This window comes from Cygnus atratus, chromosome 9 (assembly GCF_013377495.2).
Source record: "Cygnus atratus isolate AKBS03 ecotype Queensland, Australia chromosome 9, CAtr_DNAZoo_HiC_assembly, whole genome shotgun sequence".
In the NCBI taxonomy this organism is placed as follows: domain Eukaryota; kingdom Metazoa; phylum Chordata; class Aves; order Anseriformes; family Anatidae; genus Cygnus; species Cygnus atratus.
Genome location: NC_066370.1, coordinates 24,946,663 through 25,010,931, shown reverse-complemented (window position 1 = coordinate 25,010,931; position 64,269 = coordinate 24,946,663). Strand labels below are relative to the sequence as shown.

General features: G+C 45.8%; 1 protein-coding gene across 5 annotated transcripts; it reads left to right on the top strand.

Annotated features, from left to right (window-relative positions):
• The first annotated feature begins 4,167 nt into the window (after positions 1 to 4,167).
• Positions 4,168 to 21,417, top strand: SLC66A1 (solute carrier family 66 member 1). 5 transcript variants are annotated; one of them, XM_035566475.1, is made up of 10 exons: positions 4,168 to 4,335; positions 6,543 to 6,654; positions 8,058 to 8,141; positions 8,268 to 8,403; positions 9,640 to 9,769; positions 10,704 to 10,794; positions 12,560 to 12,684; positions 13,603 to 13,698; positions 14,656 to 14,841; positions 20,530 to 21,417. In XM_035566475.1, the coding sequence occupies exons 3-10, from the start codon at positions 8,066 to 8,068 to the stop codon at positions 20,629 to 20,631; spliced, it is 942 nt and encodes a 313-aa protein (XP_035422368.1). In that variant the 5' UTR covers positions 4,168 to 4,335; positions 6,543 to 6,654; positions 8,058 to 8,065; the 3' UTR covers positions 20,632 to 21,417. The 5 variants fall into 5 exon arrangements, with proteins under 5 accessions (XP_035422368.1, XP_035422369.1, XP_035422366.1 ...); XM_035566474.1 differs by having other exon boundaries at positions 4,183 to 4,335; positions 8,058 to 8,168; XM_035566472.2 differs by having other exon boundaries at positions 4,183 to 4,335; positions 8,058 to 8,403; positions 20,530 to 20,643; positions 20,857 to 21,417.
• Positions 21,418 to 64,269: the final 42,852 nt, after the last annotated feature.

Genomic DNA, 64,269 nt, shown 5'->3' with positions numbered 1-64,269 from the left:
AACAGTGATTATTAATATTAAACACCTATCCTCTGAAGCTGCTAATGATACCAGATAATCCGTACCATAGCTACACATTTAAAATTAATACAAGCATTCTTGCTAACTTTTGAGAAAGAAACGCAGCACACGTTGATACAATGAGCTCATGCCTTTCCTGTGAACAGGTTCTCCTCTTGGCTATGGATAGATGCCAAAGTAAGAGTCAGTATTTAAAAACGACTGAAACATCTGTTCAGGATACAATACTTCAAAAGCTTACCATCATTAATTCTATAGCTCACAGATGAGCACAATGCTTTGAAAGATACAAACATAAGGAATAGTACTTCCACCAGGAACTCTAAAGTCAACAATGGCAGAGCTAAGTAGTGGCAGTTATTTCATGGCTTAAGGAAACCAGTCAACAACAAAAAAAGAGAGACAACACCTCATGGGAGAAATTATTTAAATGAATTAATATCAGCGCTAGTATGTATGCCTAGGAAAACTGCTTTCCTAGACCTAATTTTGTTTGCTAGATTTGCAGAAGAAAGTCTCTGTATAAAGTGAGCATGGAACCATAGAAATATAGGATTGGAAAAGCCTCAAGATGTGATCTAACCTACATCCTTGTGCTGAGGCAAGAGCTGTCAGGTATAGACACACCTGATGTTTTTCTGCTCTGTTATTGCTTCCCAGAGGTAAATGTTTCAACACTTCACAATTAAGAATTTACTCAGTAGCCAAACACTTCTTCCAATTTCATTAGGAACAGATGATAACAGATCACTGTTCTGTTACAGGGCCTCACTTTCTTAATGATTCTTTGCTCTCTCAAATGTCTCTTGTGGAGCAAACATCTCATTCAGCTTCTCACCTTTTTCATATTCTCTTGTCAATTTCCATCCCACCCTTGTTGAATCTCTGCTCTCTCTCTTTTCTGGAAGAGATGCATTGAAAACTGAACACCGCGGCCTACCTCAGGCCTTTTCAAGTGTAATTACAGTAGGATTGCAGTCTCCCATGTCTTGCAGCCATCTCCCGATGAGCACACTTCAAAGCTACAGCTGCTTTTCTCCACAGCATCATGCTATTGACTCATCACTGTGCTGTAGCTTGGCAGCACCTCCCTCACATACGTAACCATTGTCAGCTTCTCCACCATTATCTGTCACATTTGGCAATTTCTCATGTTTTGCTCAGTGCTTTTCCATGTCTTGTTCAGTTAATTTAACCTTAGGGCGGGACCTAAGCTAAATTTGCTTCACAAAGCTTTCATGACCTCAAATTCCTCAGGGTGTTTTTTTTGTTTGTTTTTTTGTTTGGTTGGTTTTGTTTTTTATACTGCTATACCTATTGTCCTTTTCCTTAAGCATTCCCTTTTGCCCAAGAATCTCCTACCCACAAATGTGGCACACAGCTAACAACAGGGCTCCAGTATGAAAACAACACCCTTAAATTTCAAAATATTGCAGAGAAACCATTTTTTCCTCTCAAACTAGAAAATTAAACCAATAGTCTCTGCAATGTAAGTCAACATCTGATCCTTTGTGTCCAAAATGTGATTTTCAGTTTTTCCTCAGAAGGTCTGAATTTATCAAATAGTGAGGTGTACACATTGCATTAAAATGAAGTAATAGAAAATTCAGTGTTCACCTTTCACGTCCAACTCGGTAGTAAACTGATCCAATTTTTCCATCAACTACATTACATGGAAAAAGAAGAAAATAGGAAAAAAAAATCAGATTAACACATCCTGAGATAAATGGTATTTCAGCTAAGTTTAATCTTACTTTTGAAAGGTGCAAACTCATCATATACATCTATATGGAGAACTCTGCAGAATACCTGGGAGGCTCAACATTATGACAGCTACACCATCAAACTGTATATGGGTTTTCTCCACCCCTGCCCCTCAGCTGGGCTCATGGGGCAAGACAAGAATTTAAGCTGGGGCCTGAAATTCCCATATCCAGTCCAACCACGTTTAAACATAAAGGTAATTTTCTCCTAATCGCCAAGACTGATTACCCCTTTAGTCTTCCTCATCAGACCATAAATAGATGTTCCTCTGACTTCTTGGAAAAAAAATAAATACTTATTTGTCTTAAAATACAAAATAGCTTGATATTCTACAGTTAAATCTGGTCAAGCAGAACTTTTAGTCTTACCTGGAAGTTTTCTAATGTTTAAATAAGTCTTCCCTGAATCCACCTTCCCATTAATTCTTGCAAAGGAACTCTCTCTTTCCAACTGGTTACTACAAAAATGTTCAGATAATAGAGACTGTCAAAAAGAACAGCATTTTCTTGTCCAAATAATATTCAATATTAATTCCATTTATCACATCTCATTAACAGAAAAAGATTAGTAAAACCATCCTGAATGTCTTCAAATCTTAGATGAATCTCATTAGAATCCTTTCACCTTAAAAATTATAAAATCTACTTCAAATTTACAGTCTCATAGTACCTTCACTCACGCTACACTGTACTCCCAGAAAAGGGTTAATGTCATGCATATACACAGACCAAGGACTTTATTTTAATGGCAATGCAACAAAGAAGTTCACTTAATGACAAGTTCTTGAACTAATGTATTATTCATTTTGTTATGTGACAGTAGAACAAAATTGTATCCATAAATATATAATGCCGTACATCACTTTTTAGTGTAGTTTACATTTATGAAATAATTGGCTGTCTTTCAGCACATTACCCTCTCTTTATTCACTTTTTAAAGTGGGTGTCATAAGATGCAGCTCATGACATACAACATACATATGTTCTAGAAACAGAAGCAGCAACTGGCCTGGATAAACCTATGAATTTCAAGCTCTCTTTCTGGAAAGATTTTCTAGCCTCTAGAAGCATTTTAGAGGTATCATTACAGTGCTTTTCCACACCTAAATTGCTAGTTTTCATTTTCCCTTACAATTAACATTATAAAAGCATATAAATCTGCATGCCTTTGCGAGTCAGCAACAGATGAGCCTCGTGGACATAAGCGGGGAATTTCACAGTGCCAGACAAATGCTGCTCAGCTGCCAACAACAACACTGAATCATTGCTTGAGCAGCAATTAAACCAGAACAATACAGATACCCAAACCCTTCCTTTAATCAGCCTCCCAACCCTGTGTTTATTAGCTAGGCTGCAGTGACTACAGAAATGATGAGCCTATATGAGAATAAAAGCAAAATTCTATTAAAAATTCAGTAAATTATACAATATTCCTTCCTATCAAAATATTTTAAAATATTCATGCCTAAAAGTGCATGTCCTGTGAAGATCCCAGGATTGTTCATTAGACTTCTTTGTCTCTTGGATCACTACCTGCCATTACCAATTAAACTAAAAGGCAGCGTCTGAGAGCCGCCAGCAGGCAGCGAGTCCAAGGGGCACTAACTCAGCAGTAAAAAGGGCAGGTTTGGAGGCAGCAGGAAGGTCGTGGCTGCATCCCAGACAGAGGCCAGGCCTGCAAAGGGCATATCACATTCAGCCCTGCAGTAAATGACTGTGCGTTGCTCTTCATTCTGGGTTGAACCTAGCTTTTAGTCACTGGGGATTAGATGCCGATTTCCCAGTTTTCAGAGGGAGACCCAGAAACTGACTAGAGCCCACACAGGAGCTCCTTGGAGATGGCCAGCTCTGCAGGGACAGCCTGGGTCTGCACCTTGGAGCCTCTGGGGGAAAGAGAAGCCTCCAGAAAACCAAGGTGCATTTAGAGCATTTGCCCGTGAAGTGAATCTTGCCCAGATTTAACTTCTGCTTCCAGGGACCTCAGCTTGTGTTTCTCAAGGGCCGGGAGGACACCCTTGTGGATGAACCTGTGCTCCAGCTGAAGACAAGCCATGGAGCAGCACGGAATTATGGAGCAATATGGAATTATGGACTGCTTGGACCACCCAACAGATTGCTCCTCTGCTCAGAGACTCACCCCTCACGGTGACTGTCCTGGTGCGTACAACACGGAGGCAGACCTGGAAGCCGCGGTGCTGCATAAGAGGGGGGAACACTCTCGAAACAACCACCCGGGCCTTCAAAAACCCCCAATTTTCCACCCTAACGAGCCCAGCTCCTGCGCCCCCACGGTGAAGTTTTCCCCCTGCAGGCAGCTCCGCAGCCCCAGCGGCCGCCCGCAGAGGGCGCCCGGGCCCCGCCGCTGCGGCTGCTGATGGCGGCGAGGGGCGGTGCGGTGCGGGCGGGCCGCCTGCCCGCCTGCCTCCCCGTCACCCCGGCAGGGCCGGGCGGCCGCCTGCCTGCTTGCCTCCCTCCGCTGGGTGCCGGGGCCCTCGGCGCGGGGCCGGCCGAGCCCGAGCTGGATCGGCGGAGCAGCAGCAGCCGTGGCCAGGTCGGTGTCCGCCCCGCTTCGTGTCCTCGCCGCGCCTCCCGCACGGCCCCGTCCCGGCCTCCCCGCGAGGCCGCCATTACACGGGGCGGGGGGCGCCTGCAGCAGCACGGGCACCCGGGGCTGTCCCCTCCGGTGGCGGCCGTCCCGCTGTCGCTGCTGTCCCCATGTCGCTGCTGTTCGCCCCCCCGAGCTGCCCGGCCCCGGCTGTTCCCCTCGGCCCGGGCTGGGCACGGGGAGGGCGAAGGGCTGCGGCTGCCCGAGGCGGTCGGGCTGGGGCTGGGCGCTTCTTTGGGACGGCGCTTCTTTATCTCTCATTTTTCTTCTTTCTTTGATAAGCTGGAAGCTTTCTGTGAGAACTGGACTCGGTTTATGTGGTCGATTTGGCCGTGCTTTATCATCAGTGCTGAGAATGCAATATTCACAGCTGGGGCTGTGGGAAGATGCACTTAGAGAAGAACTAGAGCCAGGGGTAGATGAACGGGTTAATGCTCGGGAGCGCGTGAAGAAGCTCCCAGTTACTCCTTAGCTTAACTCACTTATTTTAATTTTCTTTTTCACCCACACTAATAATTAAATTATGAACACTATACAACTGAACATCCTTTTGGATTTCAGGCTGTAATCAGCTGCTATCTAAGGAACTTGCAAAAGTGCCAGCTGCACACACACATCCGACATCGTTACGCGTTACTCGCAGCGACCCGTTACTTGCCACCCCAGCGCTTGCCATGGTCGGAGCACACGGGTATTTGCAGCAACTTGGCTGCTGGAGGGGCAGAGCGGCTGTGGCAAGTCTCCAGACTTACAGGAGAAGCATGTTTTGCCTCCTCCGCACCGTGGAGCTGTGTTTAATGAAGAGGACTTCACTGTTAAAATACTATTTATTTCTGTTCAGGCATCTTTATTATGTAATAGGGGATTAAAGTAAGGGAGTTGTCCAAAGCAAAGTCTCAAGCTACTGATGCCTTATAACTAAATATCCGAAACCGCAAGGGTTCTATTCCTAGCTAGACAAACACTAAGCCTTTTCAGAAAGGTATGATGTCAAGCTTCTGGGCTAACACTTCATTGAAAATAATAAATAATACCTTTACTACAACTTTTTCAAATGCTAGAAAATGCTGTTTGGGCAGTAATGTAAGAATGGGGTTGCACGTGTGAAATTTTTACAGGGACATAACTCACCTTATATTTTCCTTTCTCACCAACTCTATGATTATAGGAAGAAAAGAAATGTCATGGCAAACTCATCCTGTTTTCAGGTGCAAAGCATTTCATGCAACAAAAGAGAAGTAAGAAGGGCTTTGTGGCAGATACATTTAGTTGACAGCATCCCATTGTTCTACCCACGGATGAAATTGGTCTTGGTATAGTGGCACAGTATTTTGCTGGGGATTGAAAAACAAAAAACCACACAATTATTTTAAGACTAAAAGTATAGTCTCAAGGGGCAGCAGCACAGAAGTTATCCTGCTGTATAAATGTTAAGGAATAGCAACCCAAGAATATCCACGTGCTTTAAATGTGTTAAGTGCAGCATGTGGCAGGAGGCCAATGCACAAGTCTGCAGTCATCTGGGAAGTGTAAGTGGCCTAACTTCTACCACTTCTTAAACTGTTTGGTTTTCTGTAACAGCTGCAGGGTTTTGGAGCAGGGTATAGCCTAAGTCAGGTGGCTGAGTCTGAATTGCCTCATTTAGACTTTTTACCCCATAGTCTGTGATTTTTTTTTTTAAGAGAACTTTTAATGCATGAGTCAAACTGCAGTCATGACATTCAGGCATAGTTTTGAATACCATATTCAACCTTTTTTTTTTTAATGTCTAATATGTTTTGCATATATTGAAAGGGTCGTTTTGGGATGAAGTTGAGGTGCAGTGTTTTCTGAACCTAATAAAATTTGCATGTTTATTGTTACAGTTTTTATAGATAGTTGAAAGTTTGTGGCCTAAAACCTGCCAAAGTAGCCTGTGTACTTTGTTTTGCCTCTTTAGTGGATGGTAACACCCTGTTCAGCTTCAGAGTACCAGAACGGGAAGCTTACTTTAAACATTACTCATAGATAAATTTTTTTAACTTTAAAAAATATTTTCGAAGATGACTACAAAGTCTAATAACTTCTCCAGTATAAGCTAAATATATCTAATAGACTAAGATGAATTCTCAGTGTATGAAAACATGTTCTCTTTTATTGTTTATGTGGTTTAGGTCCCATGATGACAGCTCTCTTGAGAGGCAGCCAGTTTCTGCAGAAAACTTGTTTCAGCACCGCAGATACTTGAAGTCTGGAAAGAAAAAAGATTTCCTGATGATTAGCAAAGTGAGTCCTAACATCACAGTGAATGATGCTCTACGAAAACTAACGCTGTGAACCTTCATCAAGGCTTGAATGTAGTTTGCATAATGAGAGTGGTTCCAACATGTTGTATTGTAGGAAGGGTAGAAAGCTGAGCCCTTCCAAGCCCTGTCCGTTTCCCAGGCACATGGTGTTACAAACATCAAAATTCCTGCCACAAACATGAGGCCTTTAGGGACTGTTGTCCTCAAGATACTTAGTCACTTCTAGGAGGATGCCCTTATGCCTCAGTGTTACTTCGTCCTGGTTTCTGAACTTGCTGTGCTTCTGAGTTGTTCCCAAATGGTCTTAAAAATTCTCGTTGTCTTTCTTGTCACTGATTTGACATCTGGCTTTAAGTACTAAACAGGTGAACCTATTAATACAATACATATATATATTTAATTTTTTAAATATGCTGTGGCTTTTTTTTCATAGCTAGTTGATTTGAGACTTCTCTGCATGGGAAATTATTAACCCTTGGAAAACCTAAGTATCATCACAGTGAATGGGAAAGCAGCTTTTTTTTTTTTTGTCAGCAGTAAATCTCAAGGAATAGTCACAGATAATTCTGCATTTTTGCTAAAAGTTTTTTCTTCAATTTTATAGTGGTTAGCCTTTTAGGAAAAAAAAATAAGATGTTCAATAGGGTGGATATTTCAGTAGGAAGAACAATAAATATCCAGAATTATTATAATTAGCTATGAGAAGATATTTTTTAAGGTCAGAAAGACCTTGTGCTTCAAAACTTAAGCTTTTTTTTACTTCACCTGCTTCATTCTGTGTGGGATGGGAGTGGAAATACCATACATTCACCTTATGAGGCTTCTCATGCTTTCCCTGTTTCCTCTGAAGTATTAAATAATACAAGCTGTCTGACACTATATTGAATCGCTAATTAGGCTGATTGGGCTACATATTCAAGTAGACCTTAGAGCTTGTCTGCAATCTGTGTAATAAATAACTTCTCTTTCATAATTTTAGCTGGAAATTAATTGCGTATAAAAGATCATTAAATTTATGTTCCATAAGTGTGAATAGAGTGTTCAGGATGGATACTGTTAAAGAAAGCACTGTTGCTTCATTGCAGTAATGTTGAATGTGAAAATCAGAGTTTTGGTCTTAAGTGCAAATAAATGGCTGTGTTTACTTTACCCTGTAGCAGATTTCTGGCACCTCTCTCTAACACAGGCTCAGGCTAAAATGCTACAGTGATAAACATCTGGAGCGTTGCATATTTGTCAAGGGTTAATGAATGCGATGGGCTACAAAGTATTTTTCTTTCTTGGAAGTCTTAACTTCTTTTCTGTAAGCAATAAATATGATCAAGCATCTTATGGTTAATGTCTTATTCACACTGGCTATATTTATTTCTTTGAATTTGGCAGGTTCATTTATGAGATTGGAAATAACTGCGATATCAAGCATCCGTCTGGATGCAGAGGTCTTTTCACAGCGGATATTCAGCATTGGTAAACAGATTTGCGGATTTGCATGGGGTAAAAATGGAGGCAGAAATAAACTTCTGAAATTGAATCTCAGTCCAGAAATGATGGCTTCCCAGCTGTATACACATGCTTTCAATATCTCCCCAATAGAAACTAGGAGACTGTGTATAAATGGAACACCATGGATTTGGCATCTTCTGGAAGAATGTGTTGAGAATGCGTGGGAGTACTGGAGCGTTGTCATAGGACTGATTTCCATTGTCTGTTTTCTGTTTGCTGCACTACCGTAAGTTTAAAGTCTTAGGCAGTCCTCAGACTGAGACATGAGTAATCTTGCCTGAAGCCTTTTTCACAAGCTGCCTTTTTTTAGTTTATCTTGGATATGTTTCTCTATCTGCATAATACAGATATAATATGCCAGAGAAGCACGTTGTTCATGTTTAGAACAATATTTGGTGGTTGACAAATGAGCTTGATGTACTGTTCTGTTGTACTGACTTGACACTAATCTCTGCCACTTAGAGCAAATGAGAATAAATCACCTCTTCTCTCTTATCTTCTCCACCCTGAGATGTGTGCACATGCAGCACACTTGCTGCAAAAACTGGCTCGGTGTTTATTTAAACCGCATGCCATGCCACCAGTACTGTTGTGCTGGCTCCTGCCATCAAAGTTTGGACTCAGAAAAGGTCAGAAAAAACAGCACATGAGTTAGCACTTTGGTAGTGCTAAATTAGTTGATGTTTGGTGGACTGGCACTGGGTTCAGATTTCAAACGTAGGTAGGAGATGGCAAAAGAAAAGCAGAAATGCTGCTAGTAGACGAGAATGCCTGAAACAAAATGGGATCGACTCCAAAGTCTGTCCCCATAAGGGAAATATAATTTACTGAACTTACAAAAGTGCAATGGAAATCAAGCAAAATAAAAACACTCTTAGTAAGCTGTTGAGGTTCTGAAATATTAGTTGAAAAGGGACCATACATTAAAAGTGTCGTGTTTGTGGGTATGGAATTCGTCAAGACATGTCTAATGGACTCAAATTTGGGATTGCTTCATAGCCCCTGTTATGAATCTGAGTAACAGTTCTCCAATTTGGAAGCATAAGTGCAGTTGTCAGCTCTTACAGGAGCTTTGTTCATTCTTAGCACTTCTGTGTTAAATAAATGTTTTTCTTCTTTCGGTATCTTAAAGGCTAGTACTTACGGCAGAGGAATATGAAATGATGATGGCATAGTTCTGGTGTCCAGAAAACGATACTTCAGTGCAGGACACACAAAAAAAGAACTCATACAAGCTGTAAGGAGGTTGTGATTTCAGGTTTTGTTACATGAGAGTAAGACATGGTGAGCGGTAGTGAATCTGAGTTCTCATTCAAACTGTAAGTGGGGTATTGCTGTGATGGGTCTCTTGTGGTTAAGAGCTTTAATTTTTCTTTATTCAGATTTTGAAAAATGTATTTTCAAGCTTGTCAAACATTTTTGGCTTACAATATTTTATAATTACTTCTGGAATTTGTGCCAGTCAAATTTACGTTGCCTGTCAGAATGGAAAAGTGGATCAAGCGCTGTCTTTGGGCTTTCTGCTGTGTTGGATAGCTGGAGATCTTACAAATTTTATAGGCTGCTATTTAACAAATCAACTCCCAATTCAGGTAATCTGTTGATATTTCTACTTTTTGATACGTACTTTTCGACTGTCTCTTTAACCTCTAGGATAATGTAATATTGCACAGTGTAACAGGTACTGGGAAAGAAAATAGTCTTACATTCTATTCTATTTATAAAACAAATTATAATTTCCCAGATATTTACTCTGATACCATTGTATTACCAGAAACGTTTCGCTCTTGCAGTTAGCATTTTGAGTGACTTACCGCGCTATATTCAGTAAGGAATGAAGTGGGGAATTATCAGCCAATTTTCACCTTCAAAGTAAGGTTGCAGAGGTTTGTTTGTTTGTTTAACTGGTTTTTTAACAGCTTCTTTGAACTAGAACTTTCTTGTTAATCTGTTAAAATTTGAAAATACAGTTCCAACTTCACTGGAAGAAGCCTTAGTTGTCAGTGATCTGTTGTGTCTGGAACTTTCTTGTCTACTGTTTCTATTTTCAGTTCTTAATGAAAGAAGGATGTATGTGTCAGTCACAGAAGTTTTCCCAAGCTGGAGATGGACCCAAGAGTGGACAGAGTTGTCGTCTAGTTTACAACTTAATGTTGTCTAACAGTTTCATCTCCCCCATTGTAAAGGGGCAAGAGAGAATGTCAGTTCTGTCTTCTTGAGGCAGGAGGCACTAAGCAAGACTGATAGATTCCAAAGTGCTGGGAAACTGGGTAGAGTGGACTTAAGCTTCTGGGCAGGAAAGAATTTATCAGTCTGCCCAGGCAGGAATTTGTGCCATGCATCCTGCAAAGTGACACACTTGTGATTGTGTCAGCATGTCACCATTGCACAAGCTTTACATCCCATTCATCTGCTGCTGTCTAACTTGGTATTTGTTGTTCACGTTATTATTATGAAGCACAGTTAAGTTCAGAAAGTTTTAAACTTTTTGTATACTGAACAAGCAAATGTATTTTTCTCTTTCAGACCATCACTGCCATCTCTTATGTTAATATGGATATAATTATGATTTCACAATATGTATACTATAAGCTCAAGAATCAGAAGATGACAAAATGTAAGATTTTTAAGCAATTAATATTCTCCGTTAAGTAGCACATTCTTCACTGTGATGTTTCCTATAGCATTTAAAGAAAAGCTACCTAAAAATAGAGTACACAAATTCAACCTGGAGTTGTCAGGCCTATTTCTTCCAGTTTTCTTAGTCTTTTTGTGAAAGTCCTATTCTTTCTCTACTCCACCTTTTCTGCCCTCCTCTTACCCACAAAATATCTGTACATATTTCCTAGTACTTTCAGTTTATATAGACATAAAAAAATACTGTAGCTTTGTGGAATCTGGTTCCATATTTTAACTTGCTCCATGGTTTTACTACCTACTTTCAGCTATCTAACTATATGTGTAAGTTGAGAGTAAGCATTATTGCTTTGTGTGGCTCAGTTTCCTTCATGTTGATTAAAACGTGACTTTATTTGCTTATAGCATAAAATATGTTGACATCTTCGTGCGTCCTGTTTCATACCTACAATTAAGAAGTATTAATGGGAATGAAATTGCTTGAGTTGCTTCATAAAATCCTGGCAGTAGTTGTAGTATTCAGCCTACCAAACGAACTACTGCCTTTACTGAAATGGAAGACAGAAAGCTATGTTCACTCCGTATCAAATCAAAAACATTATTTCATCAATCTAAACAAAACAAAAACAAACAACAACAACAAAAAAAACACACCTAAAACCCATGGTGCAGTGGAGGTAACAAAAAGCTGAAGCGAAACAGATGCCTGTCCAGCAAACTAAATAGGGATAAAGCAGATTCATTCAATATGGAGCTGATAATAAGCCTGGAGATAGGTCAGTGCTGAAGATATTTCCTTCCTGCTGCTTGCTCTTGAAAACAAATGCAGGCTCTTGTGCATTATAACTGTCCATGCCTGTTTCAGCTCAACTCTTTGCGTAGCTGGAGGGGGAGAAATGGTATCGTGAATAAAGCAATAAAAGAGGGCTTTCCCATAGCCAGTTCTGGAGCTGTTACTGCAGGCAAGTTGGTCAATTTTGCATCTCCAAGCCTGTGAAACAGCAGTATTGCTTCCTGTGTCTCTTGTACAGGTTGCAGGTCTTTAGGGCAGGCTTTCTAATTCTATACAGCAATTTGTTCCGCAGGTAACAGTGACTGTAGGAGCTTACCAGTACCTTTTAAATACAGAAGATAGCATGGCTCGAGAGATCAGTAGGATTGTTTATCATTTTCAGGTTGTCTCATAGGTCTCTATGGAGACTTACTAGAGGGAGTCTTTATCTTTGCATATGTGAGCCTCTGCATGTAGAGATAAGGTTTCATATCTAGCTGACCATGGACATAGATGCTGGTCCAGCAGAGGACTTAAATTCAAAAATATCTTTCAGATAAGTAAGAAATCTAAATTTGAAATATCGTTGCTTTTGCTTTTTTAAATTGTAATGTGTTGAAAGAAACTGTTGTATTCTATTCTTAGTAGTTTTCTGTTTATCAGCTGTTACATAAAAGTAAATTACTAGGAAATGAAACTCTATATAAGAGATGAACTGAGTGTGAAAATTGTCTCAGTAGCAATGCTCCTGCACTGCTGCCCTCAGGTGGCGCATTAAGACACAGTGCACAGTGAGCAGGACCAGACACAGAGCCCAGGAAAAGAGGAGGACTCCTTAGGCTTGCGTTGTTGCTGAGAAGAAGATACTTGGTATTGTACCTTTAGATTTGCATTTTTATACTGCAGTTAACACCTGCTGTTAATTTAAAGTTACCTTTTATTTTTCAGCTAATTTGTTTGTATGTCATTCTAGGCAGCAAAAACCTGAAGAATTTCTGCGTAACCTGGATCTTGCTGTGTATAGCCCTGTGTATCGTCCTACTCTGTCAGCTGCTAATAAGAAACCAAGACCAGAGTTCAGTACTAGAAAGAAGTAACGTAAGTTCTTAACCTGCTTCCATTCCAAAACAAACAAGCAAAAAAACAGTATAAGTGTCTTGAAAGGATTGTGTGCTCTGAGGTTTAAAGAAATTTGGATGCTGTTTTTAACAATGCCTTAGAAATCATAAATGTGGTGCTATTTGGACATTTTCAGTATGTACCATACATCTCAAAATAAAGTTACAAAATAGCTTCTTTTAGCAGCTTCCTGTGTTTTGGGCTTATTCTGTCCCTTGAGTTATTAGGATGTGCTGCTTTGTGAAATAACATGTATACGTGTTGTCTTCCTGCCTGTGTTAGATAATGTGGGCATCCATGTAGAGACTATGCAGTGAGAAGTGAAATCAATAAAAGTGGAAAATTACAATTGTACCTGCTGCTGCTGCTGCTGTCACTTCACCAGGAAAGTTCACAAGCTATTCTAGCAATTTTACAGCCTTCGTACTAATGCCAGTAAAATAATTGTAATCCAGCAACATTGCTCAGCAGGGAGGCGGCTTATTTTCAAAATACAGCTAGAGTGAGAAAACTAACAATTCTCTTAAAGTGAAAAATGAGTATTTTGCTTTTTCTAGACAGGATGTTTTTTTTTTTTTTTTTAGTAGCCCTAGCTACAGTTTTTAGTTTTGGCTTGAATTATTGTGTTCAGGCATCTTGAGCAGAAGGACTGGATTGACATTAGTGTGACAGCCTAAAGCCTGGCACTGGTTTTGATCTTAGTCATGGCTATGACGCAGCACTGTGCATTGTTGTGAGATAAAGATTAAACCTTTTCTAGCCCTCTTTGGTCATTTGAAGAGCTGTCCTGAACTGCTTTGAAAGGAGTTCTGTCCAGAATGATAGCCTGTGGCCTCTCCGAGTCTCTGAAATGCTTGAAAATGTTATTGCCAAAACATATGTACCTTTATTTTTCAGACTTCTCTTGATATGATTGAAATGTCAGGCTTCATTTGTGGCTATGTATCTTGTGTGTTTTACTTGGGAAGTAGATTTCCTCAGCTTTATAAAAATGTAAGTAGGTTTTTGGCTAAGTATACTTGTATATTTTGCAAAATACTCTCCGTTGCTTGACATTTTGGATTCTTCCTAGCAGTGAGCCCTCAACATCAAAAGCCTGCTTGGCTTTTGTGGCTCTCTAAAATGGTAAAGAAAATGAAGGGCTTTATTTTTCCATTCAAAAGGGAAGAGGGTGGTAAGAATTTTGCAAAAATGATGGTCTTTAATTGCTAGAAGAGGACTGATTTGCCAGGAAAGAGGAAAGTTTTACAGTTTTACACAGTTTGATCAGATACATGAGCAGAAGCATGCTTTGTGTGATTGGTTTCATGAGCAAGTGGAATCTCACCTTTTCTTTCTCCAAACTACTCTAAATTAAATAACCAACTACAGGATCAAAAGTTAAAATTAGAGGAAAATTAGTTTAAAGCTTTAGACTTTTCCACAAAGATGCCATTACTGACTTTTTTTTTTTAATATACCAATAGTGAAGAGTCTGTAGGAGAAAAAATGCTAAGGGATTTACATAATCAAATGTATACAGGTATTCTAGCAGAATATGTAAATGATTAATTAATTTCCAAGCTTATTCCTGTTCCCCCTTTACCTATTCCATCCCAGACGGAATACCACAACATTTTCAAAGGGCTCTTCTGAACAGACTGATAGAGCAACAGACTTGCTAAGAACTAAAAATCATTTGGAAGCAGGTTATCCTTGCTGCTTTGCACTTACATAAATAAATACCATGTTAACTAGAGCTGCTTCTAAGAGTTGTAACAATTTCTATAGCAGTTGGTGATACGTGCTGAAAATACTAAGCTCAGAGGATTCAGAGCCCAGGAAGAGATGTAAAAGAATGTCTGAGAGTCTCTGGATGTATTATAGCACAAAATAGCAGAATTATCTATAACTGTCTACTGCGATGAATGTTTTAACATTTTTTTTTCTGTAACATTTCTTTGTATTTAGTTTCGGAGAAGATCAACGGAAGGCACCTCTTACCTGCTGTTTGCATTAGCCATGCTGGGAAACTGTACGTATGGACTGAGCCTTGTTTTAAAGATGCCTGCTACCAAATCTTTCCAAGCTCTGTACTTTTTACACCATCTTCCGTGGCTCATTGGGAGCTTTGGAGTTTTGTTTCTAGACATTCTTGTATCCTTTTGCTGTTATAGCTAGAGTTTTTCAGGATGGGCTTGTTAATAAGTAGATCAGATATTAAGTGGAATTTTTTAATCATGTTTTAAAAAGTCTTAACTTCTTTCAGAACAATAATTCATATGTTTTCTATAACAATATTTCTATAACATTAAGTTCATAGAAAATAACTACATTAAAGCTACATAGAACAGTATCATAGAACTGCACAGGTTAATTTTAATGTTGTAGCCGATACATAGTATACTAAAATATAGTTGTTCTGTGTGATGTCTGATAAACGTAAAAACAAAAAACACCTCCAAGACTGCTTGTTTTTAAATGTAAATATAGAATTATAGCTTTGAGAAGTTGGCTGACTTGTAAGTGCTATTGGAAGAGTGCATTAACGTGAGAGACAGACAATGAGATTTTGGCAAACTTTGTTTCAAGAAAATAGCATGTAACAAGGAAATGCTGCAGCTACCCTTAACTGTATAATTTGGGGCAAAATCAGATGCATTGATACAGTGAGTGCCTCTGAAAACCGTCAGCTGTGCTCACTGAGTCATGCTAAGAGCTGCCCTACTACTACACAGTTACATAGGTTAGTGTGCCTGTTTCTTGAAGTTCTGAGCAAACTTAAACACTATTTTTTTTATTCTTAATTCAGGGGACATATGTAAGATGTTTACAATGTTTTAGTTATTACTAGTCATGCTCTTTCTACGTTGAGCATTAGCATTCTGTGATCAAGAAATTAAAAGTAAAATATTTATGGTAATATTGTACTTTTGCTTTAGAAGTCTAGTGAATGATAATGTGGTATTTGCTGTTCTTCTGTTCATTGTGTGTTTATAGCCACCTGCCTTGTTACTTTAGCTTGCATTTTCATTTAAAATAGTATAAACAGGAGACTTTCTGATCTTCCTTGCAGTAAGAATTTTACTTTTGTTTCTTAAGACATCTTGGTACTTAGTTCCATTAACTCCAAGTACGAAATGGAATAGAGTGAAGAGGGATTTCAAGACCATGCTAAAGCATACTGTGTTAATCCGTTCCATATTAGAAGGAAGTTCTTTACCAGATTTACCTGGAACAGTTCAAGAAGTTATGATTCCCAGGCATCAGCCTTGTCTTTCTGATTAAAGTAATTTCATAAGCCACTCCAATTAGCCTGACGATGGGACAGCTGACCCTCGCCTTGGATGGGCTGTTAAATGGTACTGTCCCTCAGAATAGGCATCTGTGCTTCTTGCGTTTGTAAATTTAATTTTTATCTTTTGAGACAATGTAGTTTCTTTTGCACGAACAGACTGCAGGGCATCAGGGTTGCTAGCCCACGTGGCTGGTGTGAGCGCTTAGGCCTTTTGTTCCACAAATGAAGTGGAAGTTTCTTTTCCTCTCCACAGCTGGAAACATAAAACTGCCAGTATTTATTTACCAAAAAAAAACCCTAGGATTTGATCTTGATGACCCTTACAGTACATTATGTGCATATTAGCAGATGTCTCTCTGTGATGTACTCCAAAACTTTTACGTTGGCCACAAACCTCTCCCCTCTGCGAGCCCAGCCCCAGAACTGCAGTGCCAGTGTGCACATGACATTCATTTCTCAGCTCCCTCTTGATTGGAGTCTGAATCCAATCTTGCTAATAGTCTTCCAGTTCAAATTATATTGAAAGCAGATGCTCCCAAATTAGGTTGGGGAGCTTATAGAAATCTAGTCAAGTATATAGTGTTAGTTGAAAATGTATGAAGTATTTGTAATCAAGAGAAAACAAAAGCAGACCTCCAGCTTTGAGAAGCCCTGAAGGTATGGAAGTAAATTCTATTTTTTTTTAAAGAGACCTTCATTACTGTCTCTTGCCAAGCAAGAAAATCAAAATTCTAACAAACCGATATGTCATGTTAGACCTAGACCAGAAAAGAAAAGAGCAGGACCACTCGGGTTTTGAAAAACAGAGGACTTAAATGAAAACGTTGTAATCTCTACAAGAGAGGTGTCTCGTAATTAAGCATTTGTGCAGCAGTCTCTGGTTTGAGGAGTAGTTGTAGAAATTGTCTAATTCCAGTACGGTTTATTCCTCAGAGTGTGCAGAGTTTCATTAGGTGGAAGATAAGCCCTCATTCCTCAAGGTCCAAGGAAGGATTAAGGGTTCACTTACTCTGTGTCTGCTGCGGCATTCTTTCTTTTGCTTCCGTCTGCCGTGGCTGGCATTGACTATTTTTAGAACCAAATGGACTCCCGATCGCAGCTGGAACAGCGGCTCCAGTGCTACTCAGTGCAGGATTACACCGGGCTGGTTTCAGCTTACTTTAACGGGATGACGTGGTCATCCTGTTTCCTCGGTGTCTAAAGCTAGTTACTTGATCTCACAATAAGCTAGTTATTTTTGATAGATAATGGAAGTGTGCAGTTGTTTGTAAAGTATGAGTTGTCCTCTTTTTCATTTTAAGAAGGAGTTTCATAACGTTGCACGTTTGCATTATAAATCGGACATGATTTTGTTTTCCAGTAATTGTTTCCTTCCAACCGCTGCTTTGCAGAGGAAGGTGGCTGGAGTTTCCCAAGGGTTTTTAGGGGAAAGTGTCCCTGCCTAGGGCAGAGGGGTTGGGATTTGATGGTCTTTAAGGTCCCTTCCAACCCCAACCACTCTATGGTTCTAAGAGACCGTGAAGGCCAAGGTTTAAATGTGCCTGATGGGGTGGGGTGCCTTATCTGGGAGAGATGCTTAAGTCCATATTTGCCTATCTTAGGGTTCCATGGTGGACCTCACTAGAGCTTTACTTTGTGCGTGATTATTTAATGGCTCACCTGTACATGAGGATTTAAAATATGTAGTATTAAAATACTGAGTTTTTGACCAGTTCTGCCCTTGGAAATGTAGTGCTGGCTGCTGCTAAAAGTCTAAGAGACTGAATTTAGCACAGCTCTCCTGGAAAACTTTGTCCTTTTCTCTAAGTATCCTCTTTCACCCTTTCTTGTTTCCTCTCCTTGCCCCCACCAAAACCAAACAACTCTGCTTTGTATTTAGATTCAGGTAAGGCCCTTTACTAAGATTTTTGCCTTTCTTTTTTGTTTGTTTGTTTGACATCACCCTATTGTCAGAGCGTGATGTTCGAATACTCTGCAGGTAGTTCTTTTCATTAAGTGTAGCCAGGTTGTAACTAAATAGCCAAAGTATATTCAGCAAGAGCCAAGCTGCTGTACATGGACTCTTTATCTAGCACCTTTTGTGAGTTGCAGGGCAAGCACTTGGAATCCATTATATACTTCTACAAAACATCATGCTTTGTAATTTAATTACACGCTGCAAAGAATGTAAGTCTGACCTGACAAGTCAGCAAGACTTTCCCAGCCAAACTTCTCTGCACTCCTGTAGCTACCTGCTGTTGTCTCAAAAACATTGCATTATTTGATTTGTCATTAAATTGTTTGTAGGTTTAATGAAACAGATTTGATAAACTTGTTCAGTGGCTGTCATAAACACCAGTCTTGAGTAGTCAGCTTGGTTCTCGCCTCCACTCTGGGCTGTCTGCGTACTTAGGCCTTGGAGTTTCCCCCAGAAAGTCACAGACTTGAGCAGCAAGCATGTTTCTATATTAAGTAGTCTTGGCAGTCCAGCGTTTATTTTAAAAATACAACCAGATGAGCACATATGCTAAAAAAAGAAAAAAACCCACAGCAACATTCTGGAAATACTTCTTGGTGAATTCCACATCAGAATGGTAAGTTACAAAAATTAAGAGCTCTGTTGCTGCCGCCAGCTTGGTGGCTAAGTGCTAATGCAGCCCAGTCCTGTCCCCAGCCTACAGTGTGATTTCAGCAGATCTGATCCCCAACCCACAACAGATTTTTCTACCAGTGCAGCTTTTAAGACCTGGGGAGGTGTTTGGCTGCAAGTCCAATAAGGCCTATTTGAAAAAAGAAAAAGGCAGGAAATTTAAGTGGTAGCTACATATGCTATAACACTAATTTGCTAAATTTTCTTCTTAAAGTTTCCTGCATAATACTGCAGAAGGGCTTGAAATGAGTGCTGATCTGCTGTCTCTGAAGGAAATCCTGTCTAGTCTTTAGCTGGGAGGCCTTAGAGGTGGGATGCAGGAGAGCTTTGGGAAAGTGGGACAACTCTTGGGGCTTTGCCTAAGAAATTTGTAGAGAATTTCCTCTGCTTCCATCCAGCCCTCCCAGAAAGCTTTTTATTTTTAATTCTTATTTTTATAAATAAGCATGTACTTTAGCCTCAGACTTCTCACAAATGTTGTCTACCAGCCAAGTTATTTTAACTGGGCTAAAGTGTTCCTGGCAAAATTTTATATGCCAGATTTCCTCCCAGAGAAATGCAGTTTCAAATTAAAGTGGGGTTTTACGTGTAGTAGTAGCGGTAACAAGTCTCAATTAAAGCTGAACATAGATGAGCATCCACTGCACTTTGCGGAGGGGTACCCAGGTATACGGATGGCTTCTCGTTTCCACACCCTGTACTTTTAAGCCTGCTTCCATGCTGGGGGGGGAAAGGAAGAACCACAGGCAGTGCCTCACACCCAGGCAGCATTGCCACCTCGCTGCCCACTGGGGGTGTTCCCTTGTGAAGGCAGGCTGCTGGGCCCGCTGCTGGGGGTACACCTCAGTTCGTATCAGTGTACTGTCACTAGGAAATCTGTTCTGGAAGATGCTATGCCTATGTCTTGTACTATTGAAACATTTTCCCTGGAAAAAAAAGCCACCACAGTCCCTTATGGAAGGACAGCTGGAGAGATTTGTATGATACTTTTATATTGTAAAATGGTGTCTCTATCAAAACCAAGTGCCTGGTATCCAGGTCAGTACTGAAGTATCAAACTCAACAATCAGAAATTCTGAGGAGTAAGGCATCTCTTATCCTTTCTATGTGCAAATCGCCATTTTTTTGAGGGCTAGATATGCTCAAAGTCAGTAATTTTGTTTGAGAGCTGGAATAATCAGGAAAAAGGACAAGTACACACTTGTTAATTCTTTTTAGATTAGCAGTATTTCCAGTGGTCTGTTTTACAATAGAAATAAACAGTTATGTCTAATTGCACAATTCTGTGTTGAAAACAGTATTAAATACTGAGTCATTGAGCTGTCGGCCTGTCATTGCCTTCCAATACCAAATGAGGGAGAATTTTGTTTCCTGATCAGGCCCTGTTGATCCACCTCTAAGAAGTTTTTACGAACTCCCCCTCCTTACCAGCAGCCCCATGTGGGCTCCCCAGGTGAACGATGCTCCTCTTGCACGTCTGATGAATTTCACGCTTAAGACCCTTGCAGGCAAGAGATAGCAAAGGATATTCTCATTTGTATTTGAGCTGTAAGGCTGAGGTTTTAAGTTAATTTTTTCCTGTATCTTCCCTTCTTTAGTATTGCAAATAAAATGATTAAATGTTTTGTCATAAAGAAATACTGAAAATGAGTGTTAAGTAAGATTTGGAAGAGCTTGTATGATAATGTAGAAAATTCCACAGTTAGGATTAAATAAAATGGATAATACCCCACAGTACGTGAATTAGATGAAACAAGTTTTAAGTTTTCCTCTGTGGACTGTGGTGCTCAGAGTCTGAGCCAGAGCTAAATGGGTGGCTGCTTTTATTCTGCGCGGCTTGCTGTCTTTCACTGAAAGCCAGTACTGCAAGTGCTGCCTCTGTATCCCAGTTAATTACTTCCTTACCCCAAAATAACAGGTGACTGTGCAGTTTGTTCTGTATCGTCAGCACGAGGAAAGGCAGCCTGGCGTGGTGGCGCTGGAAGTGGAACCGCTGCTCCTGGGCGAGGAGACCGCCTAGTGCGGTGTCGTGGTAGGCTCCTGCCTCCTGTGCACTTTTGCTCTTGGATGACCTCAACAAACAGTTGGGATTGCAGTTGCTTAGGGACCACATTTATTACTTTTTTATTTATTTTGTCATTAATTTGTCATTACTTATTTGCAAATGATATGAAAATAAATATTTAATACTGTATTTCAGGATGATATCAAGTCTTTTTTCCTGATTTTTTTCCCCACTTTTTAGGCTGTTTCTCCCTATCCTGATAGGAAATCACAGCAGTGACTGCTTTAGAAGTATGTATTTGATGTCGTGATACAGTGCATATCACGAGGTGACTATTTTTAGATGAAAATCTACATCTAGATAACAGTAATGTGGCTGTTTAAAAAAAAATGCAGGATCCATTGGTGTGCTTTTATGTCAATCTTGTAAGCTGGTGGGATCCTCATGTACAGCTTGTTGCAAAGTATTACTATGCATTTTATTGTCAAGTTAATTAAAACATTTATACGTCAATACCTGTGTGTTCCATGGAATATAATTACTGTGTGCCATCATACACTGTATGGAAAGGGGTTTTTTATGACTTGCATTTCTTTACAAGCTGCTGCTCTAGGTAAGTACTGGAGGGGGGTATGCTAAGGAGACTGTACCTTGCAATTGTCTATGGTGTGTTAGGTATTTTTATTCAAAACTGTTCTGTTTGAAGAAAACTTTAATAAGATCTCAGAATAAAATTCTAGTTAATATTTCATTGTATATGCATATAATGATTCACTTCAATAAATAACTTTGTGAACAAAAGGGCTGTTTTTTAAAAGTCAGTATGAGTCAGTGCATTTGTGGGCTTATCATGGAACTCATCCCCTTTGATTTCAGATAACTTTGTTGAAGGGACATCAGAAGAGATTTAAAATAATAATAAGAAGAAAATAAATTGAGTGCAATTGATCATATCTAAATCTCTGCCAAAAGTGCACACTAAAAGTGAAGCATTTTTCTCTCTGGACGTTCTAGAACTTCTGCACTACTGATTAAAACAACAACAATGAAAAACAACAGAACAACAATAAAATAAACCCCTACAAAATAGGGTGTAGAGTGTTTTGGGGGTAATGTCATCCCTGCTGTTGGATAGGGAAATGTGAACTGATCTCACCCTGTGTTCCAGCAGTCACTTACCTATATGAGTGACTGAATTCTGTGATCTTGGAAAAGAATTTATAAAAGGGATTTGCCAAATAGTATTGTGGAAGGCCGCGCGCTTCTGAGATGTTACAGCCCTGCACAGCTGGGCTTCTGGGTGAGCTCCCCATGTGCAGGGTGCCTTTATTGGCCTCAGTGTGTACTGTGAGTGAACATGCTTTTCCTGGTTTCTTAAGCTTGTAGAGGGTATTAGAAGTTAACCTTTTCAGTACATAAATTAAAATGCAATTTGTCTCACTTGCAGATTTATATGCTGTACACACGAGATTATCAGACGCTTGCCTGGCTGCTGATTGAAACCATGACTTGTTACTTTTTAATGCAGTTAGAATTTGGTCTTGCATTATTTCTTCAAAGATTATTTCCCTTTTATTGCTATAAGTAATCCTATTTCGGGTTGCCTTTTTATCCATGTTTCATACAGCTGTTTATTAAAACAGCTAAATAGGGGATGTATAAAGTTACTGTGATTTAACTTAAGAATTTCAGTGGAAAATAACTTTCTAAATGCAAAGCAATGGTAGTTTGTTTATTGATACTTCATTTATTATATATTTCACATATGGGTTAACTGAATACTTGAGAAAAATAAAATCCAATCAATAAAGTTGCTGTTGAGTGGTTTGGAGGGGCAGGGGATAGTTGTCCCTGCTGTTAGACATGAAAATGTGAACTCATTCCAGCTTCTGTTCCGGCAGAAACTTGTATGAGTAACGCCTACTCGGTAACCAGCCATCACACGATTGTTGTTGCTGTTTCCCGATGCCTGTTAAGATGTGAGGTTTCTTTGTCATCACATTGTTCAGCCACTATTTGTTTTTTCTCAAAAGCAGGCTTTGCCACGTCAAAAGGAGAAGTTAGGGCTGTGCCAATGCACCACATTGGAGACGAAAGGACAGCTCCTGATTACCTCTTTGTTAATCTCAGGCAGGAAAATACGGCACGTAGCCTCTACCACTGCTGTTTTGTTGAAGAGCGAGGTGTCTTAATCTTCCTGCTTTATGCCACTAAGTCTTCTGCCTGCGTTGCATGTAATCCAGGATTAATAGCATTGTTTTCTAATGTTATTTTTTAACTATCATGGAAATCTCATTAACTAAAGGAAACATCTAAAATGCCTCGAGTGCTTTATTTTTACACAAATTAATCAAATAACTTACCTAATACAGTACTTCAGTCCGCAGAAGAGTTATGAATGGTCATTACACGCTGATCTTGATTGCTTGTTTCAATAAAAATGTGCTTAATTCACCACTTCTGACTAGCTCTTGAAACAGTAAGTTGCTAGTGTTTTTTTCTAAATGCATATTTATATTCCTGCGGATAAAGAAAAAGTAGTATTAGTGTAAAGGAAGCATGGTTTGACTGCTCAACAATCTCCTTGCCTCTTCTTCCAACTAACCAGCTTTTAAGCTCTGCAGCATCTCGTGGCAGCGGCAAACATGGTCCCTCAAGGTTTTAGTATGATACTTTCTGGGGGGTTGTTTACAGCTGCACCAGAAGCACAAGAATGCAGAAGAACAACCTTATTTTCAGGTACAAAAGCAGAGCCTGTCTCCATCTCATGTCAGCGCTCGGACAAGACCTGTACAAGGTCCCTGCTTTATCTCGCTGCTCTCTGTGGCTCCTTCTGGAGCCCAAGCCCTTGTGCTGGGTGCTTTGATGTGCCGTGGCATCCTGCAGCCCCGGGACCCTGGCCGGTGAACACTTTTCCTGCTCCAGAAAGGGCTGCTCTGGCTTCTCCAGGCTCCGTTTCGTGAGCGTTTCCAACCAGGTCTTCCAACCAGGTCTCCTGCAGTACCCGGAGAGGAACATCCATCCACTGCTGCCGTGCTTTTTGAAGCGCTTGGAATGGAGGCAGGGACAGTTCATGAATATGAATTGCCTGTAGTACTTCAGTGTCCATCTGTGTCACTGCTTGCTAAATGCAGCTGAATATACAGTGTGCAGCCAGGGCACTGATTCATATCGGGACGAGGGGCTGCCGTAATGGGCTCCAAACAGCTTTGAGATGATGACTGCAGATGAATTAAGACCAGCTTAATCCAACTAAATAATATTCCTAATGATAAACCGTTAAAATCTAGTTGACTTTCAGATTCTAGCAATTGTATCAGACAAGGTGATTATACTGCACATCAGTACCGATAATCATTAAAATAGATTAAGCTATTGGCTGAGGAATAAGGGACGTGGGCAGTCTCCGACGTCCCAGCAGCGCTGCTCCCACCGCACCCAGCAGAGGTTTCATGCAAGAGGGCAAAATGATGAGGATGATCTCAGACCCCCTGGAGGAGAAACCGCTCAGTGTGCAAGATAGTTTCTTGGAAGAACCGTGCCATGGCACGCTCCAGAGCTGTTGTGGGGTCACCGTCAGTTGGTGCTGTGCCCCAGCCCCGGCTGGAGCGGGCTAGGGGGTGCTGCTGGGGGGAGAGCAGCCCCTGTGCTTGCTCCAGGCTTCTTTAATTGATTGCTGCTCTGGCTCAAGGTACTGTGTGATCCTGTAAAGGTAGAGAGGAGATGGGCGTTTTATGATGCCTGACTTTCCTACAATATCTTTTTATTAAGTAAACGGTAATGGAAATATTGGGTTTTCATTTCTTGCTTGCTTCTTTTCCAACAGTTGTCAGTAAATCAACGTTGCAAAAAGCCATCTCCTCCTCTGCAATGTCAGAGCTAACGGCAGCCTGGTGGTCACTTACTTTTGGAAATGATACCGCCTTATTTCCAGACACTCAGCAGACTTTAGTGCTGATGTATTGACCCTCGCAGCTTTCAGACCAAGGAAATATTAGAGGACAGCATTTCCAGCAGAGAAATGCCCATATTTTAAAATGAGGACTGTGACTTGTAGTTAAGCCAATTCACTGAGATACGGATGTGCCAAGCTTAGCAATAAAGCGAGTATTTCTTCCCCTGGTCTTAAAGCATCTCTCTTTGCTTCTTCCCATAAAGCGACCAGGGACACTGCTTAGTGCCGGACGAGCGGGGCTCTTTTCGCTCGCTGCAGCCAAAGTGCAGACTGTGCACACAGAGTTTTAAACTGAGAACTGTGCAAGATTTAGTGAGAGCCGACCTGGCCGTGGCTCCAGGCATATCTCCTGCCACCACCACGCAGCAGGGCAGTGGGGATGTCCCCTTGGGACCCGGGGTGGCAGCCGTGGGGTGGCAGCGGGCACAACTGGGGCTGTGCGGTGCCACCAGGGTGGTGACATGGCCAAGCTGTGCCCCCGTGAGCTCACATGGGGCTTCCTGAGCTGCAGCAGGCAACCTGTTCTGGTAGCCAACCTTACAGCTTTGTTTTGCTGTAGCTTAAAAAAAAAAAAAAAAAAAAAAAAAGTTCATAATCCGTCTGGCTTCCTTGCAAGCTTTGCATCATGCCATGGACTGATGTTGCCTCCTTTCCCACGTAGGTCCTTCCGTGATAATCAGGCTCAGGTTCTCATCTGGCCTGCTGGAGATGAAGCTCGGGTCAAGGTGTCCCCAAAAGCTGGGAAGCTCAGCCTGAGCTCCAGATGTTGTGGTTCAGAACTGGCTCCGTGCTGGTGAATTGTAAAGTTATGATTTATTACCGCATGCAGCGTAATTCATTTTTACATTGAAAGTAATATTATGTTATATAATCAAATCTCATTTGTTATTTATTGCATTCTCTCCCCGCACAGATGTGGATGCTTCTCCCTCTCCCCGGTTGATAATTTCCTTCGTGCGTCTCCTGATGGGGCTGCGGGGACCAGTGGGAGCAGCAGCGTTGGGGGCTGGAGGGATGCAATGGGGCAAAGCCACAGGAAGCCACCTTCTTTTGCCCAGGTCTGCCTGTAAAATTGCAATAACTTCTACAAAGTGTGACTGGGGCAGCTGAGCTGGCTGGCAGCGGGACAGGAGCCAGGGCTTGTGCTGGCAGCCTTGTGTCTGCAAAATGTTTGCAATAAGGCTGTTGAGCTGCTGCTGCTACAGAGCACGCCAGGAAGGGCCCCAAACACAACCCCAAAAGCTACGGCTGTGCCCCGTGTCCAGGCCACTTGAGAGCTGCTTTGAGGGAGAGGGGCTCGGAAGGGGGCCGGTGTCGTACCAATGTCCCCAGGTTTTTGGTGGCAACGCCAACTGCTGCACGCACAGCATTTAGCTTGGACTAGATTCCCATATATATTCCAGATGTATTAAGCTTTAGAGCATATCTTCCCCCCTAATCTTCCCCATGCCAATGTGTATCAGTTCAGTCTTCCCACCTGCACCAGACAAATGACCTCGGCCGTGCTTTGGAGCCCGACGGAATCGGCAGCGAACGTGGCCGGTCCCTGCCACTACCGCCACCGCACGGAGGTGCCCCAAGCACTGCTCCAGAGACGGGTTTTATTTTAAACCCCTGAAATTCAATATTTCATATCATAGTTAAAAATGGGTATGTGATGAGGACATATTAAATGCTGAGCTTCTTGCTCAACTATCTGCTAATGTGATTTTTGGTACCACATCATGGGGAAAATGTGAATTCTTTTATTTTTATGTAAAAGTGCTGTCACAAATCCAAGCAAGTTTTCAGTGTGATGAGACCCTTGAAAAAGAGCGTTTCTCTCTTTTTTTCCTGTTATTGATGTCTTCTGAAAAGGATACCCTTAAGATACAGGGACAGCTCTAGCTGCCGGTGCTCTGAATTGCGATGACGGCTCGTACCGTCAGGAGAGCCCTGACAGTGATGGATAGCCTCCGCAACTTCGCAATAGCGGGATTTGTTTATCCTGCCTGCTCTTTGTGTTTGTGTCAGGTTTTTCACTCGGGGCTACGCTCAGCCTCTGAACGCCGGCTCTGCTGCGCTTCCTCCCTGGGGGTGGGCGCAGCCCCCAACCCCAGCCCCCTGGGGGCCGTACCCTTCGCCCTGGCTGTCAGGGAGGCACCCACAAGTGGGTTTGGGCAAAAATAGTTGTTCCTGACCGACTCTGGGTGTGCAGTAGAGCAAGCGAGGCCGTGAGCAGCCAGATCTTGCCGGAGCCTTTGCCCTGGGACATGCACAGGTAAAGGACAGACCCCCTCCACCCTGAGACGCCCGTCGTGCCTCTCACCTCTGCAGCCACTGGGACTGACACCGTGGGGCTTTCCACCACCTCTTTTCTGTGACTGTCTTCTCCTCGATATATTGAAGCTCTTTGGTTTTGGTTGAAAGGTTTTAATAAAACCACTGCTGTGACGTGGAAAGGCTTTTCTTGACAGCTTAGCCGTACTTGTATAAACTCACTGGTTTCCGGTTCAGCAGTTTTCGTTAAGATGACCTGGTGAAAGCTGGGATATAAATGTGTGTGTGTGTGTGTGTGTGTGTGTGAGTGAGTGAGTAAGGATGGAGGAGAGTTGGGTTTTTGTGTTTGAAGTCTTGGAGAGGGGACAAGTGAGAGCTTTGGCCATATTGCCCAAATAATAAAACCTTTATAGGCATGGGACACGGCTCATGAGACTTTGTAAAAACTTCCTCGCTTAGAAAGAATTGGCTAGGCAGCAACTTCAGAAAGGAAAGAAGAAAAAGAGGTGGGAAGAGGATCGACGGGTACTGGAGCAAAGGCCCCGATAATGGAGCAAAGGCTCTGACACCCAGAAGGTGTCATCCTCGGGTTGTCCCTGGGGCCACATCGCGGCAGTCAGCTCCTCTTCAGCACAGCCACCGGGACAAAACCTGACAGCACCAGGGCTTTGGGGCGTTTGAAGGGACCCACACAGGCCGGGTATTTCAGTGCAACCCCTCCTCTAATTAATAGCGGTGTTTGTTTAAACAGATCAATGCCTGTCCTTGACCTCAGTGCACGATTTGAGCTATTACCGTATCACTAAATATGAAATGAACAGTAATACATCTGAGAGGCAAACCACTTATATCGAACCCAGTAATACAGATGAGAATCTTTTATTATATCAAATGAAAGCTGTGTGGTTATATTTAAATACTCCAACTGCTGAAGGCTGCAGTGAAAGACTTTTCCGCAGCTAATTCACCGAGGAGCATCGCGGGGGCTAACCTGTGCCTCCAGTGCGCATTAGCTCTCCCGAGAAGAAAAATTGTTTTGGGGGGAGAAGCTCTGCTACTCGTGATTAAAATAACCCTCTTAATGTATGCTGAATATAGTGCTTACAGTAAATGCAGGGAGCTATAAATTTGTGGGGAAAAAAGAAGGGTGAGGTATGAAATACGGTGAGGGTTTGCACTGCGGGCTCGGTGCCTGCCAGGCGCGGAGCTTCCCCGCTGCCCCGGCCCCTTGCTCGGGGCAGGGATGGGAACAAGAAGAAAGGAGAAGAGAGGTAAAGCCCCAGAGCTGGCCAAAACCAGCAAACACCTCGTTGAGAGATCACCTGCAATGGGCATGATGAACAAAACCGGTGATAGCTCCTGCACTGAAGGCTGTCCTCAGAAGCACGCCTCTAATTAGCGGCAAGTTTAAAAGCCTCCTCCATCACATGGGTAAACAATCTTCTGGCGTAATAGAGCAGTTGTCAATGACGCTTTTATGTTCAAAGAAGCCTGTATTGTACTGTAGGTCAATGAGAAGCTGAGAGAGGTGAGCACTGTTCAATACTCATGGCCTAAGGTCTGCAGAAATTTCCATAATATAAAAATGGGTTCTGCAGGGACAGGAATGCTAAAACGCAGCACTACGACTCCGGGCGATCACAGGCATGTGGCTGCATGAGCCATAAACATCCCCAATCACAACACTTCCCTATAGCACTTCACCGAAGAAAATAAAATAAAGAAGTGGAAGTGTGAGGAACAGCCAGCAGCGATGGTGGTGCCTCGGGCTGGCCTTCTCCTCCCTGCATCCCCCGGCACCGAGCCCCAAATATCGGCCATGGAGCACGCACCTCTCCCCAACTGCCTCCGCACTGGCATTGCTCCTATGGCTGGTTCTGTGTATGCACGGGGCTGTGGGTTGCACAGCCACCAGCTGCTTCAGATCATTTCTGTGAATTCATTATATATTTGGGGGAAAATATGGGAGTAGGGGCACGTTTCCCTTCTGCTCAAACCTTATCTCCAGCAGCGCCTCCCTGCCCTGGCTGCCGTACAGAATGAGGGTTTTCCATGTATGGTCCCGGAGGAAAAGTTGTTAGGGAATGCTGATCATTCCTCTTTAGTCTAAATTAATTAAATGACACAGTATCTATTGTATGAAATATATGGGGATCGTTTTACATGGTATACTGTATGCAGTGATTATAATGCACGATCTTTCTAGAGAAATATGGGAAAACAATGTCCTTTGCTGGAACAGGCAAGACATTCCTGGGCTCTGTAATACATCTCCCCGTTAAGCAGTAATGCGACGTAATCCACAGAGGCTTAATAACTTACATGACAGATGCATAATCTTGAGCAATGTAAGACGCTGCTGTGAGCATGAGATGCATGCGACTATCCTTCATCCGAAACGTGTGGAAATCACCCGCACGCCCGAGCCCAAGCCAGCAAACAAAAGCGGTGCCAATGCCGATGGAAGTGCCCAGGATTAGCGTCAGGTCTCCCCTGGTACACATCCCCCAAATTAGCCACTGCAAAGCAAACCAGGTGTGCTAGGGCTGCCCTGCTGGTGGGCTGCCTCCGCGCCCTGCTCCTCCCGGGTGTCAGAGAGGGAGCCTTCACACTACCCGACACAGAGCTCCAAGCATGCGTTTACTGAAAACTGCATTATTTTGCTGAAGATGACCAAACGCCATGAAACACCACAGCATTATACAGACCGCTCTCAGGGAGAAGTGTTGCAGCACCCTGCCACGTCTGTCTGTTGCAGTTCACAGCACAAATTATGGCCAAAACTGAGGGTTTGCTTTGGGGTAATTATCAAATCCTGAGAAAGGGTTACTGAGAGAGGAACAGCAGCCAAAATTCCTCATAAATCATTTCAAATAATGACCACAGTTAATAAAACACACGGGGGGGGAGGAGTTTGGGAAATTCCTTTGGAGAGGCTCCAGCTCCGTGCAGAAACATCACCCTCCGAAAGGCTTACAGCGCTGGTGAGCAGCTGAGAAATGACACAGGCTGTGTGAACGTACGCACCCCCATGCAGTCACAGCACCTTCTGCTGAGAAACTTTCTGTAACGTCGTCCCGGAGAGGCAAGAGCTCAGTGCTTTCAGACACTGGTCTGGAGCTCCGGGCTCCTGGATGCGTCCCGTCCCCAGCAGCTCTGCAGGTGTCCCCCGCAGGACACCAAAGGTACCCGAGGCAGGCGTGCAGCCCCCATCCCCGCCTGCTGCAGGGTTTGCGGCACGGGGAGGGATGTTTCTGGGCCTGGGGGTTCAGGCTTGTCCAGATATTTTGTCGACAGCATTTTTTACAAAACGTCTCGGCACTTCATTATGCAGACTGCTGATGTTTGTTTTCAGAAATAGCAAACGGTTTTGCATTTTCCAGCCGCGCTAAACTTGGACTCCTGACACATGATAAAAACCCTGTCCCAGCCGAGCTCTTTCCAGTTGCCCCGAAGGAAAATGGAAATATGAAAGAAATATGGAAAAAGGGAAATCAAACAGAGAACAAAGAAACGAAGAGCCAAATTTTCAGGAGAGATGAGCACTTCAGCACACAAAACTCCAGCTGCTGCGTTCTCTGCATTCATATATTCTTATTTTGACTCATCATATATCTCCAGCTGTGTCAGAAAGCTTCTGAGAAAGCAGCTCAAATACAAATTTTATGTTAAAGTGAGGGAATCAACAGAATTATTCAACCAGCACAAAAACAGCCTTAGTAAAACAACTGCTTGCAGCATTCCAGCTATTAATGTATTATTCCCTAACAGCGTTTTTCATTCTTTGAAACGACAGAAATGCCAGGTTTGCAGGACTCAGTTTGGATAAGAAAATAAAATATGCAAAGGTCTTCAGAGTGATAGGTTTTATTAATCTCTGGGGAAATCACATGGAAACCCTCGCAGGAATGCTTGGCCCCTCTCTTTGCTCTCATCCCAGGAGCCGCCACTGCCCTGTGCAGCCCCTGCGCGTGGGTGCAAGGGGTGCTTGGTGCTCTGCCTGACGACCTCATTAATTAGTAATTAAATGCCAGGAGCCACCGTGGCACTGCTGGGCAGCCACTCACTGAGCAGGCAGGGCAGCAGCAGCTGGGCAAGGGCTTTGCTGGGATGCAGTCAAACAGCTCTTCCTGTGGCACTTATTTGTATTTCCTTAAAGTAATCTCCACGAGGCACCAGAAGGACATTCCTTGTTTTATTTCCTTCCTTCAAGCACTTGGACTAATACAGCAGCGATGCCCTGAGTCAATGAGCGCCATCGCTACCCTGCCACTTTGGATTAGCGCTCCCATTTTTTGGCAACGAAGCCCTCAGCTGGCTGCCACCTCGGCCGGGTGCCCTGCGAGGGGCCAGAAGCACAGAATCACAGAAAAACAGGGGCTGGGAGGGACCCCTGGCGACCACTGGGTCCAACCCCCACCGGGTGCAGCTCCTGGGTCTGGTCCCTGCTGTGCCGCAGCCCCACTGGAGCCAGCGAGGTGGGCGCGACGTCGCAGCCCCGCAGCCCCGCGCTGATTGACGCTGCAGAAGGAAGAAGTGCTGAAATGTTTATATAAATACTTAAACTTCGCTTACGGCCTTCAGCGCCTATTTACTCAAAAATATCCCCTTGGAAAGTTTGTTCGACATGATCTGCAAGCCAAACAACTTTTCAAAAGGCACTCCGAGGAAGGTACAAAAGAGTAAAACTCTCTTTATACTGCTGTATTTATATATTGAGCCGCGCTTTACGCCTGCTTCAAAAATGGTGGCGAGGGCCAAGTGAGGCAGAGCTGGCCACGGAGGGCTGGGGGGGTGGCAGGGCCCCATCCTGGCTTGCACGGAGCCGCCCCGGCTGCTCCCCGGCAGAGGCAGCCCCAGCGCAGCCTGGGGAGAGAGGAGGCACATGAAAGCGGGGCTGGATTTGCCTCGCAATGACAGCTGCATATTAATCTAAAGAATTTCTGAAAAATCAAAAAGACATTTTTCAGCAAAATACACCCCTAGAGCCTCGATCATAAAGCAAGGGAATAAACTTGAAACAGGATTGATTTCATCTTAAAGGGAATGTTTCTTTGAAATGCTACCAACTGCAGTTGTCTTATTTGGTTTTCAATACTATAACAAAATTGTGCCATATTGTGTCAAATAAGGAGATAATATAACAGCTTTAAACAAATTTTGTAATTACGGGATCAATCGGGAGTGAATTAAATCCACGTGCTCCGGCTGCGCCGTGCCGCTGAGTGCTGAGCAGCTCCGTGCTGCCCTGTGGGCCCTGCGGGTGTGGGTCCCGTGCCGCAGGGCTTCAGCCCGTGCTGGCGGAAAATTGGTGTCCATGTCTACAGGAAAAAGGCATCGGCTGTTCTGCCAGGCACCACACACGTGCACAATGCATCCCCGTGAAGGCACCCTTGAGATTTCAGTTCCCTATACCAAATGGCAGCAGTCTGAGGTGCTGTTGGGTGCTTTGGAGCCATTTGTTGCCAAAGATTTTTCCACTGTGGACGGGTTTATGTAAATAAAAGACTCAGACACAAAGTTGCATCCACTTCCCTCAGCGAGTTTACCTTACGAGTATTTTTATTTCAAGGAACACATGCTGAAAGGGATGAAACCTGCTGGGCACAGCACCAAGGGTGAGGATGGGCAGCCCAGGGGGCAGGAAGGGATGCTGAGGGCTGCAGGAGCTTGCACTTGGCAGAAAATACTGCGTTTGCTTTACAAACGTTGTCAGGAAAATGAACACTGAGGAAAGAACATTTCTTTTTGTTTTCATATTCATTTAAATAGGAAGAAAATGGGAAAGGTTTGTTTAAGTGCTCGTACAGGCTCCGGAGCCTCCCAACAAGCATTTCCCTTTGGAAGCACGGAGCTGGGTGAGGTGGGAGCAGCCCCTGGGAAGGGGAGAAGCACGGCTTTGGGGGGCCTCAGGGGAGGCCCACACATCCCCCTCTGCTCCTCCTCCTCTGGTGGCCCATGGGCTCAGCAGCACAACCCGAAGGGCACAGGTTTTATAAATACACAAGCTCTTCATTCCCCTCACTTGGCCTTTGGTGTAAAATTCCTCAATGCCAAACATCTGTGTCCACTTCTCAAAGCAAGCTGAGTGCCAGAGGTATCTGCTTGGTGGCACAAGGTGAAAACAACAACTTCAGGAGGAGGCACCAGGGGCCTGGGCCCAGGGGCACACGTGTTCAAGGAGACCTGGGGCAGCATTTTGGGGTGTGCCGGGGGCTGCGGGAGGTTCCAGTCCTCACTGCGGGGCGGCGACGGGGAGCCCCTGCCCTCTGGGCTGGTGTAAGCTTGGCCTTCCCATGCCACATCCTCGTGCCAGGTATAAGGGCCCCCAGGAGTACTGCATCACCCCGCTTTCCCCCTGGGAGCAAGGAGGGCTGCCATGAGGCGGGGGCTCTGCTCCCTCCCCAGGGGTGAGCACACCACGACAGAAAGCATCCCGGAGCCCAGCTCGCCCCTCAGCGCCCGTCCTGCCTTCTGCTGGCTCGCAACAACGCGAGCGGACGGCTTTGCAGCTTGTCGTATAAATACAATGTTTGTTCTCCGTAATGGATTTCAGCAAGATATGGTAAATATTAACTCCCAGGTGGGGCAAATGCATAATTCATCACCTAGCACACTCCGACGGCTCTGTCTCTCTCATGATTAACATGTAAGGCATTCATTATATTTTTCAGCCGGTGCACAGGCGAGCACAGAAAGTTATGCAGATGAATACCAAACACCTGTGTTATATAAAATCATCCCGCTCCATCGCAAGGTCTGCTCCGCAGCCAGCTACCACTAACACATCCCAGCACTGCACTGTAACACAATGTGAGATTTCGGAGGATGGGTGCTCAGGGGTCGGGACTTTCCCCAAACCGAGCAGCCCAGCGGTGCCCTCCCCGAGGGGAGCAGAGCGTGCAACCCACCCCTGGACCTTGGTGTGCACTCAGGGCACCGACATCCCCCTGGGGCTGGCGAGCAGGGACCTGGGCACAGGGGCACAGCAGGACCCACAAGCCCGGTGTCTGAGCTGTCCCCATGCTGATGGGTCTTTCTCCCCATCTGACACGTCTCTGGCAGCTGGAAGATCCATTTGCCCAGCTTTTTCTTCCCAAAGCTCAACACAAATGAAGGTGGATGCTGATGACCTCAAGCCACAGGACCCCTGAGCAGTGCCGAGCTGCATCTTTCTGCATCGCCTCTCCCAACCACGCAGGCATCGTCAGCCACATCCTGGCCCACGAAATGTTCCGCACGTCTCATGATTAATCACGCTGTTTCCAGCATTCGACAGAGGTGCTGCAGTCCTTGTTGTCCCAGATCCAAAATAAGAAAGTCAGACTTTCCACCTGCTTTTTCCAGCCTGAGGACTCCTGCACTTGCTGTGCTCTCCTGTCCTGAGGATGCTCCTAACCAAGAGCCAAGTACAACAGTCATGTTTTTTAACCCACTGTCTTGGCAAGTCTGAGGGCATGCAGTGCTAGGGAACCGCTGGCCTTTCCAGGACGTTTTCTCACAATCAGAAAACTTCCAGTGAAGTTGCCTGTATCTCTGCTAGTCATCTTTACCCACACTGAGTCACGTTCAAGTTCTAAAGGATGTCACTCAATAGGCTTGAACTGATGCTGTGTCCAGAGCCAGCTGTAACTACGTATTTCTGGGGAAAATGGGTTTTAGTGCCTCTCAAACCCCCTCACGTATGGCCTGGGATGCAGCCACTGCATGCCTGCAGAAGTCAGGCACACCCCTTGCACCCAGATAAGTTTCCCATTCTGTTTGTCTTCCAAAATCCTGGATATTAGTAAGTGTGGGCTTAGTAAAGTGCTAAGGGGTGAAATCAGTTCTTAAATGTGTAGTTTAACCCAATTAACTTTAGTGGAGTAAAGAGGATTTCAATTTGAACTTGAGTGATTTTTTGAGTGAGAAGACAAATGCGGGCCTTCACCTACGTTCTGTTAATGAGACGTCAATTCATAAATGTTGGCCTCTGACGATATCACGACAACTGTCCTAGAAGCAGCTCTTAAGCACTCCGGGGGAAAACCTGCTGCCCGGCTGCGGCTGTCCCTCTGCACCCTGGGCACCAGCTCCAGCAGCTCCCACATCCCACGGTGGCCCCTTAGCACTGCGGGCATCCAGACGGAGCGGATCCGTCGCCAGCCTCCCCACGTCTCACGCTGAATTCAGGTTGGAGCCGCGAGCAGGATGCTGGGGCCGGCGCACCGACTCGCCACGTCCCCATTTTTCTCCTTGCTTGAGCATTCTTTCCCGTCGCACTCACGTGGTGACAGAGCAACAAAAAGCCATCTTGGTAAATGAAAGAAATGACATTCAGCAATGCAATTTAAGACCTAGATAAGTCAGATGTTAAACACCTACGGGGTATAATCTCCTTTTAATGTGAGCACAATTCCCATTAACATTAATGGGGGGTTGTACAACGGCTTCAAAAGGAGAATATGCACCTAAAAGTGCAAATTAGCACTTACAAACTCTATTGATAAATTATTAAAGAATATCATTAAAGTGTAGCCACACCTCCAGATCATTAGAGCAAGTCCAAACCAGCAAGGCGGCATGCGCAGTACCCGCTCATTATAACTAGAGCTAAAATGCCATTTAGTCACCGAAATGAATCTAGTGTAAATATTGGTTCATCAACCCTCATTTCCTGCAGAATTTGGAGTTTTAAGAGCTTGAACTTCTCTTCTTTAAATGCAAATGAGCACCAGGAAATGCTTCTAATGGAGGTCAGCGCTTAGAAAACGGTGTTTAAAAAGTAAATTAAAAACAAAACCCCCAAGCCTTAGGGACTGCACTGTCATTGGAGCTCTTTGTTTCTGTTTATGTGGCACCAGGACCTCGACAAAACCATCCCCTTCCTGCTCCCAGACCTGAGTTACCAGCCCTGCCACAATTCATCCTCCTGGTCATCCTCTGGGAAGCATCTGCCAGAGCCATGGGTGGTGCTGCCCAGCTGGAGCTCCTGGTATGCCCGCTCCATGCAGCGAGTTGGACCTTCCCGAGGTCACGGCGCTGTGCCAGGCATTTTGCAGACTGGTGCCAAGTATTCCACCCAGCAACGAGCCCCCGGAGTGGGCACAGTGAGTGGAGCCACTGTGCCCTGTGCATCGGTGGAAATGGTGGGGCACCAGGCACCGCGAGGGATGCGCGTGGGAGCACCAGGATTTGGCATCTGTTCATGCAGAATCACAGAACGGCTGAGGTTGGAAGGGACCCCTCCCAATACATCCACTGCTAACTCACATCTCTGACAAACTGAGAAAACAAAGCAACGCCAACAAATGAGCCAAAGTCCTTCAAAACCCCAGGCTGCTCCCATATCTATCCGATCTATCCCTAGAAAGTAGTCAGCCCATTACCTACGGCTTTTAAATTATTAACTGTCTTTGACATCTCATCCGCATTAATTCCTTCCCTTTTAGGACACTGTATCTCTCAGAGATTACCCTTTTACTCTCCTTTTTGTTAGATTAACCAGACTTGGGTGTCTCCAGCTTTCTCCATAATTCATGTCCCAAAACAGAGCTGCCCCTGCAGCACCTTTACAACCTCAGCCATGTCTCCCCTTTCACAGGGGGAGCAGAATTGTCGGCACCAGCCTAAATCTCTCTCCGAGTTAGGTTTTATAGGATTACAATCGCCCTACAACCCAAGGAGGGAATTAGGTAGGACATAGTCCTCCTTTTCTGTGAGGGTCCCATTCACTCTATCTGTGATGATTTTAATGCACTAAAATAGTACTTCCTCCCACACTTCAACATGCAGATTCACATGGCTCACACTGACCAATGTTCCTAATTTCTGGATAAGCAATGACCACCTCAAGGTCTTCACCCTTCAAAGGATATTTTCTTCTTCTTCTCTTTTTTTTTTAATATCTTTTGGGTTATTTGCACACCAAGGGTATATTGTACAGTGTCATAATCACTGTCCTTGAATACAGGTTCCAAACATTAAATCCATTCCTGAACCCATTAACAAAATTATTTTTGAAAGTAAATTATTCATACGCATGTATCAGTATGAGGAGCAGATGTGCTCACCTCAACAGTGATCCCAAGCTTTAAGTGATGCCAATTCTTTATTTTGTTGTGAATTGTGTTGCAGGTGAAGTGTATGCTAAGAGTCCCAGTTCTTGAAGCCAAGTTAATGTACAAATTCAGCTGCAGAAGTGGAACAAGAAAAAAAAATATTTCTATGAATAAAAGCTGTAAAATGGTAAAAACATGCCTAAAATTCAAATAAAAAGTAAGATTCTGTTTTTCAGATTGGCTTAGCTAAAAGCCAGTCTTGTGAACGTGGGGCAGCTGGCCTGATTCTGCAGGGCCAGAAGGAGTTGGCCACACCAGCTGTGCTGTGCCTCTGCACATGACGCACAAGCCGAGACGAGATGGGAACAGGAGAAGCAGAGTGAGATGAAGGTTAGAGTGACACCTCCAGTGATGGCCTATAATGAATTTTTCAAAGTTTTCCAACAAAGAGCAATAAAGGTCAGCTCCCTTCCACTGAATTCGCCTAATACTTTATTAATACCAATTGAAATTACATGCATATAGCAAAAGAGACAAGTCCGTATATATTTGGTTAGCGATGAAATCCAGCTTGCTTCATCTCTCATCCTGCTCTAACCAGACAATATGAAGTATCACTCTTTCCAGAACATATCTAGAAGTGTCTGTTTTTGTGGTGCAACTTGAACATGCAAAACCAGAGGATGACTACACAACATACAACCTCTTCTTTGCATCTCCCGCCTGTAGGTTTGGTTCATCCCAGGCCCTGCCTTGCCATGAGACCTCACTGACAGCTTTCCAGGCTACTTTTCAGCCCACAGATCCAAGATCAGCTGCCAAACAGCAGCTCCCCATGTTGCAACGTGATGGAAGACATGTGGCACACCATCTCTACCAGCTCCTGCCATCAGAAAACTTTGGGGTTTGGGGTCATTCCTAGAGGGAGACAAGATAAGAGTTTGCCGTAACATTGGTGACAGCTGGTTGGTAGGTTGGTGCTGCCATGGTGGTATTTTCAAGGAAAGCTGAAAACATGGACTTTTGGGGTTGGGTTTTAGGAAAGGTCAGCTTGGAGTGCGGGTCTGGGCGCCCCAGCTGCCCAGGGACCCTGCCTGGCACTGCCACACTGCAGCCACCAGTGCCCACACCACAATCTGCCTTACATACCCAGCGAGTCTTGTCCCCACTAAATAACTTCTAATTATTCCACACATTGCATTCAGAACAGTCCTTCCTTTTTAAAAAATAATTATCCTGAGAAAATATGTTTTATCTCTCTAATAAGAAATCATTAATTAGAAGATGTTGACCCAATGGGCTGTGATAGTTTGGTGGATGATGAACACCGCTTTTAATCAGACCTTTTACAAGCGAGTGGATGTTAACTTCTGGCTGTTAATTATTCACACCTTCAAGTACTAAGATGGTTGGAATATTTCATGAATGCTCTCTTTTTATTTAATAGTGACATTGGATTTTATGAGCTAGGAATTGCACTTATTAATTTACAGTCATTTTGCACTTCCATGCCAGTCATTTAGCATTAACTCTCTATTTAAAAATAATAAATGACCTCTGACTCCCTATTGTCTGTCATAATTAGCATACTGTCTTTTAAAGAGGAAAGCATGTTTTCTCTTCATTAACAGTAATATTACCTAGGCAGACAATCAGTAAGTCCATGATCTAGAAGCTGCTGTGGACGCCAAATTACCCTCTCTACCAGGACAAAATCAATTAACACCACTAGGGATGTCATTATTGTCACATTATGTCACCGGATATACTCCAGGGTAAATAAATGATTTGTGGAATTTTTAATGCCACTGCTCGAAACCCAAAGCCGAGGCTCTTGGGCGGTGGGGCTGGACGGGGGCTGCGCTGCGGCACCGGGCATGGCTCTGCTATCCCATGGGACATGGGGCCAAAAAGACGGGGGGACATACAGGGGTCGGGCATTGTCCTATGCAAAGGTGCCATGGGGCTGCGGTTACGGTGGGCCAGGGCCAGGAATGGGGTGACAGCAGGGGAGCAGGACTGCTTGGCAAAGAGCATCAGTGCCAAAAGCATTCCCAGCAGCTCGCTGCTCCTTGTGCCACCAGGACACGCTAGCTCCGTCCCTCGCCGATTTTGGCAACCGCGGAGCTTTCCAGCCACACAAAACCCCCGGGAGATGCCATTTTTAAAAGTATCCCCAACTTCTATATTTTGGCCCACGTCGGGGGGTATTTAATTAAGTCTATTCTGTCTAACACGATCTGATGTCATTGTACAAGGAGATGTTCTTTGTTAGCAGCGCTCTTAGTTTCAGACTCCTCTGTGTATTTGAAACCATGGTAACAGAAGAGTAAGCTAAAGCCAATGAGATAATGAGATATTCTCATTGTAATTGTGTTTCATGAGGGCACACGCTCCCATGGGTGGGATCCGACTGTCTTACAACTGCTAACAGAATTTAAGGAACAGGCATATATTAGCGCGGGGCCGTTTTTCACAACAGCCATGTAAACACTTCTGATACGGCATTTGCCGTTGTTTCCAGTACATAACAGTACATAATGTGCGTTTGTGTTGCAGAAAATCACCCTGTTAATGAATATCAATATTTTAAAATCCTCAGAACTTCAAGGAAGTTCAGGTCTGAGGTGCGGTAGCAGGGCTGCGGGTGTTGGTTTGCATTATAATTGAGGAGGAATTATTAACGGGGGAGGAATGGAGCTGGTGCAGCCCCGGGCCGTGGGCACTCCTCGAGGGGCCTACAAGCAGCATGACATGAGTAGGCCCGCAGGACATCGCCTCTTGCTGCACGGGACGTAACGTCTGCAAGTTCAGCGATCGTTTTAATTATAAAACTTTCTGAAGGCAGTCATGAGGGGAGGTGTTTGTCTTGCTGCACTGCAAAGAAGGAGGAAACAAAATTAAGTGGTTGCTTTCCTCAGAGCCCTTCTTGAGTTTTTCATTTTACTCCCAGAAGCATTGAGAGGCATCAGACCTCGCTAAATATCCTGAATTACTTTGTGTGTTTTAATCATGATTTCTAAACCAGCAGATTATCCTAAACAGCCAAGTTCGGTGGGGCTGTGGCGAGGCTCCTGGCTGAAACAAAATGGCTTCCCAGCCAGCTGGTGGGCGCTCAGAAGGGTTTATGCATGCCTTGAAGACACAAAACCATCCTGTTGAGCTCCGATCTCGCCGGTCCCCACAACCTCTCACCGGGGCACAGCTCCTTCAGCTCCCCCAGAGCCACCTTTCCTGCCTTCCCTTCTCCAGGAAGAACAACAGCACGAGGGCCGCAGCTGACAGCGGCGCAGCGGATGGCGCCAGAGGGGGAGCAGCGAGAACTTGCTTCCCGTGGTAGTCAGGGATGATTTTTCTTCTTATTATTACTATTACTTCAAAGAATACACTTCTGATGAGAGCTGACAAGATAAATCATAGCTGTTGTCAGCTGCATGTACAGACCTTCATGGCACTTTAATTAAAACCATCAGCCCAGTGTGGGTTCCTTGCTTTGTTTTGGTCTCCTTCTGGGCACGGTGGCAGGGCTGAGCTCCTGTCCCGCTGGGACCACGGCAGAGGCAGCAGGCACTGAGCCCCCTGAACACCCGCGAGTATTTTACTTTTAGTGCCCGCACCCCAAAATTAATATCCTTTTTTTCCTTTTTTCATGCAAAACCATTAAAGTGCATTTAGTATTTTAGATATGACAGACACCGCTTTCGGAGTGGGCAAAGCTGTCCACGGTGCAGCACCAAAATGGTTGTAATGAGTCTATATAAAATTGACCTTTAACTAGTAAAATATGCTGCAATTTTCTCCTGAACATGAAAACCAAAGGAAATCTACTTTTTGTTTATACTCTTAAAGGAATATTATTTCCAGCTCTCTGGCTTAAAGCTTAAACAATTCATCTCTAATAAATTGGTAAAATGGCTGAAGTGGTGCATTTCAAAGGAAATACAGTCTCTATTAGGCAGTACATTAAAACAACTAACTGGCCAGCCCCTAGACGTGTGGAGTGAGGGACAGACAGCTTGAAATATGCAGGAAAACACTGGGGAAGTGTCCCGCTCTCCAGACACATGGATCCGTTTTATTCTTCTGCAGGTGCTCGGCCAGACGACACATGTGCAACCAGAGGACAATAGATACTCTTAGAAAAGTACATTTTTTAACATCATTTGAGAGCACTTCACTGATCCTGTATTAACCCATACATGACACGGCAATACGAGTCCTCTGAGTGACTTTGTAGATTCGTTGGGTTAATCATGCCCAGTGTAACCGCGGGGCAGAACAGACACCGAGTCACATCTTCGACCTTCTCTGTGAGCAGCCTTTGCTCCTTCACCATTTCACGAGGCCTAAACCCCAGGAACTGCCTCTGAGCCAGCCAGGCTGCAGAAATTGGGATCCCAATTGACGAACACGTTATCCAGGTAAAACCACAGAAATAATTCAGAATTTAATAACAGAGTGAAACTGTGGCCGTGAGATCACAGTCGTAGCCCTCGAAAGCAGCAGCAGTGAGAATAGGTGGGATTAAACTGTGTGATTTCTCTGAAATAAGAGGGGAAAATATTAAATCCCCAAATCCAGTAATTTGATCTGGAGAAGGGACACCAGAGTAAATAAAACAGCTCTTCTTCATTGTGCCGGCAGAGCCATGGTGCCCAAACCTATGCTGAGAAGATGCATTACATTGGAGAAGATCTTAACTCCTCTCTTTCATTTACTTATAAATACCCAAACTACCCAAGCCAGCATCAAGCAGAAGCTCAGTTTGCCTTCGCAGCTCCATACTGACTCGTCTCAGGATTTTTTTTTTCCAAGCTTGTTATTACAGCTGTGGATCACAGTTCGAACTTGTAAAGTAAATCTGTTATCATAGCTTGCATACAATTAGTGCTAAATGCATGTGGTTTATTTTCAGTATCAAGATCCACATTAGGCATCAAAAACACTTAAGATGCTGACTATCACCGCACTTTATGACTCTATCATTTACTGACTCAAAGCAACAAATATTTAACGTGACAGCAACATTAAAATACGACTTAGCCGATAAAGAAGCATGTCCTGCAATTTGCATTGCATGATGCAATGATGAGCCATACATATTAACTATGATGCAGCTTGTCTAGTTCAGAAAGCCTTTGTTGTTGAGCCACAGAGAGCCAAGGCATGTGTCATGCTGGCAAGGAAAGGACAAACATTTTTAGATACTGATGTAAATAAACTGCCAAGATTAGCCTGGGTTTCAGTAAAATTGGTCAGGAGACGAGATGCGTTTGTAGGTGTGTAGTGGCTGCCATATGAGATCTCACGTTAATTAAAATTTGTGGCGCATCTCCTGTGAGTGCGCTGCTCGTGTGGATGTGCAGGAATTCCTGAATTTTCATATTGCTTGTTTGCTGGTGCTCGTGGGTGACTCTGGAAAACAGGGGAGAGACCTGACAAGCTTTAAATCCCCAAAGCAGCCCCAGAGCCAGCTGGTGCCCAGCTGCCATTGCCCTGGACGGGGTGAGAGGGGGCTGCTTGGGTGCTGCTCCCCCATGAGGCCAGGCCAGGTCCCGTGCCCAAAGCCACAGGACAGCGGGGGCTGGAGGCACCATGGCCTTTGGGACGGACCCCCGTGAGACTCGTCGAGTTGATGTTTACATTTTACGAGTTACAAGATTTTTTACGAGGTTTCGCTCCATGTTCCTCCAAACGCCGAAGGCATCTGGGGGAGGTTTGGTTTGGGAAACTGCCTCGGGTCACGTCTGGCCGCGAGCTGTGCCCAGCTCCGCTCCCTGCCCGCTTGGCACGGCAAGACCTGTGTCAGCATCGCTGCCGCTCGCAGCCAGCGCCTGCCCTTCATCACCACCACCTCAGCCTCCCCCGGCACGCAGCGGGGTGTTCTGCAGCACCTCTTCCTCCAGGGCTTGCTCGGGCGTCTACAGGTATAAATATATAGAGATATGCATGTGTGTGTGTACACGCACAGGTAGAAACCACCTCTCCTCTCTGTACAAATATGCACATGCATGCACATAGGTGTATGTACAGGCATATATTTATATGTGTCTGCATGTGCACACGTATGTATTTTTCCCTCCTGAGTATTCAACGTAGGTGCAGGTCGCTCCCAGCCCTGCTTCCCAGGACCAAAGCAGAGGAAGGACGCTTGAGGTTCGGAGCTGCATTGCTGTAAAGTTGGCTTTCAGCCACCCGCTCAAGCCCATGAGGTGAGAAAATGTATTTTTTGCTTGTTTAAGTCTGCTCATCCACAGAAAGCTATTGCAGATTAAAGATCTGCAGTCTGGTGCAGGCAGTGAGGTTGCTCAGCAGTGGCTTGGGAACACCGGCCCAGGGGGTCTCCGTGCTGGCAGAGCTGCTGCCCACCGAGCACGGCCGTCCCATCCCGCTGCTCGGTGGGGAATGCAGCAGGCGAATAAAGAGGTGCACGATCTCCCTGCACCCACCGTGCCGGTGCCGTACAGGTGAGGGGTGGCACCGCGGGGAGGCGGCAGGAGGCTGGGGATGACCCGGCACCGCCGTGCCTGGAGCACGCCCCGCATCTGCCCTGCATGTGGTTTGGATTTAGATGGCAATCCAGATATCGCCACGCATGAGGCTCTGGCGCTCCGAGCTGTCCGTATCAATTGTCTGTCGCCAAATGCTGGATTTTCAGATGTTTACAGATGCACTGGGAAGGAAGATTATTTTAGAAATTGTTCAAAAGAATCCTGTCCAGAAAGAAATATGAACCAAATGCTAATGAAATTCCTTCTTTCTCCGTCGCTAACGTACCCATGCGCAGAACGAAATGGCAAGATCCTTCTTGCTGGATTTACTGCAGAAAAAACTGTTTGACAGTCTTGTACAGGAAATCAGAGTTATGTTGCGTCTTTTTTTAATTTAAGCAATATACACAAATCAAGTATATTTATTAAATCAATGTATAGTCATTTTTACAAGGAAGTGTAATTTAAAAACAGACATAAAAGATTTCTAAAGTAATGATACACATCTCTTTTGGACAAATGTTATTTCAGGGATTTATGATAATTCCTTTTCTGAAAGAAAAACGAAGCTAATTGAAACAAACTTTGTACTTTATATTAATGCCATTCGAATACAGTATGTGCTGCCAGTTATAAAGTGACATTGAAAGCTGATGCTGTTCTCAACAACACCACGGTTTCTCAGTTTTATGTACTTTTTAATTTCCTCTGTGGAAAATCTGTTCTTCATAAAAGGGCTGCTAAAGAAAATGTGGAAAAAGTTGATTCATTCCATATTTACATTCTTGCTAGTACCTGGAAATGAACCAATTACCAACGTGAGCCAAAAAAGAAGTTAGAAAAGTCATTTAGAAAACTCATCTTCCTACAGGGGCTGTTTCAGAAGTGCCCTGGGAAAGTCCTGCTTTGATAGCAAACACCTTCCATCCTAACACGATTTGGGGTTTTCAGCCCCTCGACTCATGCTGCCTGCCCCTTGCCACTGCTTCAGACCCTCCTGGGCTGGGCTGCTGGCGCTGGGGCCCACCCAACCCAAACCTGAGCCTAAATCCAGGCCTGGCCCCCAATATGAACATGAAATCAAACAATAATGCAACCCAAACCCAACCCAAACCCCAAACTGGGCCCGAAACTGAACCTGAAACTGAATCTAACCTTTAACTTGAACGTGAATCCAAACCCAAAGCAAAACTTGAACCTAAAACCAACTCCCAGACTTCAGTCTGAACACAAACCCAAACTCCAGCCAACCTCATCCCAAACCCAGAACTGAATCTAAATCAAAGCCTGAACCTGAGCCCAGCTCAGACCCAAACCCAAATCTGAATCCAACCCAAATTCAACCCCGGACTTGAATCTGAACCCAACCCCAACCCGAGCGCGAACTTGAATCCAACCCAACCCAACCCCCCATCCAGCCCAAACACAATCCCAACCCCAACCCAAGCCCAAATCCCAGCCTGTTCTGACCTAGAGCATCCTGAGACGTGGGGATCCGGGCAGTGCCAAGCCCAAGGCAGCCCTACGGCACCCCTGGGGTGCCCCATCAGGTGTAGTCAGGGTGGTTGCTTTGGGGACAACCCCCCACCTTAATGCCAGCCACAGACGTGCGTTTTGTAGCTGGGGAGAGCAAACAGCGGGTGCAACGAGCTCCCCGCCTGCAACATCCCCCTGCTCAATTCCCCCTGCTCAATTCCCATTTAGTGATGATGGAGATGAGAAATTAATTACAGCACTGATGCTGCTCTGAGGCTCCCTGTGGGTGATGGCTGCGAAGGGGCATCCTGCCAGGGGCTGTGCTGCCAGGCCCTGCTCCTCACAGAGCTCTGCTTTGGGGCTGGGGGGCTCAGCAGCAGCAGCCCCCCACACCCTGCCCACCGCACCAGTGTGGTGCTGACCCCTCACAGCCACCCATATTGAGTAAAGACACAGTGAATAAATCCCCCAAAAATCTCGGGCAGAAGGGTTGTGTGGCTTTACAGCTGAATTTTGGCATCGCTGGCATCCACCCTGGTGGAGTGGTCTCTGGTTTTAGGTGGTTTTTCCCAAATCCACCGTAAAGCCAGCACCACGGGCTGCCCACAGGGGCCGTGCCCAGCGTTCGGCTGCTGCTCCAGCGACTGCTTTCTCTTTCCTCCCAGCCTCCAAGCTGCAGACACACAGATGCGACTTGCTAAAAAAGCAAGTCATCTCTAGAGCTGTTTTGTTAAAAATAAAATCTTCTGCGTCTCCTGCTTCATTACCTGGTTTTGCAGAACACACGGCAAGAGGTGGCTGTGATTAATTGAGTGTAATTGCAGAGGTAGATGGAGCCCGGCAGCTCGCTGGTGGTACTTCTCTGCTGCTTTCCCCTAGGAGATGGCACACGGGCACCTCATTGCTTAGCTTCTGAAAAAAAAGGTGAATTCATCCCTCTGCAAACGGGTTTGGTTGGCAGAGATGTAGTGTGCTGCTCGGAGCGTGCACAACTCCGCATTTATCCCACTGCAGACACCCCAGCCAACAGGTCTGCACCACGGTGGCAAAGTGGGACATGCCATGCTCTCCTTTCCCCAGGAGGGCTGCATCACGCTGTGGTAGGGAAAACACTCTTTTTCCCCGGGATTGGGTTTAATAAAGCCTGGCTCTGCAGCCGGGCAGCGCAGCTCCACACGGGGCACACCGCGCTGCGCCCTTGGGGCTCGCATGGGATCCAGAAGCGCGGAGACCGGACAGGATTTTTATTAAATTCTGGTAGAGGAAGAAAAGTTGAAAGTGGAATTTCCAGCACTAATATGATGTTCATTCTTTTTTTTTCTTTTTTTTTCCTGTCCTGTTGGTTTTTTGCACTCATATTGTGTGTTTCATTTCAAAAAGGGGTTTGATGGATATCGCGTGTTGCACTGCTCCTCATTACCGGCGAACAGCCGGGCTTCGGCGCTGCCAGCCCTTCTGTCCTGAATAGAAAAGGACAAGCCTTGTCCCACTTCTTATCCGCAAACTGAAACACAGCCTCTGGAAGTGTGCGTGTAATGAGGTGGCAAGTTTTGCCTCTCGGACTTGCGTTTTCATGCAATCTCCCTGTAATCTCCCGTTTGGTTTATGTTGCTGGAGAGACAAAACCCAGCACCAGCCTCCCCCGCCCGGTGCCCAGCCGCCCCCGCGGTGTCTCTGTTGCAGAACAGCTGGAGGATGCAAACAGGATTAAGCCTCTCTCCTTGAAGGCATGCATAAAACACTGACTGAGAAACTTCCCACGTCCAGAACCGGGAAAGAAAATTCTTGGTTTCCCAAAGAGGGATGCAGCAATGAACCAGAGGAGCTGCACGAGCACTGATCCGATAGCAAAAATCTTTTGCCCTTATCAGGTGCTTCCAGGGAGCCTTGGGAAATCCACGAGCACTGCTTTTTGTTCAGAGCCCCTGAACTAATGGGGCAAAACCTTGAGGTGCTCGGGGGTTAGGTACCGTGATGGGGAGCAGCACCCAACCTCCCGGTGCCGGGTGCCGGAGGTGCCGTTACCCTGAGAGGTGGCCCCAGCAGCAGCGAGTCGGAGGGTTACAGCACAGGCTGCTGGGCCCGAATGTGATGGGCTTTTAGAGCAGAGAAAATTGAAATTGCTTGATATGCAACAGGCATATCAGGTTCCCTGCTACAAAGTCTGTTTGTAAATACAGCCTCTTGCGCGCCACATAGGGAGCAGTGAAAGTGGAGTTTGGTTTGTGGCCTCCAATTAAGTTAGGATTGATTTTTTTTTTTCTACAGCCAGACTAAAGAAATATCTCTACTTAAAATTGCTTTAACCTCATTTAGAAGTATGCACACTTATTCTGAATTTAGTGCATAGGCTGTTTATCTTGCTGTTTCAAATTAACTAAAAAATCAATTGTAAAAGGGAACTTCCTTGAACATCTGAGGAAAACTGTGGGAACTCCAATATCAGCTACATGGACATGTCAGCAACTGCTTAAATATTACAAGATATCGCATGAAACACTAAATATAGCAGCTTGAAACTAATTCAGCTAAAATACACTGCCATGGGATTAATTCTGGAGCTAGATGTAGATCTCAAAATTAAAATCCCATTGTATTGAAAATACAGGTGGGGGTTTCATGTGGTTACACAGATGCTGCCTCTTCCCCCGAAGCAGGGCTGGAGGGTTGGGTAGGGAGTGGATAAATAGACCCACGTCAGTGAAACAAAAGCACCAAGGTGCTGGTGGTACTCCAGAACATCACCTGTCTTCAAGGCTTTGATAACACCCGCTGCATCGATCAGCCTGTCACAGCTGCTAACGGCATGCGGCATTTCTTCTAATATTATTGACATACATACACACCGAAATGCTCGGATGTGTTTGGAAAAATGTGAAAGACTTTTAGATAATACCGATTAAGTGTCCTCTGGAAAAAGAAACTCTTTTTCTGACCTCTGACCTGGCTCCCGCTGATGCTGGGGATTCAGGGCCCTTTGCAGAGGCAAGGTGCAGGAGGTATTGGCATGCTTGGTGGCACCAGGCAGTGAAGGGGAGCCCGTGGATGCTTGTGCCAGCTTTGGGCATGGGGCTGGGGGTCACCGGGTGCTGCTGCGGCTTGAGCAGCCAGGAGGGAGCATCCTGCGACGTGCCAAGCAGGTTGTAAAACTCTGGAGCTATCAGTCCTAATTAGAAAATTACCTGAGCAAAACGAACAGCACCAGGAAGCCACCACTCCTCGCTCAGCCTGGCTTTAGGATTTTCCTGTGCTTCCTTTGCTTTCCCACCTCTCCCACCACCTCCTGCTTATTCTTAGTGATCCGCTATGTATTTTTAATTTCCAGCTCTCTGTTCCTCACTCACAGCTCCCTCTGCACATTTTCATAAAGCCAGGCTCGTAGCACAAAATGATTATGCAGCTTTTTGGAGCTATTCCTGCCAGGTCTTATCAAAGTTTTCAGGAGACAGGAACCGGGTAATATGTAGGCTAATATGGTCTTTCGGTATTAGGGCTGACAGATGAAACGTTGTAATATGTTTGCGAAATTTAATGAAAGGAGAAAAGAAAATTCTCAGATAAGCAAGGGTAGCCCCGGCCCTGGCTGCCAGATGTGTGGCTTCCTGGGCAGGAGCAGCTCGCTCGCTCTGGCTGCATTTCCTCCGTATTTTACATCTCAGTAAGGGTGTAGGTTGTACACGGGATTTATGTGCTGGCTTTTGTTTTCATTTTGATTTATTTATTATTAGGCTGTGAACTGAGTTACTGCAAAATGTCTGCTCTATGCCATTTGGATATATCACTTCTAGTATTTATTGTATTTTTTGCTGCACCAGGATTACACGCACTGATATAAAAAATTGACGGGAAATCAATGTGGCTTAGTGTAAAACATCTCAACTATAAAGATTTTTTAGATATATCAAATATTTACTCAGTGTGCTGTGTGTTTGCTGTATCTCGAGCCTGTTCCCTTGACACGCCGGTTGTACTAATTGTCCCAGCGTTTGATTTAATTTGCAGTGGGAACCAGAAAGGGGCGTACAATTTCTACTTAAGGGATTTCAATTTGACTTCAGGGGAAGAAAATGCTGTGTACACAGGCGACCACTTGATATAATCCCTTCCATAAATTTGACAGGACCAACCCGACCCCACCGAGGCTGCTTTCCTGTCCTCCTCCCACGCTGCCCCTTGTGCACACAGGTGTTTGTGTAGCTGCCGCAGGACGTCGTCCTTCTCATCACAGAAAACAGAGAAATGGAAACCCAGTTCCAGAGCTGATTACCTTTTGGCCAGTTCGTGGGCACTTTGTTCATGGGCCAGGGGTGTCCTTGAGCCCTCACTGCTCCTTCTCCTGGTGTGTTTGCAGAGCCAGCCTGGCCCCTGGGGCTCTTGCTGTGCCCGGCTCTTACAGCCTCACCTCTGCTCCATGAGATCCAGCTTTTGAAACTCAACACAGTGCAGAAGCTGTGCCACTAATTTCTTACATGGCAACACCATGCGGCATGATCATTCAGTCCCTTTGAAAACGCTCAGCTCTTCTGGAAAATGCTGGAGTAGAAGATTTGCAAGCGTGCATCTATCAAAACTTTCCCTTTTCCTATAAAAGTTGTTTGGTTCCACAGCAGAGGAAAATCTGCTGGTATTTTCCAGGAAAAGAAAGTACAATAGATGTGCTGTCAGAGCTCAGGTACCCTGTTTTTAAGGAAAGTTGTCTTTATTAGAAGTACAGGATGCCTCAAGTATTTTCGTAAAATGCCACAGCGTCGGTCCCTAACTTCACGGCTGCATGGATGAGTGGCCGCTCAGTACTACTCTACCCAGCACCTAATTGCCTCTGCAGCACAGAGCCACGTTGCGATGGGCACCGTGCTCCAGAGCCAAGTCGATGGGAGGTTAATTGCAAAAAAATCACGCTGCGATAAAACCGCTGACCGCTTTCTCCACTCAGCAGCGCCCCAGTGGCTCGGGCAGGACACGGCTTCCCCCGCGGCCCTCTGCGGAGCAGCGCCGGTTTTCCACGCTGCCGCTTCGCTCATCTGTTTTGATAGAAATTAAGAGACCAATTCCAATATTTCAAACATCACTCAGGCGGCTGGCGGCCCCGCCGCTCTAATCACCGCTGCTAAACCTGCCTTTGGTCACTAATGCATTAAAACATTGCTAATGACACGGAGGTATGACAAGATAAGAACAGTCTCGTAATGAATGACTCCACAAAAGCAAAGTGGCAAAAGTAATTATAGAATCGCATGGGCAGCTGGCCCCGAATGGTCGCAGACATCAAATTTCATGTGCCGCTAAAACAAGGCCGAGATAACCTCGTGCGCGGTGGGAGCCGGGGCCGTGTCGCACATGTAATTCTGACATGTAAAGCTGACATTTGCTGCTGGTAACACGAAGCAATTTGCAGAAAAGAAATAACTTCAATTCTCCTCAATTAATTAGACAAATTAATTAAATCACTCTTTGGTATTCTGAATCTATTCAGGGATAGGATGCTGCAGAGATTTTGTTAAATGGTTCAGAGAAGGCTTATTAACCCTGAAATGAATTCTATCAAACCCTATAAAGCACCAACTTCAAGTGCATTTATGAAGACGAAAGCTTTTCAAATCAGATAGGAAAGCTACAAAAGTGCTGAGTATTATCATAATCTGGCTAGGGTTTAATTTGACACTCTTATGTCAAGATATTAGAACAGAATGGCAAATGGTCTGATAAACGTGTACTTAAGGAATGGCAATCCTTGTAATCAGTTAATTTCTATTTATCTTATGATACACTTTTCTACAGAAACTTGTATTAGAAAATAAATACGATTACAGGGTAATTCTGTGAGCTCTAAAAACATAAAACACTTGTCTCCCTCTAAACGCAGAAGTCATGTTTTATTGTGCCACACTTTAGGAGCAGTATCATCTGCGCCATGACATCGGACTGTGTTCCGCAGGGCCCGATACCATCAGCTCCTCCACCCTCAGCATTTCTCCTTTCAGCCACATGGCAGTGCCCACGTGTGGAGCCTGATCCTGGAACAGCTCTGGCAGGAGCCCCAGTGGTGGCAGAGGGTGGGATGGGGTGGGATGGGATGGGATGGCATGGCATGGCATGGCATGGCATGGCATGACATGGCATGGCATGCCATGGGGATGGGACAGGATGGGGACAAGCACCAGCAGCAGAGGCAATGGGCTCAGCCCAGCCAAGGCCGGAGCACCGGAGCCCTGGGATCCATAAGTGCGTCCCTCCTGTTCCACCTGAGCGGGAAGGTTTTAGGTCCAACCTTGCTCTTCCACATCCAGCACCACCGATTGCCTTATTGACTTCCAGTGGAGGTATTCCACCTTGGAGGGTTCAGTGCAATGGTCAGAGGGAACCACACAACTTGTCTAAAGCTTGCTCTGATGCCAAAGGAGGATTCTTAGCAGCAAAGCCATTCCTCAGTTAGGACTGGACAGTTGTGATGAAATTGCTGGCATTTACCCAAAATGCACCAAAATAGGGTCCTGTGGAACACCTGCCCTGGAGGGGACATGGCCAGTGCCACTGCATGGCGCGTGGAGCCACAGCTCAGGGGATCGAGCTGGAGTCGTTGGGGTTTGTAAGGAGCTTGGTGGGAAGACCTGCTGGTTGTTCACGTGGGGCAGCTTCGTGCAGAATATACGTAGAAATGGGATATGGTTTACCCATTTAAGAAACTGAAATATTTAAACATTTGTTATGAACTCAACCTTTCTCCAGTACTCATCTTTTGAAGATAAAAAAAGGTTTGTCTCCTTCCATCCTGAAAACTGGTATCGGATAAAACAAACTTACTGTAACAGGCCTCGTTGTTTCTTCTTAGGATATAAAACCAAGTTGCATTCACAAATAATGCCTTATGTGAGCAGGGGAAGCTTTTTGGGGTGGGTTTGTGGGCCAGTGCTGGCTGTGGTGGCACCAAGGCGCAACAGCAGTGCTTGGGCATGCCCTCAGGAGGGTTTTAAGGTGCAAATCCTGATCAGAGAGGCTGAGCGAGAGTGGTGTTAAAGGCTGCCGGATATGACCCACCATAGAAACAATAGCCAGCCCAGAAGAAATGAGTTTATTATCTGGTCTAAAGGGATTTTATTGACTTGCTGAAAAAAAAAGTCATATTTAATATTGAAGTATAACTTTTAAAAACAGAGATGCTGACTCTATAAAAATGTGCTCTCGAGCTGAGACCTTGACTCCAAAGTGTAATCCAGAGGTTTTTTATAGCCGTGCTATAAATCATCAAAATTAAATGTTTGCATTAGCAGCACCGAGAGAAGCCCGTGCGGAGCGGTGGGGATGTGCCACTGAGCACAAAGAGCAGAAATTACAGAAACACTTGCCCAATTTGCACCGTTTCTATGTGGGTTTTGCCCCGTCGGGGCCAGGTCTCCACAGGACTGCATCCTGCACCGGGTGTTCGGTGCCAGCTGATGCCAGCAGGGCAGAACCAGCCGGGGCAGGGATGGGCACTACCCTCAGCACCAGGCACTGGGATAATTTCCCCTTTTAATGACTAAATAGCCAGATCCTCCTTGCCAGCCTCGCCCTGGGCAGTGCGCAGCCCAGCCTGCTCAGGCGAAGATTTTCGGTGCTGTCCTGTGTGTGAACCCCATCTCGCGCCACCGAAAGCACTCTCCGGAGTCCGGCGAGCCAACCTGTTAACATCCTCTCCTTCACACTCCCGCAGCGACCAGCTGCTCTGCCTAGGAAAATACAGCTGGGGAGGTTTATTAATACTGAATTGGGGCTTGCTCCAGCCGCTGCAGCTGGCAGCGTTGTAGGGGCGGGTGATCCATCACCGGTGTCATCCCTCCCTCCGTGTCCTGCCCGCCAGCACAGCACCAGTGCCTGGGACCTCCCCACCGTGTCCAGCTCAGCCGTAACCGCTTTTAATTTAGCATTTAAACCTTTTTTTTTTTTTGAAATTAATTTCACCAAGATAATCGGACTAGCTGAGGATGCGTTGGGCACAGGCTGATTATGAGGGTCCTGTTGTGGAGGGTACTTTCTTGTTGGCCTTCAGAGAACATTATCTTGTGCATAGAGGCAGAGGTCCAAAGATTTTACCTGATGTGTGGCTGTATTACTTTCACCGTAGCTACAAGCCCACTTGCAGGTCAGGATCTCAAGCACTCAGGTAACAGCTGCGGGGTTCTAGCTTCGTGCCGCTCTTCTTCAAGTCCCGCGCCTGTAAGAAAACTTCTTTCTTTTCCAAGTCCCTGGCTGAATTATTTCCTACTTGCTGAGCTGCTACCTACAGGATATAATCATGCAGCACACTAAATCACTACGCAGCGTCAAACTGCAAGTGGTTTCGGAGTTAGATCCAGAGCTTAAATCTACGTCTGGCTCCATATATTATCTCAAATGTAGTTTTTAATTTGTCCATCTGAAATTATTCTAAAGTTGAGGGATATCCAGCAAGAAGAGGAAAAGCTTTTTTTTTTTTTTTTTTTTTTTTTCCAAATCAATGTGGTTATATTTCTGTCAGCTTTTCCCTGTAAGAGACCTCAGCCCCAGCGCTGAAGCTGCAGCTGCTTTCAGCTCTGGGCATCCTTTTTCTGCCAGCACAAACGTTTGCCTGCTCTGCCTGCAAGAAGCATGCATTTGGACATGCCGTCTGTGCCATGCCGTGTCCCCATCCGAAGGCAACCTCCTGCGGTGCCCAGCAGTGGAAGCACTGGGGTGCACAGATCCACCGGGGGCTCGGGCAGTCAGGGCAGCTGGAAGGGGATGAGGAGGACTTAGCGAGCCTGCCACGAGAACAGAAGAGCTAAGTCCTCCAAAAAAAACCATCTTGGAGATTTCTCGGCTGGCTCTCTGGAGCCTGGCTGGCGAGCAGCGGCTGGGCTGCTGCACGCTCGCCCCGCTCGCTTTTCTATTAAGGAGCTGCCAAGGAGAGGGCTTTGTGCGTGAGTTGTGCTGGAGTGACATTCATGCCTCTGAGTTTGCATTGTCTTCCTGAAATAATCTCCACTTCGTAATTCCGCTGTAGTTTTTCAGGCATGTCTTCATAATAAAGTGCCACGGGAAGGGGAAAAGCAGCATTGCTCGCAGAAGTCCCTGCACCATCGCTGTGCCTGCACTCGCAGGAGGGCTCAGAGCCCGTGGCGGCTGCTCCCGGCCCCAAAACACAGCTCCGTGCACCCCAGCATCCCTGTGACATGCAGCGAGCCCCGTCCCACAGCCTTGGCACTGCAGGCAGCGCGATCGCAGGTCACCAGCTCTGAATTCACGCGTTAAAAAATAACCTCTGCTCACGAGGGAGCATCTTTAAACCACAAACACCAGAAATAACAATTGTATTAAACTGCTTTTTGAATACATAATAAAGTTCAATTTGCCATTATTTATCACGTTACATAAAATTAAATTGAATTTATAACGCGAAAGAAAAGATTTCTGTGCTGTTCTGAAAATAATGCGAAATCTTTCATGCCACTCACAAAGCATTTGTATTAGCACCAGCGTATACAGCTTAATTTATTTATTTTTGTTAAATTATCACCGCTTCCCATTGTTCCTTCATCCTTGGGGACAATTCTTATTCCTTCATGTCTTTTTTAAGAGCTAAGGAGGCACATAAACAACAACAAAAAAAATGCAGTAAAAAGCCACAGCAGTTTTGGTTGCTGTCATTTGTGGAGTGCTGGAAGAAGTTAAAAACCGGCAAGGGGCGGAGGCCATCGCGTTGGCATGGCGTGCGTGGCTCAGAGCCGCAGCAGTTTTCTTCCTTCATGCAGAGAAAAGAGCATCGGGGCCGGCCCCGGCGCTGGGGCTGCCGTCTGCACGCTCGGTGAAACTATTTTGGGTGTCTTAGACAGGAGCTGCACATGGTAAGCGTGTCGCCCGATGCGAAACAAAGAGCGAATTCCAGTGAAATACTTTCCCGATTCGCTTTTGCTGAATGTGTTTCTTATCGCCGTGTTTTGTGCAGTGGACTAAAATAATCATTTGTGAATGGAGCTCTAATTACATTATAGCTAATCCATTTTCCTCTCTGAAGCTGGTAGTCAACAGTTTATTCTCTCACCTCAAAGATGAAACCGAATGTCAATTTCCAAGATAACATTGACATGAACTTATGTATCAGGCAAGTAGGCAAATACCATTATAATCATTTATAATCCTTTAAAGCTGTGACTGAGAAGTGGCATTTGGACTGGATTTAAACTTGGCGTTGTCCGTGCAGAAGATTAACCGCTACATAAGACTTTGATTTCTGAGTATTGCCCATTAGAGAGTTTTTACATAGGAAATTGCAGTATTATATATAGTTTTAACGTGGTTAACAGAGTCTGACACAAACAATAACATTCCAACTCCAGTTAATTCTTTCACATCCCATTTACAGCAGGGAAAACTGCGTTGCCGTCCAAAAAGCACCCCAGCAGGACTTTGAAGATTATTCCTGCTTGATGGGAATTACACATCCCGAGTTAATTTCTGCCTTTGCAGATCGCTATCTGACGTGCTCGTGGCTGCAGCTCTCCAGGAGCTGCTCTGAATTAGCCAGCGTGCTGTTTGTGCAAACAACACCAGTCCTCCAGGGGCCAATAAAGACCAAGAAATGCACATCCACCGTGTTGGCCAAGGCCTCCTTTTCTAGGAAAGAAGCTCAGCGTGAGGGCTCAGGGGCTGCAACGGGGTGCGATGGGGTCCCTCTGCACCCTGGTTCCCCAACCCCGTCCGAGGGGCTTCATGACGGATGTGGGGACGGCTTCGGGCAGGTTCCTGGGGGTCACCCATGTAGCTGCAGGGAACGGGGGGGACCTGGTAGCCACAGAGTCTGCTGGAAGGAGCAAAGCAGTGGTCACAGTGCTCTGCTGTTTTGAGTCGTTCCTTCTGCAATGCTGCATGCGGGCTGTTTTCAGAAAGCAGCGCTGACTGCTTATGAAGAAAAGGCTCTAGTTCGGGGAAGTCAGGCTTTCTTTTTAACTTCAGAACAACAGCCGGTAACACGCATTGCCTGAGCAGAGGTAAGAGGCCAAACGCGGGCTGCTGACCCCTTCTGGAGCAGAGGGCTGCAGCCCCGCGGCCGCTCTGGGGGACACCACGGCTGCTGAGGCGGCACTGGCAGGACTGCCAGCAGGAAAGGAGGGACGGTGCTCGCACACCTCGTGTTGCCTCCTGCTCCTGACGTCAGAAGAAGCCTACAGCGAACAGAAAGGAAATTGAAATTGTGGTGCCTGCTGGGGAGACGGGAAGCAAAGAAAAGGGGTGAAAAAGCAAGAGGTGTACATTCATTTTAAGTGTTTTAAACCAGCAGAAGGTGGCTCTCAAAGGCACGGATACGTGCCAGCTTTCACTTTTGATGTCAGCTGGGCACTCACCTGCCCCCCAAGCCTTTCACAAATTTAAGCTGCTTTCCCCATGCCCTTTACACTGTTTCCAGGATGGTGCTCACAGTACCTGAAGCCCCGTTCTTTGTCTTGGGAAGGGATGTGCCTGACTGCAGACAGGTCCCACGGGTGCAGAATTGCCCAGCCTGGCTCAGACAGGGACATTTTGGGCACCCCGCGCTGCCCGTACCCCCACCCCATGTTCCCTGCAGTCCTCAGCCCAGGGACCTGGGTGTCTGCAGAGCCTCATGGAGGCACATTCCAGCCCATGCAAACGGCCCGATACCATCTGGGTTCAATCTAGTGATAAATGGGCTCCAGAAGTTTCTGAATATTTGTATAAGCCCAAAACACTTCTTATCAAAATATTTCCCACTCGCATTTTCCAGGCTTTCCTCCATCCACAGCTACCTCCTCCTTCCCTTCTGTGTATTGCCATCCCCCAGCCATTAGCAGCGCTGCGATTTTTCCTCTCCACATGGGAAACATGAGAGTGAGCTTTCCTCTGAAGAGGGCAGCCCGAAGCCTCCTGGGGCTCTCAGACCATCCTCCATCTGTGGCCATGCAAGTGTTTCCCCCGGGCATTATCACTGGAAATGAAAGAATGAGAACACACCAGGCTCATTTGTTTTGTGTGTTTAATTTCTTTGTAGGTTTGTGTAAGTACTTATCGTCTTCTCTTTAGAAGATAATTGAAGACAAATGTGTGCACGAGATGCAGGCTTAACGAATGGGGCTGCCTTCCGAAAATGTGGCCCATGAAATAAATACGGATGTACGAGAATCACAGCATCCCTGGTGCCTGCATGAGGCAGAGCTTTCGGGAAGGGCACCGGAGTTATGAATACAGCCAAAATCAGCGCTGTCCCGTCATCAATATTCATACAGTCCAGACAAAACATTTTATTCTGTAGCTGCTCATAAATCAGATGGAGAAGAAGGGGGAAAGGGAAAGAGGCAAAGAGAAAGGGAAAAATATAAAGGAAGGAATAGCTGGGGGACGAGTGGATGATGAGAGGAGACTCTGCTCATTCAGGCTCACATCTGCTTCTCTGAAGTGGAACCACCTGTTAGTTTATTAAATTGTACAATTAATTTATGCGGAAGGAAGGGAAGACTATAGGTCATCAGCAATCTTCCCTTTTTCCCTTCCCAAAAGGAGCCCTGTTACGCGCTGTGGATCTCCTGGGAAATGGTGGAGCATTCCCAGCACCTCCCCAGAGGCGCCTGCTGCCCGCGGGGTGCCGTCAGCAGGCATTGCCCTGGTGGCACAACCCCCTGACACAGCACCCAGACCTGCCTCGCCTGCCCCAAAGCCTGGCCCTGGAGAAGACCAACTCTTTACTACCTGTGCTGCTGGCAAATTTCAGCTGAGGGCAAGCTTTAGTTAAAGAGGTGCAGTAATTTGTAGGGTCGCAACAACAAGTTGGCTGCTCTGCCCTTTGTGCTCTGACCTGATTCCCTCACACCGCTGCCGGGGATGCCCACCTCCTGTCTCCTCACTGACCCCCCAGCTGTGTAGGGGAGGTGACAGCGGTGGCAGAACACATCCATGACAGAGCTCGGCAGCCCAGGAGTGCAAACACGATTTGTATCCTAGGTCCCTAGGCAGGACCACTGCCCAAAATCATCCCCTGAAGGCGGTCTCCAAAATGCCACAGCCCCATGACGGCGGGGAAAAGGCTTCTCCAGGGGACGCTTGGTACTGGCCTCTTGCAGCAACGCTCTGCAGTGCTCACCCATGTCAAAACACTTGAATTTTTCATTACCAAAAAACATAAACACTTTAAATAATTTATTTCAGACATCTATTTTGGAAGGCGTCCTAACAGCTCCTTCCTGCAAGTCCCTAACAAAGGAAGGTCCGGAGCAGTCGCGGGGGACATGCGCCTTCCAGGCTTGCAGGATTGGGCTCCAATTAAGTGAAATGCTCTCCAGATTTGGTTCCCATTATTGTCTTCCTTTGGCATGACTGACTTGAGCACTCGAATTGGAAAGGTCCCAGAATCTTCAGCCTCCTAAAATATTTTCAATAATGTTGAGAGCAATTTTCCTTAGAGCAAGTACGGATTTCAGCAGAGGAGCCAACTTTCCCAGAGGAATGATCCAATTATGAGGACTGGATGCTCTTGTCAATCTCTCCCTCAGGGACATGGAAAATCAAAATTATGATTTATTTTTTTAATGTGACAGTGAGCGTAAAGGCAGAAATCTAAACCATGCTGTTATCTCCTCAGGCACCCCCCGCTCCTTCTGACTGATACTGTTAGCTAAAAATACCGACTCATTTCAGGCAGAACCTCCTTAAATTCTGCTCTAATGACAGCGCCGGCAGGGCCCAGCCTTCGGTGCAGCGCTGAATTATGACTTTTTAATGGTGACCTTTGCATGTAAAAATTGAGTCAAAACGACTTCTGCTTTCGCTAATGCAATGAGAGAAATGTGGTTCAAACCGAGGGGCTTGCAGTCAATGACAAAGGAAGGGAAAGGAAGCAGCAGTCCCCCAAAAGCTAAAAATAGCTCCCCAGGGGTCAAAGTGGGGGAGGAGCTCGTGGCAGAGGCGCCTGCGTGCCTTTGCACCAGCTGTGGGCATGCGGGGGCTGCAGGAGATGTCCCTGAGATGCTGGCCCTGCAGCCCCCCAGCTGGGGGTCCATGGGTGGGATGGGGTCCTGATGGGCTCGCCTACACCATGCTGCCCTCCGGCCCTCCTCATCCTCATCCTCCTGCCGACTCTATCCCCATGCACTCTGGCCACCGCACAACCCTCTGTGCCTCCCATCGCATCATTTCATGTCCTCTGGTGTTTTATCTTATCCCCTGCTGCTCAAGAAGCACCTCCAGTGCCTGTCATTGCTTTTTCCCCCTCTCTGAGTAAATGTGCTCATGGCCTGAGCTAACAAGAGAGGCCCGTGGGGTGCAGGGTGCAGTGATGTGGGGTTGTAGGGATGCAGGGTGCCGGGGTGCAGTGTTGTAGGGATGGAGGGACGCAGAGATGCTGTAGGGATACAGGGGTGCAGGGCTGTACGATGCAGTCTGCAGGGGCACAGGGCTGCAGGACGCTGTTTGCCCACTTGTGAGGGTTGTGCAGTGAGCAAGGAGCTGCCATTGTGCGGTGGGGCAGTGGGGGGCCTTTGTCCCCACGGGGCTGCCTGGCTCCTGGGCCGGCACAACGCACCATGCTGCTGAGATCAAGGCGTGGGCAGTGGGCTCTGCGCAGCCACGCGCCTCCTGCTCCCCTTAGAAGTTGTTGTTGCTATGGGGCCTATTGTTGCCAGCTTTCCCCTGGCTCTTAACAACCCGCACCTTGCTTTTTCACAGTGCGAACAATAATGCAAACTCCTTTTGCTCCTATAGTTTCCTTTTCACATTTATTTTTCCCTCTTGCGGTCTATTATGAGGGAGAAATCCGAAGAACTGCGCCGTTCTGCAGAAGGTTTTTCAGGACGTGATTGTAGCACTCCGCTCTGCGGTTTGTTCTGCACAAAAAGCCCAGGAAAATCTGCATATCTGGGGGATGTTATTAATTACCTGGCGTGACATCTCTAACTCCGCCAAGATTCATCTGGCACTAATGAAGCTGTCAGGGGCCAATGCCACGCTGCCGGGAACTCAGGCCCCAATGTAGCAAAGCGCCTGCGCACACTTGTAGCCCGTGGGATGGAGCCAGCAGGGGCAGAGGAGCAGGATCCCAGCACCACCACCTCCCATCCGACCCCAGCGACACCCGTTAGCCAGAAATCACAGCCTGTAATTGCTTAAATGGGAAGTGGTCTTCATGTTCAAGTAAATTACTGAGTTGGTTTTAACATTTCAAATGAGGGAAAGCAAGCGGATCGGTGAATTGGCGTGCCAGATCGCCTGGTTCTCAATGACAAATGTTTAAATTAAAATAATTATAATTAAATGGATGTCAAAAAAATGTTTCTGTTTGAGACACGCTTCGCATCCTTATCAAACACCGGACCCCGCGATGGGCTCCAAGGCCTGTAGGCAAAGCCTCTGCAGAGGCCCATGGTGCCCAGCCTGTGCTCAGGCAGATGGCGCTCCTCGATGCCCCCGGGCCCTGCTGGGCGCTGCTGGGCCCATCCTTTTCCCTCAAGGTGCTGGGGATGTGAGGCGAGAGGCAGGAGCTGGCCACAGCCCCGCAGCCCCGAGAGCAGGGACACATCCACAGCAGCGTGCCCGGGGCGTCCTTAAACTCCGTCATATGATCCAGCGGAAATCTAATAGGATTTGAGGCTAATTACTGCCTCCTCCCCCCAGCCCCCCTGTCTAGCAACATTACTGGTTTTGGACTGGGCCCTTGTACTTCCCAGGCATGGTGGCAGGGGTCCCCATGTCCCTGTCCCCATGTCCCTGTCTCCATGTCCCCATCCCTGTGTCCCCATCCCTGTCCCTGTCCCTGTCCCCTGCCGCAGGAAGAATTCCTGCCTCTCCGTGAGCGGGGCCAAATGTTGTAATTGGATCTTAATTACACAGCTCTCCAAGAGGTTATTTTTATTTCTTTGTTTGTTAATGCAATTATTTAGCTGCCCTATTTTAGCCTTGACCTTGCAGGAAGAGGGTATTTTCCAGTCAGCATAATGCTTTATCTTTGAAAGCTACAATCAATAAGGATAATTAATGATGCCTGCTGCAATGATAGCCTCAGCAATCATTATACCACATTAATCCCTGCAGTCAGACTGGGGTCAAGGCCATCTAAATCATTCACCAAGGGGTGGGGAAATTCAAATAATTTTCCAATTTAAATCCAAGGAAACAAATCAGGCTTTATTTTTCCAAGCCATTCACGACGTTACATTTTGAGGACGACGCGGCTGGTTGTGGCTGTGTTTTTGGGACGTACCCCAAGATGCGGATGTGCCACCCACACTACTGGTCTCTGCTGGCACTGGGAGAACTGGGAGCACTGGGAGAGGACCAGAAAGCCCTGCCCCTGCCTGGGGCTGCTGTGGAGCACCCACAGTGTCACCTTCTGTGCTGGTGCGGCTGCCACAGGCCGTCCAGGCCCCGGCCTGCGATGGAGCCAGGCACAGGGACCAAACACAAACTGTGAAACAACCCATTTTCTTACGTATTTACTCCAGACTGTGCCAGGGCCTTGCTGCCCTTTTGGTGAAGGATTCCTTCCTTTTATCTAACCTAAACCTGCCTGCTTTCAGGTTAAATCCATGACCACAAGGGGCCTGCTGGGGTGCTCCCAGCCACCAGGCTTTGGGCAGCCGTGCCCGGCCCCTCGTGGGGCACAGGGGAAATTCAGCATAGTTCTGACTTCTCCCTGTACTGGGAACTGGTTTGTGTTCCCACCGAAATCATTCCCCTTGCTCGTGCTGAACTAATTTATGTGAACGATGCCGTATAATTTATATATGGACATACACAATAAATTATGGCCTAAGTATATAATTCTACAGATATAATTAATTACATTAAACATCCACATTTTAAACCTACAATTAGATAACCCTAAGAGACAATCCTGTTAGCATTTTTAATAAATACTTGTGTTTGAGGCTGTTTAACAGAGCACCTGATAACTGATATAGCAGTGTTAACATCTGTTCCATTATTTCCAGAGGACGTTAGTTTAACGTAATGCTGCTCACATAAAATATGCATTTGTTCTTGACTGTCAAGTGCCTCTATTATTTTATTAAAAAGTCAAAAAAGAATATAATCAGACTTCATAATTTATGTGTGACATTTTCATTACAGAAAACTTTATGCAAAATTGAATTCTAAAATTTAATTTCCTGTGATGTTTAAATTACTTACTATCTGGCTCCTCTCCAAACATTGTGATCACTCCAGGCCCCATATGAATTCTATTAAGGATATGTTTAGCTGCTGCCAAAGCATACGGGGTATTTTTCTATGTAATTCCAAGAATATGCTCCTTAAATTTATTTTGTGCCAGTTTAAATAGTTTCCCTCGTGCAGGAAAGCAATGCAAGACGTTTTTAACCGCGGCTGTTGTGTGGGTTTTTTGTTGTTTCCCCCCTGTTTCAGCGCTGCAGGGTTTCGCTCTCTGCTTGGAAGCAGGGCCATGGGTGTGTGGGGTGAACTTGGGTGTCCCACAGGCTTCAGCACCCCAGGGGATGAGCACAGCACCACCGGCACCAGTCTCCCCATGGGCCCAACAGGCCAAGAAGTGTGAATGCTCCCTGCCCAGGGAGCTGCGGTGCCGGGCAGAGCCCGCTGGAAGCCTTGTGCCGCCTCACCCAGAGCAAGACCCTGTCATGGCCTGAGCTCAGGATGTACTGATATGTCAGGACTCGCCAGAGAAATCCACGGAGGACCTTAAGGCATGGCTTTGGAAATCATTTAGCTCGCTGTGAGCCTCGGCCAGGGAGCTGCACACACTGCTGTGTCCCAGAGCATCCCAGCTCCTGCCAGCACGTCCTGATGCATCCCAGCATGTCCCAGCTGATTCCAGTGTATTCCAGTGCATCCCTGCATGTCTTGGTTCATCCCACGATGTCCCAGCTCATCCCAGTACATCCTAGCACATCCCAGGATCATCCCAGCACCTCCCAGTTCATCTCAGTACGTCCCCCAGGATGTCCCAGCTCATCCCAGTATATCCTTGCACATCCCAGCATGTATCAGCCCATTCTAGCATGTCCCAGCTCATCCCAGCACATCCCAGTGCATCCCAGCTCCCACAGGGCAGGCAGGAGCCACTTTGCCCTTCCCTTGCCCCCCATCTCTCATCCCCACACCCCTGGGAAATGGCTGCACAGCTGGTAAAGCTCTGTCCCCAAAGGAGAGAAAGGCTGGAATGATTTCCTCCCCTAATGGGACTTGCCTTGTTCCCAGAACCGTCATCCCTCCCATTATCCCGCAGCCTGGCAAAGGCCAGCGCAGTGCAGGGCACGTGGGGAGTGGATGGCCCCTGGCTGCAACCCTAGTCCTTCTCCAGACACCTCTCACAAGGGAGAACCCATACGTGCAACCTAAGTGATGCCTGGAGAGCCCAAGGGGGAGTGAATCTCAATTGCCCCTGGATTCTGCCTCCAGAGGCATGTCTGGTCCTCCCTGCCAGCCCTCCTGTTCCAGAGTCCAGGGAACTGGGGTTAAATTCAGGCAGGACAGTCAGGGAACACCCAGCACCCAGCCCAGTGACAGCGATGCTCAAGCACGGCGGGACCCCTGCTCGCAGGGAGCATGAGCCAGCAGCAGCTGCGGCACCGCTGGGATGCACTCACTCCCAGCCCCAGTCCTTCTGGCGCTCGCTTTTGGTCTGGTAAGACAATCCGCTGGATGGAAAACCTCACAATTATCCTTGGGTTTTGCTGTAACTGGATGCTAACTGCGGCCAGTTGTGAGCACAGACCTAATAACCGATGCAGCCGGGCTGATGCCGAAGGAAGCCCAAGCAGGAATAGGATGACAGAGCAATATTGCAGGAGGTAGGATCCTGCTGAGTCTGGAAGGGCCTGATTTATTTATATTGAGCTGACCTGAAATATTCAGCAGGAGAAAATCTCCGGGACATGCTTCTCTGCTGCCTCCTGGCCTCGTAGGCGAGGGCGATGCTGCCGTGCTGGCCACGCGTGGCTGCACAGCCCTCCACAGCCCTCACTCCTGGTAGCACAGATCCGATAGGAATTTCTTCTCCGGTACACTGAGGTTCACAAATTGGGTGATGACAAAACCAGGTAATTTATTACCCGTATCTTTATTTATTATTGAACACTTTATTAACCTATACACTTTGCTGCCTGTACATCTTTAATAGGTTTACAGTAGAATTATTCGTTTATCCCTGTGTGTGAAATAGTACCTTCATAACTCACCTGTGGCATCGCGAGGTATTAATTACAGCACTCAGGGGCCTCACTTAATAGCGAAGCACTAATTGTGACGCTGGGACACGTTCTCATTCTGGGCAGCCTCCCCTCTCCAGCTCCACTTGCCATTTCCGAGGGCAGAGACCCTTCAGCGCCTGGATGAATCTCGCATCTTTATGAACTCCAGATCACTGTGTCTGAGCCAGTTTTGGATCCTTTCTGAATCAGAAGAGTTTAGCAAGGATGTGATGTATGGGGCGAGGGATTCAGGGGGCAGCAAGGGGAAAGGA

What these genes read in the sequence shown, in the direction of transcription:
- SLC66A1 (XM_035566472.2), top strand. Translation starts at nt 8,066, where the DNA reads ATGAGATTGGAAATAACTGCGATATCAAGCATCCGTCTGGATGCAGAG. An exon ending in TTTCTGTTTGCTGCACTACC is followed by an intron (nt 8,404 to 9,639) that starts GTAAGTTTAAAG and finishes AATTTGTGCCAG; the next exon opens with TCAAATTTACGTTGCCTGTC. An exon ending in CAGTACTAGAAAGAAGTAAC is followed by an intron (nt 12,685 to 13,602) that starts GTAAGTTCTTAA and finishes TTTATTTTTCAG; the next exon opens with ACTTCTCTTGATATGATTGA.